Source organism: Toxotes jaculatrix, chromosome 2 (assembly GCF_017976425.1).
Source record: "Toxotes jaculatrix isolate fToxJac2 chromosome 2, fToxJac2.pri, whole genome shotgun sequence".
Lineage (NCBI taxonomy): Eukaryota > Metazoa > Chordata > Actinopteri > Toxotidae > Toxotes > Toxotes jaculatrix.
Window position 1 is genome coordinate 20412850 of NC_054395.1, and position 60480 is coordinate 20473329.

Genomic DNA, 60480 nt, shown 5'->3' on the forward strand with positions numbered 1-60480 from the left:
AATGATGCTTGTCAGTTTGACCCATGGGTACATAGTATCCTCCACCTCATCCCGTCTGTTTGAAGTTGCCAAAACCAGGGGACAGATGATGGCTTAGCACCGGTTATTAGTTACTTTTAGCAAGTTTTTTACAATATCAACAAAATGCCTCAAAGTTGAAATGGTCTGGGAAAACAATTTAAATATTCATGAAAATTTCTTTATAAAATTTCTTTAGAACAAAATTACAAGGTACCAGAAACCTTTTACTAGATAGCTTTTCATTTATCTAGTTTTCAACTCTACCTTCTTGGATAGAGGAGCACTTAGCCGCTAAAGGGTCAAACATTTCCTTCTGACCGAAAACATTTGGACTCGTCAAGTTTCAAATAACTGTTCTGCTGTGTCTGCTAAATGTATGAACAAGCAACTGTGCTATGCTGCCCCCTAATTGTTTGAAGTATGAATTCAACAGTTGGTCAATTCCTACACATTTCCCCTTTAAAGATCTCTACATCTCTGTGTGGGCTGAAGCCTGAGTATACATTTTCTGAAAATATCTAATGCATATATGATGGATTTAAATGTGAATTAATGTAAAAAAAACATAACAACACACATAATTTGATATTTTCAATTACACTCTATGTACAATGACAGTGAGTGTCAAAATGTTGTATAAATCAGGCTATGTATAATATAAGAACAAGCCCCTCAATAAAAACCTTGAGAATATCGATAGGAATAAAAAATAAAACTGGAGACTCTGATAAATGTAAGTTATACTGAATTGGAGATTTCTGACTGAGGGTATATTCAGTGAACTCAGTTTTAAAGATATATATTGTTGAATTTCACACATTTTTTATTGGAAACTACTATTTATGATATTATGGATTATACAAAGGAAATTATCATGTTTGGATCTGATAATATTGTGCAGGAGAGAGAGAACTTTACAACTAAACATGGTGCAGACAATTATCATGGGACTGTATGCTGCATAAGAATTCTTACTTTTGGTGAATTCAGGAGAAATCTACAGATGCAAATAGACAAATTGCAGTAAATAAACACCTAAATGTTTATTTTAGTTCATTATAAGATGTGTGACAATGTTTGTTTTTCTACTTTGGACTTGAAAAATCTTTTTCCAGTAAAAATTTGTTTGACATTTTTATGCTTCAAATATTATGTTGTGACACAACCAGTGTGTCTTTGGAAAAATGTTTAAAAAATTTTTTTAAATCTCCTTTGTTTATTATTGCAAAAGTCATTCCCAGCTGATGCCCCAAAATGTCTCTTAAGATACTGACAGCATCATTAATATCAATAAATTATAGGTACTTTCACTTTACTTCACTATGTTTATACAACATGAATAAGTATTATTTGCTGAACTGAGATGACCAAAAGGAATCCAATGTCAAATAACTCACTTCAGACAAATGAGCTAGGTAACATTGTTCAGATAACTTCACCTTAACTTTTTGATAGATAACCTCACTCTGAGCCTGCTTCTCAGAAAAGATCCTGGTTCTAAATACACAGAACACACTATTCTCGGAAAATGCTCTATGAATGTCCAACAGCTCATTCTTGGAAAGTAATTCACAGTCACAAAAAGTGGACAACATCAACAAAGGAGTTTGCTTTTCCCAAAGGAGAACAGAAGAAGAATGGATGGATGGATGGATGGATGGATGGATGGATACACATACTAGATTATGGTTTAAATTGTTCATTTTTTATTTAAAAGATTAGAGATTTCTGTAATTATATACTGTGTAATGAAGAGACATGCATCACTGTTTCTTCATGTGTACAGCAGGTTTAGAATAGATTATAGATTAGTTGAAATTACAGACATATGATTGCAAATGTATGATACAGTGTTATAAATCAACTGTATACACAACAGTTATGAATGCTTTATAAGGAGGAGTTATTGTTGTTAACAACAACATTAATAAACACTTAAAAATTAGATTTTGCAGTAGAGTTCTGTGGGTTTAAGCAAAGTTTAAAAAAGCAGAAGCTTTTTTGTTTTTGTTCAAGAATCTGCATTTTCATTAATGTTTTAAACAAGCAGATACAGGCTTCTGGCTAAGTGAATTCCCAGGATTGTTCCACTGATATAAACACAAAGGACTCCAGATGGATAGCTCCTCTTATTAGAATGAGGTTTCGTTATGAATTTCCCTGACACCAGCTTTCTGAATTAGTCAGGCAGCTTCATGTTACAGTCAGCAAAACAGCTTCAAACAACTCCCCAAACAAGACATTGTATTGAAATCCTCCTGTGGCTCGAGAAGACGATGTGGCTGTCGACAGTATACTACTAAAAAAAATCTGACCTGAAGTCAGTTCCCATGGCAACCCAAATCAGAAGAAGTAAAGTCTTTTACATCCCTAGACTCCGCTGCCTGCTAGATTTATAACCGCCTGCGTCTGTCTGCAGAAATGCAGGCAGCACAGGGGTCACTTAGGCACAGACAGACCAGTCAGATATGCATCTACTCAAGTGCTACGTGCCTGGTATCAAATGACTACTGATATCATGAGCTTTATGTTTACAAGATTGTCTGCCCACTCACATTTTCAGACAGAGACACATGGTTCTGTGGGCTCCTGCTTCTTTTTCTTTAATTTTTGGAAGTGCAAGGAAAAGCAATTTAGTCCTTATAAAGGTCACGTTAATTCAGTTACAGTAAGATGTTTAGTTGCTGTAATTCACACATAATGAGTGATGTCAAACAAACTGGTAATTCACTCTCATTATCATGCTCAAGATGTTACCACTTTTATTCTTATAATGCTTAATTACAAGTTTAGTTACAGTAAGAACTGGTGTCACAACTCACTTCTGTAATTGGTGTGAGCTGAAGTGTCAGAGACTCCAATGTTGTCAGGGCTATTTTTATTTGTTGATACACTTCTCACACTAACTACTTATCAAGATATATAATACAGTTTAATTTCAGATTTTGTTCTATTGCAGATTAGTTGAACGCAAATGTAATTTCTTGGAGAGATGGTTGTGTAAGCATGTCTATTCTGTCTGTAAGTACAACACATAAAGAAATATGAAAGACAACAAATATGAAAGAAAACAACAGACTAAAGGGAAAGTAATCAGCTGCCAGTTGATTACAGTTACTTGATGTACTATAGCTCAATACAATGTAGAGATAAAATGTAACGTTTTCTCTAAAGGATAAGTTTAGATATTTGTATGCTAATATGAAGCTACCCCAAGCAACCACTTAGCATAGGTAACTTAAAAAACACAAGTGTGCATTTGTGAACTTTAAAGGTGCCAGTAGGTGGATTCTGTGTTAGGGCTAAGGTAACTGGCTGCATGTGGTAACTTCATGTTTACAGTACTGATTTAAACTAAGTATTAATCTTCACATTTGACTCTTGATCATAAAGTAAATCACAATTTTATTTCCCAAAATGTCAAACTATTCCTTTAATAAACTTCCCTTGTGGCTGAGTCAGATTTGGGGGTGACAATCCATTATTAGCACACTACCTCAAGCAAATATTCTAACTTCAGCTGTCTAAATTTCAAATGTCTTCTCTGCTTTAGCTGACATTCAATTAATTAATCAGTTAAGCGCCGACCATTTTCACTGACTGAAACAGAGAACTCATGAGAACAATTGGAAATGGAGTATTTCAAAGAGTCAGTGGCTGAAGAAGAGAGATTAAAACATGAAAACAAAGACATGGCAAAGAGAATAAATAAACGGCACAAGAGGGCATGTGACTGAGCTTTGATTGACCAAACAGAGGGAGCCAACAGTCAAACCATGACAACATATATTAAAGTTTGAAGTTTACTTTTCGATTGAATGTTTTCAGGTCATCCCATCACACCGTCAATCTCTGTATGTGCTTTTTTTTAGCTGAAGCTAAAGTATATTAATGTGTGGTAGTTCTCTGCTGACCATCCAAGTTCCCCTGCTGGCTTTCACAGCAGGAGACCCGGAGTAGTCAGACAGCTGGATCATGTAGTGCTTTTCCCTTCCCCAGTCTACACGCTGCCAACAAAACACACACGATTTTGAAAGGCGGAGGCGCAGAACTACTACAATAAGCTTCCACAGTTTGTGTAGGATGACAAATAGTAAGTCAAATTAATTCTCACCTTTAAGGATGAAGATTGATGATCCACAGAGGGCACTGAGTTCAGGTGTACAGGTGTACAGGTGTTCACTTCAACTGATCAATAACTTCAGATTTCACAGGGGTGTTTCCCTGTGATTCAGGGCATGTTAATACATACATGTATATAATCAGAAGCTGTCAGCATGCCAGAGTTAACTATTAATTCATCACCTGTGCAAACAAGGATGATAATTACATTCTCTGATTCATTCTACCAACATACTTCATGTGCTATTTGTATGGAGACTGGATTCACTCATCACATGATAATTGTTTCCTTCAGATTTAAGAGATTTGGCTCAGGTGAAGGACAGTGGACATATTATAGTTTATGATTTGGGGACTGGAAGATTTTCAAGAGCTGCTAATATCCCTAAAACACCATAAAATGTCTTTACTGCTGAGAGGCTCTTGGCATGGATGAGCCTGTGTTACATCAGAGACAGAAAAAATATCTGCTCTGTGTTACTGGAACACAGGGAAGACAACCAAGCAAAGAAAATGAGGATGATAACAAAAAACAGAAATGGTATGACGTAACCCAGAATAGTACAATATCAGTGCAACATGGCAAATGAGAGGGTGTTCTGAGAAAATCTGGAAATATGTGTGTGCAAAAAAAAAAAAAAAAATAAATAAAAATGAATAAATAAATAAAAAAATATGTTTGCTGTCAATAGATGTTCATCTTCTTAGAAACTTCAGATAGGGGAACTTTTGGGGAAAATGTTTAGCTGTTCAAAGTGTATGTGTATTTTTATGAATAAACTTGTAAGAAAGTGCAGACACATTAAAAGTGAATGAAGGTTGAGCTGATCGGTTCAACTTTGACAGAGTGAATTCTAATTCACTCTTTTGCCCCTGATATACTTTTGCATGCATTTCAACCAGTTTCAGTAGAAATATGTTTGATATGCAGGGGAGGAGTAATTAGGTATAACTGGGTAGTGAACAGTAAATAAAAAATGCATCACTGTCATCCGCTGCTATCTGGTATTATAAATTTTTCATGGGCTGATATTGTGGATTGAGACCCCCCCTGCTGGTTGTACTTCCTTATTACAAAATAATAATCACATTATCAGACGAATGCACTCTTTGAATCTGATTATATAATCCAGTCAAATCATGACATGTAACATGAAAAAAAGTCAGCCACACTGTTTTTTGACTGATGGCCAGTCGGAATGGGCTGGTTTATGGTGACACAACACTGTCATTACAGCTAACAGTGTAAACAATGTTTATAAATAGCAACTACACTAAATGAATTTTTCAGTTATCTGATGTTCAAAAAAAAAAAGTGCTCATGTAGTCCAAAGTGGCAAAGCATGCATTAGAGTCTACTCAACTTACATAGACATGTGCCGCACTGAGTTACAGTGTGAAGCCACTGCCAAGATTAATTACACAACTGACTTTGACACTGTGATATGATTGCTTCCTCCCATTTAACACCATCACCTCCTCATCAATATGCCCAATGAGATCCCAAGAGACGTTTCAAGGGTATGTCAGTCTGGTGCTGAGTTGGACACGAGAGATTTGCCTGTAGGTAACAGGATATCTTCCCCAGCATGACCACACATTAACCTTTTCATGTATTCTAATTACTCTGTGGACTGGTCTGGCTCCCTGTGTTGGCTAGAAATGTAATAACCTCCCACTTTACAATCTATGCACTAATTACCTCATGCTGCTTATGAAATAAGTAGTGAAAGGAAACAGCACCAAAACATTCACTGACATATGAAAAAAAATGTCTAAAATCTCTCTCTTCTAAAGTCACCAAAATCATGAATATTAAAGATACACAAGGTGTTAAGATTGTATGTGTAATTTTAACTCACATAAAACTTTTTTCCTGGTACCTATACATTTATAAAAAATAGATCTACTTCACATCTTCAGCTGATTTTCAGTTCAGTATTCCAATACTCTCCTATACTGATTTCAAGTTTCGCTCCTCTTTAAAGGCCATAAAAATCCTAAATATAAAATTGAAGGAACTATTTAATTTTTTTCATATGGAATTTGTGGAAATTAGCAACGATAAACTCTATAAAAGGTATAGTTCTTAAAACACCGAAGTAGCTGCATACTGCATACAAGATGTCAATATGATTTATTATAGAGATTTATATTTTTTTATAATTCTGGGGTGCTCATAGAGCTTGTATAAAAGCTTTTATCCCACAAACAGCACATAAAGGTTTTATAAATAAACAGAAAAAGATAAGAATACATCAACATTCACAAGACCATATTCCCAGTTACCCACACATTCATTGGTGCCTATCTTCATTAGAAATCCATGGTGACAATCACAAAAGGAACATTTTAAGTTCAACTTTATACACAGTGTAGTGGCAGGAACCTCGCCAGAGAACGAAAATAAACAGAGAAAAGTTAATTTAGGGAAACCAAACTGGAACCGTACCTGAAAATGAGAGAAATTTTTTAATTTGCATAATCGTTCATTATTACTCTGCTGTAAGCTAGATGTTTAATGATATGAAAATTATTAGTTTTACCCAGCACATTTCACTAGTTTTAACTCTCTCCTGCATTTCTCTTTGTTGCCAAGTTGCTGGAGGGTGAAGTGGTAGCTCATGCATCACGTATTCTATTTTCACTACATATGGATGAATATATGTTCTTTTAAATAAATGAACACAGTCATTAATGCATACAAATGTGGCGACCCAAAGAGAATTAAATTTAGTTCAAAAGGAAGCTATTCAAATCAGCAACCTGTGGCTTATTACTCAAACTGAGCCCATATCAACATTATGTTGTGTCCCTCTCCTGACAAGTTCAACCTCCAGCAGAACTTAAATAATCTAGTGCCACACAGAAACGAACAATACAAAAAGTGAAGAGGAAAGGTGAAAAGGTGCTCTAGTATTGTTTTACACCGAAAATTTCCCTCACCTGTTGATTTCCCTTCAGACCTAAACCTTTATAAAGGAAACACCTGGAAAAAGTTTCTCAGGATCGACAAAACTTCCTGTGTGCTGTTCAGCCAATCAATGAACAGGGAACAGGAGCTCACATTTTTCCGATATCCCAGCAGTTTGTTTAGCTTAGCTTAACAATATGGCATTCATTTGAGGAACATACTCTATCACAGATTTTTTTTTCTTTGCTTCATCCAGTGTTAAAATTTTCTATTCTAGCCCACTTTGTGTGCTGCAAAGCCCACAGTGGGCACTGAGTGAAACTCTTGTCACATAAACTTGGTGGCAGGTGAACAAACAAGAAGCGCATGTGACTGACACTGAGAACAGTGCTTGTCTTCAACATACAGTCACACAGACACACAGACACACTTCCTCTGCCCAGGACACACAATGCCCACTCATTGTTTTCATATGAACTGAAAGTGTTTGTTCAGTTCACAGTTCTGCTTCATCATCGTCATCCTCAGAGCCTGAAGGTCCCTGGCGAACTTCTTCATACCACTTGTTGGTCAGGGTCTTCATCTGGATCCGGCCGTGTAATAGGTCCTGTCAGACACACGTTGCATAACACAAATCAGCACGTCAGCACACATGAACGAACAAACGTGACAGACATGCAGAAATATAGATATGAACAGGAGCAGAGGGATAAACAAAATGAGACAGTAGGGCACAGTAACCTTATGGGAACATCCAAGTTGGTAAGGCTCTTTCTGTTGTTTTTGTTAATTCTGTGAATGGTTTTGACTGAAATGAAAATATCTTACTGAGTGACTTAAGCAGAGTTAGAGTCTGAAACTTCTTCCCTTGGAAAACTAAGTAATGTCCCCCTGTTCATGATTTGTACACCAGCAATTTAGGCAGGAGCTACTGTAAATCATAATTACCAAGACTGCTGAACAAGGAGGTAATATTAACCTAATTATAAGCACACAATGTGTCCCCTTCAGCACAGCTTTGACAATCAGCATATCACAGGTGACTTTTTGAAAGAAATGGGAAATGAACAGAGGTGACTAAAAGATATTTACTAAAATTGCAAAACAATAAACTTAGCCTACAGCTTATTACCAGCTGCTGTATTTCAATTTAGCAGGGTATTTACAAAAGACTACAAATGCAAATGAGCCCAGCGGCAGTCAATTTGGCTTGCATCAAGTGCCGCGAAATAAGATCTGATGTTGGGCCGCTTTGACATGTGCTACACGTCTGGAAAGAAGTGAAGCGAAAAAGAAAGTGTTTTGTGCTGCTAGAATATTAGTTGAAGAGAATTTTCTTTTAGAACTACAAGAGTGTATTCACCAAGTAAAGGGAAGTCTATATATGAGGAAATGTTAGTAAAACAACCTGATGTCAGCTCAACAACAAGATTAGTGAATAAATGAGGGATCTGGGATGTATAAATCTCACAACGCCTCAGCGGTCAGTCACCAGGGATAAATATTTCAGAAATTTCCATTCTCTCGCCTAAGATTTTGTGCTTCTAAACAGAAATGCTTTCAAATACATGTTGCATTAGCCTAAACACATAATTTTCAGCGAAGCCGCTTTTCTTCCATTTTACCTGCGGGAAACCTCAGCCTTGAGCACCTGAAATGGGGCTGCAAATACTAGGAGATATTCCCATTGTATGGCTTCAAAAATGAGGAAAAGCTACTTCTCCTGTGACAGTCTCAACAAAAACAATTACAAGCCTCATAAAACTGGAATTTACTGGGTGGCTGTTCTATTGTGAAGCATTTCTATTTATTGTACATTAAACGCAAGGACTGCAAACCAGTGAGACTACAAAATAATGACATATGTTCAAGGGATCATGAGCAATATCATGTGTCCTTGCAGGTCTTTCAGAGGATTTCTGTCTCTCTCTCTCACCTCTTGGGTAAGCCTGCGAGTGAAGAAGGGGTTAAGGTACTTAGCATCAAGCCACATAAAGCCCTTCAGATCTTGTCTCTGGTAGATCTGAGCCTCGTACTCCTCCTCTGTCAGTTCTGATAGGTGCTCCGACTCAATAGTATTACCCTAGAGAGAAAAGAAGAGGAGAGAGACGGGGAGAGTCAGATAAATAGACAAAAAGAAATGAAAGGAGACAGGCCAACAAATGAGACGGAGGTGAAAGACATGAAGGAGAGGAGGGTGGGTGCAGGGAAAAATCAAAATGACACGATAGTGTTGAGGGTGGTGGAGTCAAGATCACACACAAAAGGATAAGGGATGACGGAGAAAGACCAAAGGGAGCAAAGAGAGGGAATTACATCAAAGAGGGCCTGAGAGCTGTAAGGAAAAAATGGACGGTTGCTAGATTGAGTTGCTCGCACCCCGGGGTGTAACACTTAGCTTTGGAAGACATCAAACATGCAGATACTGTACACACAAGTCATACAAACACATCACCACAAGCTGCCAATGACCTCAATGGCAGGATGTACTTCAAAAGAAAGAACCATTACCTAGAGTTAGAGCTGATGGAGTCAAGTGAAATATTAAACACCAAGGTTTGCATTCTGGTGTGTCTGGGAAATCATATTAATGCTAGCTGTTAAGGTTTATTTGTGCTGGTGTTTCGAAGTGTGCATCTCTGTGATGAGAGTGGTTTGCTCCCCGCTGATTCGGTGTCCTTCACACAAACCACAATCAACCCTTTGATGTTTTTCACTCTGAAGAGAACAGTAAGAGTCTGATGGCAGATGAGAGGATGGCACAGCGAGTACCAACAAACTGTCTGTGTGTGCGTGCGTGTGAAATCAAAGTGCTTCATCCATTACCATTTTCTCTGTCTTGCTGAGATTGATGTCTTTCTTGTTCTTACGCCGTGACTGACTATCCTCAATGTCCATGATGCGGATAAGAGGCATGGTCCCGCCCCCCAGGAGGAGGATGGTAAAGAGTACGATGATGATGGTGGTGGTGCCGATTAGCTGCCGTTTTTCAATGGGCTCCAGGCCCAGATGAAGGCTCAAAGCATAGGGGATAGCTCCTCTCAAACCTAGTAGACCGGAAAAAAAAAAAAAAAAAAGACAGAAACAAAGCTGTGAAAAGACTACACAAAAACACTCATCTAAAACCTGACACTTGGCATGTTTTAACAGTTTCATTTATTTTTAATATATTAGGACTGCAAATAATTATTTTCATTATCCATTAATCTGACATTTTTTCCTACTGATTGACTGTTTTGTCTATTAAATGTCAGAAAATTGTGAAAAATACCTGTTTCCCTGAGCCCCAGGTGAGGTGCGATTAAAATACTTTTTTTTTTGTCTGACCAACTGCCTATTTGCCCAATTCTACAATTTTCACAGTTGGAAAGGAAGAATCAGAGAATGTTTGACATTTTGTCTTGAAAAGTGACTAAAATGATTAATCTGTTATCAGAGTAGTTGCAAATTAATTTTCTGTCAACTAATCATTTCAGCTATAGATATGTTTCCAGGATTCCCTGCAAATCAGTATTCATACAGGGTGACTTTTCCTGGTGAGATAAAGTTAGTTTGGTCTGACCAAAAGTCCAAAACCCAATGCTTGAAAAAGAACCAAAACGATAAATTGATTACTCAAATTGAAGCAGCTTAATTTTCTGTTCAATTTAACAATTAATTGACCATTAATCATTTGACCCCAGACACATGAACACTATGTTAGGGCAATGACAGCTTAGACACAAAGAGCCAACTTTGTGTCATTCTCACTGGTCGGAAGGTTCACTTTATCATCTCACCACTAAACCACATGATGAACATCATTTTGGGTGTGATCTTGTGGTCTCTGAAAAAGTTCAGCAGGAATGACAGAGGGAAGATGTTCACTGCTCGGCCAAGAAGAACCAGGACCTGCCGAGACAACAACAGCTGTAACACCGACAATCGTGGGAACAAGCTGAGACACCATTCAGATTAAGATTTGTTTTTTAAATGCCAGGGCACTTACTATGCACCAGATGACAAAGGATATTTCAAAGTTGTGAGGAAAGCTGAAGATGGAGAGACCAAGGAAGGCAAACACACACGTCTCTGGAAAGAGAAGTAGAAAAATTGTGTTGAGAACTTATTGTAAAATAAAATCAAAGGGGATATTGGGAGAAAAAGAAATAATTCACTGACCACACATGAAGGCCACTGTGCGCAGTGTCTGCTGCATGAGGATCTGGGTGACAGGAGACAAGTTGTGATGGGTGTAGTGGGACATCACAATTCCCGCAAACAGGATAGACATAATTCCTGTAGGTAGAGAGAAAATGACATTAAAAATACAATTCTATAAAGTCAAACATGCAAAATTCTTCTGAGGCATGTATAAAAGAAAGTGCCTGTGAATGCATGCACCCACCAGACAGTTTGATGCCCTCTGCCAGGCCATAGGGTAGGTATGCAAAGATAATCATCATACCAAACTCCAGGGAAGGAGTTTTCCTCAGATCAAAGTGCTTTAGAAACTGGTCATTGAGTTAGGGAAATTAAATAGGACCAGATGAAAATACAGGCAGGAATTTCAAGAACACAAATATACACACAAAATGAGTGTGGATACAAGAGACGAGATGAGTCCAGTGAGGGTTCCCAGGGCAGCGGATCCAAAAAACATTTTAAGAAAATAACCCAACGCTTGCAAAAAAGTCTCCCAGCCTGTTACCATGGAGTTGTCTGAGCGGGAAAAGAAACCTTCGGCTGTACTGAAAGACAAAAAAAAAAAGGAAAGAAAAATGTCCAGTGAAGCTGCATCCTTTGTTGTCATACCTCTATTTGACCCTAGAGGGCAGAAACACTCCACCACTGAATCCTATAAACTCACAAGCATGACAGAGACTGTGTGTGAGTGTGTGTGTGTGTGTGTGTGTGTGTGTGTGTGTGTGTGTGTGTGTGTGTGTGTGTGTGTGTGTGTGTGTGTGTAGAGTGTATGGAGAGTTTGTAACCCCATCAAAATCGTGTTGGCTAAACAGAAGTTGGCTGCTATCTTATCACCCCAGTGACTCTGCTGGAATGTAATTTGAAGGAACTTGTTACGAAATTGTGCCACACAGAAACTTTTAACCATGTAACCATGTCTGGAACTTTAAAGTGCCAAAACTAAAAAGCAAAGATAAACTTTAATGACACAGTAATGCTAAAGCATTTCCTCTACAACATCTGTGACATGCATTAGGAACAGTGAGAATCTATTTGTTCAACTGTATAATTGAAATCATTTTTATAATTGACAGTTATCCAGACAAACAGCCAGACAGCACAGTGTAATAATCTAATAAGTAATTATTTGATTTTAATGCTAATTAACAAGCTCCCAAGCAAAGGCATTAGCTATGTGGCTCCAGAGACAGACAGGGCCAAACTGTGAAACAGCTTTCTAAGAAAGCCAGTCTGCGAGGTGCTAACAACAAGCAAACTGCCAGGGTTGTTCATCCTATCTACTATCTATTATTCATGCATTCATTTCCTCTACGGGGCCTTGCAGACACTTGAGAGCCCTTTGCACATTTAGCTGGTTGTGAGTACAAGAGATAAAGCAGCAATAAAGTGAGAACAGAGCCAGCAGATAAGATGACAATGATGTGTGCAAACTACGTAATCCTGCCAACTGTCTGTTTCCATCAAACTTGTCTGTCAAGATTTCTATGCTGGTGTGTGGGGCCACCAATCTGTAGATGCAGCACAACACTTCCAAGACAGTGATACTCCAAATAGACTGTTGCCCAACTATAAAGCAAGTTTCGCAACAGACATACAAACATGGGAGTGACATAGCAACTTTTTTTTTTACCCTCATTACTGGAAAGCTGATTCTCTGATAAGACATAGACACTATGAAAACCTTTCAAAAAACAATTCAACTTAAACTGTGAATGCCACAGATATGATCCACATTTATCAGCTCATCATTTTAAGTCCCCAGCTCTCAAACTGCCTCATTAGATTTTTAGATTTTGATAAAAATGTACGCACATACGGCTTTGCTGCAGACTGCACGTCTAATGTCTAAGGTGATAAAACTCGTCACTGGTTCTGTCCTCCTTCTTACTTCCTGTCACAGTGTAATCAGCAAAGAGCAGGTGGGGTTCAAATGTTGGAAGATTTCCAACTACACCTATAGGAGAAAACAAGTACTTGCAGCAGCAGATGATGAAATAAAGATAAACATACCATATGAAAAAAATACCGAAGACTTGGCTACATTAGTCTAAACACACTGACGGTCACTGTCTTGTCCAATCTTGTTGTATTTGCCTGCCCAACTCACAGCTTAGTTAACACGTGTAAGAAAGTATGTTGGTGCTTCTTCTATTCTCCTAATATGGACATCACTGTGAGTGTGTGCATGTACCATGTAGTGTGAACCCTGGAGGATAAAACAAGTCATGAGGGAGTGGACAGAGACTCTTACTTGGTGAGGACAATGGAGACAGCGTCATTGAGGATACTTTCACCAAACACCAGCATGTTGAGGACCGGGTCCACGTTGAGGGCGTTAAAGATGGCTATGGTTGCTACAGGGTCCACAGCTGAGATCAGCGAGCCAAAGGCAAAGCTACAGGAGGGCAGGAGGGAGAGAGAACGAGTGGAGAGTAACAGTTTAATGGTGGTGAAAGGAAACTTTTATGGGCATAAACGTACATTAAAAGAAATAAGACACATATGGGCAAGGACAAAAACGTCAACATAGCCAATGGAGACAGGAAAGGCAGCACAATCATATCAGCAAATAAGGTCACACACAAATAGGCCACACCCACGAATTTAAATTTTTTAGGGTTATCTATATATATCATGTGCCAAATTTGAAGTTTGGATTAAATTATTGTTGAACAACCAGGAGTGGTAAAAAAAAAAAAAAAACTGTGTGGGCAGAAATGGGTGCACTGATTCAGTACAGTGTGTGCTGGAACAACAACAATCCAGGGGAAAAAAAAAAAGTGTAAGTAGCTACGCTTTGGGACTTTCCCTAACAAAATCTAATCAGTTCTTGCCTGGCCCAGGTCCTGAATTCCTCCCAAATGTCATTAAAATCTGCTAAAGAGTTTGTGCCAGGCAGACAAATAGGACTGAAAACATATTCTTGTTGAACAGGCAGAAGCCCTGCTTGAATGCATGACATACACATTCAAATTTCTCTTAAAAAACATGGGTGTGGGGTAGCATGCTTTTTTTGTGTCATATTTCTCTAGAAGCTGGATTATCCCTCTGTCTGGAATTTGCTAATAGACAAGCTTTTAAACTGCCAAGAATTTTGTTCTTTCAAACAATAGACTGAAGGTGTCAGTGGGTGATACTACTATGGTATACAACTATTCAATTTCTCTTGAAGTCATTCTGAACAGAAAGAGTAGCCTGTTATTCTAATACAGGGATGTAAGAGACATTTTTATGCTAGTTAGACAGGCAAAGCAGAACTCACCTATCAGTCATGGTCATCTTATAGATTACATCCGCCTGAGGAAAAAAAAAAACCCCACATTTTAAAACACAGAGACGCACACAAGTGTAGTACAACTATTGCTGCAACAGAAGTCCCAACAAACTTGTGCAATGAGAGCTGCAAAAAGGACATTTACTAAGATTCTCAATGAGGAAAGTATTAATGGCTACAACGTCTTGAATATTTCTCTTGTAGTATTAGTATTAGTGTGTAATAAAAAACATCATCTGTATGAATTATGCTGTTCTTAGAGGAAAGAGGAACACTGAAAATATGAACTCAGTTGTTAACATCTGCTTCTAAAATCCTTACCTGCCCAAGAAAATAGATACCTCCCCCGACTATGAAGGCAGAGATAGCTGTGCCAATCACAGCAAAGAGGGTAATGGAGCCAATGTTCTGGAAGAAGTTCCCCTGAACATACATAGACACACGCTTAAGTATTCATGGGATTTGTAGCATGACATTTGAAGTTACATAGTGTTATATAACACATAGCCAGCTTTAAAATGAAAAGTAGGGCACAGTACAGGTACAGAGAAAAGGGCTATAATTACACTGCAAGTAATGGAACAGAATCTAAACACGACTGTAAATAGCTAGGTGGCTTAACTGTTTCTCTGATTCTCATTCTGCACACGTGGATAATGTTATTTTTTTTTAAACTGTTAGCAAACTGATTTGGCATAGAAAAAAATTCCTAAATGTTATCTTTAAATATGTATGCTGGATTTTACTGTAACTTCTAAGTAAATCACATTCATAATGTGCCTGGCATTGTCTTTCAACTGAAGGTCACGAGCCGTGTAAATTCAGCCTCATTCACACACATTTTGCCATACCTTATGTAAAGAGTATCCAGATTCAAAGATGATGGGCGGCAGCAGCAAAAGGAAGAACATGTTGGGGCGGAACATTTCCTCCTCCTTTTGGAAAAGAACAAAGTTACAAACAAACCACATTTCAAAAATACAAAACCAGCAGTGGTCAGGTGACAGACTAGTGGCTCTAACATTGGCTATGAGCGGCACACTGGCCAACAAACTGTAGCAGTACAGGGAAAATGTGAAGTTCAACTAGAGTTAAACTGGGAGTAGAAGAAGAAATCCTTTTAGATGAAATAAATAACAAATCATAACATTTTGAAAATGGAATGTAGCCTATTCAAAAAGATGAAAAGAAAACAACAACTGGGTTGTTACATATTCTGTCAGGCCTTGTCATCTTGAAGCCTACAATGTTTTTTAATCCAAACACAAATCCTAATGCTAATCAGAACCGTTATATACGAGCAAATTATGTGTGCGTCACTGACTGATAAAACATACGGTTGAGGTTATTATGTAGTCCTCAGCAAATATTACCTACTACTCGTCTGGCTGATGAAAGTCAGTTCAGTAATCATCAGCTGACTTAGTCATGGTAGAAGGGAAAGGGTGACAGGGGAGGTCATGCCTGAGCTCTTAGTAGCAGCCCTTAATCTGACAAACAAATTTGGATGTTGATTCCAGGATGACAAACACACACACGCGCACACACACACACCAGGTGCTCATCAGGAGGGAATGCCTGCCTGCCAGCCAATTCATGTATGCATTCAAACACTACTACTGACAGGGTCTCTCACACGCTCTCACATGCTGTAAAAAGGATGTGAATACCAACATTAGCTTTTTTTCCCCCCTCTCAGTCTCTCTCTCTCTCTCACACACACACACACACAAACACGCACATACAGTATCCCAGTGACCTTAGCTCTCTGATTATTTCAGCGATATAATGAAATCATTGTTGCTTCTCAGCTAAATGGGCCAGCCTCCCAGATCAGGCGTAGGCATCATGTGCCCGTGCATTACACTCTGGCTGCCAATGTGTCTGTGCATGATGCACCATGTGTTCTTGTACAAGCCAATATGGGAGTTCTGTGAATATGTTCTGTGAATAATCTGCATTAATAACGTAAAAGTCAATATACTATATCCCTTAGTGGATGCTAATGGAGAAGATCTCTGTCTTGGGCCATGGTGGACATTGCAGTTGTGTCTGTCAGAAAGATGGACGGGAGCAGGCCCATATTTACTCTATCCGGTGAACAATCTTCTCATTGTATTATGGGAGCCAGTTTTGACAGCTGGTAGAGCGTGACTCTCAACTGCAGCAACCCCAGAAGCAGATGTAAGTAAGGCCACTTCCTCATTTGATGTGGGTTTCCTAAAAACTTTCTATTTCTGTAAAACCTGCTGAAGCAATGACAAAGAATTACTGCTGTGAGAAAGACAGGAATGTGATTCACTGTCTTCTGACAACCACAGTTACTCCACAATGATCTACTCCTTTGACATAAACTACCAAAATTTTAACGCATCAACTGCAACCCAAAGTATAAAACGGACAGTGCTAGAACTTATTCAAAACGTGAGTAGTTTCGTAATCTTCTGAATTTAAAATCTTATTTCTTCCCAACTAAACAATTATTCAAAGCTAAGACCCAAAAAAGCATAAAGTGATTGGCAAATGAGATGAGACAATACCACAGCTCACTGCTTAATTAAAGACCATGCAGTCCACTGACTTTTGCCTGTCAAGATGGCTTTGGGCCCGATGATAAATCTGGATGACATCAACCTACACTACTCCAGAAACAATCTCTTAAAAATGGGTCAGGCATAAAGGATAGCCTATGGAAGACCTATGCTGGAGTAAAAGGCTATGCTCCTGTTTACTTTGTTTCATTATACATTCAAATTTCAGAAAAAGTAGGCCAGCAAGGAATACCTCCAGGTTAACACTTTTTCTTGGCATTTATCTCCGACAAAACTCTACCCTTCAGGTCAGGTGAAAGGTCAGGAATGAATATTAACACCTGACGAAGGTATGCCAGGCATACACTATAATCTGACATCTACAGCTGTACTCCCGCATGCATGCATGCGTGCATATGTTTCACGATCACACAGAAGAATTCACTGAACAAGCACACACACAGACTTTGCACAAACACATTTATGCAGATTTACATAGGCAGATGTCTACAAGCTAGTACTTCTGGTTATTTGTTGACAAAAAGACTGATTTTAGAGGGGTTACAATAAAGAGTTAAAAATATTATCAACTAACCTGTCAATTATTTAGTTGGTTAACAGATGAACCATTTAATTATGAAAATGTCAGAAAAGAATCTTGATAAATTGACAATTTCTCTGAGACCAAGGTGACATCTTCATATTGGTCAATGTTTCAGGCAAAGTCTGAAGCCATCAATTTACAGTGATATGATACTATAGCTGAAACCCGCAAAAGTTTGCATTTTTGTGTGAGAAATAACACTTTATCAAAGTCAATGTTGATTAATGCCCTGTTGATTGACTAACAGAATCAGCACTGGATTTCAGGTAAGAAATCACCTCCTGAAACCATGAGTAAAGTTGTGGACTGACAAAGGGTAATGGGATTTAAGGAACATCGATACTGATAGACAGCAGAGAAATATATGTTGTAAAAGAAGAGAAGATGAAATGGATAAATCCAGAGAGCAGAGCATGGGCATACTCTAGGGAAGTGCTGAGACACAGATTGAACTAAATGAGAAACGATGAACTCCAAAGATGAAGGGAACACAGTTAAAAGAGGGTCGAGAGATAACAGAAAAATATGAGCGGGAACGATGGAGAGACCTTCAGAGTACAGGCTCCCTGGAGGCTCAGCTTTGACACACTGTGACATCATCACATGGGAAAAAGGCCCCTGAAACCACAATTAAAACTGCGCTCCTTGTGTGTGTCTCTCTCTCTCTGCGGCGTGGGAGAGATCTATTAAAAGTATGTGCTGCCCTTTGGGGCTTAAAACACACCACTGCAATCACTGAGGAAAAATGATGAGCCCAGATTACACAGTACATGCTAGAATGCTGAAACAGAATGAAAATGAAATTATTATCTGAAGTACACTGTAGACGTAAATATATTCACCTATGTGTCTTGCTCTGTGCTTTGCCTAAGAGACAAATTGCTGCTAGCGTGTTGCTTTGTACCAGCATGCCATTTCTTCTTCAATCTGTGTCAGAGCACAGGGGAGAGATGGGCAGATGAGAGAAAAGAAAAAGCAGTGAATAGTACCAGAAAAGCACATGAGGGAAAAGCTTGTCTTCATATGCCGAATTGTAGGGAAAGGACTGGAAATAGAAAGGTTGGTAGGAAAAAGCAAAGAAAGCAGATTGGTGGTGAAAGGCGAGGGCAAAGCCAGTCATGACAGGATGCTGCTGCCTGAGGGGTTTGCCCACCCTTGGTGGTTTGTAAGGCAGTCCTGGAGGCTTGTTAGATTAGCCAAGTGGGCCAGCCTTAGAAACATGCTAGCTGAAGGAGATGAGATAGCTAGAAGCATCCGGTTTAAACCTGCCAAATGAGTTAGTGATTTAAAAAAGATAAAAATAAAAATACAAGACTAACTGTGACTGCCAGTTAATCAGAAGCCAGGGAAGACAGATGCCTTCCATTAACTGTGATGGTAAAACATGAACCTTTAAGGAAGTGCACTGTACGCATAATTGCAGTTGAAAAAAGTGACGCTGACAGAATCACAGTTTTGCCACTGGCTGTATCACTCACTGAACAGGTTACATGGTGCACCCTGCTCTTAGGGGCTCTCTCAAAAACAAATAGGTCAGACATAATGGATTTGCATCATGGCCTGGGTCTTTTTAAGTCTCCACCGGCCTATAAAACACTTAGCATATCCATGCTCCTGCAAAGAAGCTCCTGCATATCGCCATGTAACTTCATTACGCTCTATTCCGTTTTTAAGAAGCTGTGTAGAGATAATAGGTCTAGGCTGCTGCCTACAGTGCTGTATATGGACAGGTGAGCAGGTCTGCTTGCTGTAAGTAAACACAAAAGTAAAGATAGTAGTCTAAAGATTCACAAGACGGGGGCAAGCAAGGGAAAGGGGCTCCAGGGGCTCTGGTTACTAGTGCTCTGGTGACTCAGCAACACCCTGGGGCCCCAACGCTCAAAAACAATGGGCCCCTGTGTGCAAGAAACACTGACACAACCTGTCCCCTTTTCCTTCCTCCACCTCACTCTACATCTCTCTCTTTCTACCTCTCTTTTTCAATTGTTCTCTCACTCACTGGCAGAGAACAAGGAATGTTAATTAAAGGCTGAGATCCAGGAGAAAAAAAGGGAGGGCTCCCAGGGACACCGAGGGAAAGATACCAAGCAAAGAATTGTGTGTGTCAATATGGATAGGTAACAGAGCGGAGATAGAGAGATGAGATTTGTGGCAAAAACAGCGACCAGGAAATGAATGACTGAAGAATAAAGACAGGCAAAGGAAGAGAGATGAAAAACTGCAGCACAGGGACAGCAGATGTTTACTCGGCTGGATAAGGGTGGGGTGGGTGGGGGGTTCCCGGGGATTTTGCTCTGGGATAAATAGCACCATACAAAAACTAGGAAAAGCATGTTTTCAATAAACCAACACTTCAGCCAAGTTGACTTTTCTCCCTGACCTCTAAATTACAGTCAACATCAGGAATGCAGTGGGTTTACTTCTTTTGTTTATGGTTTTGACAGTTTTATCTTATGATTCAAGGGGTTACGCAGAATAAGATGCAATATCGACACATAGCAAACCTGCATATATGTGTGCAAGTGTGTGAGAGGAGGAATATGGTTGTTTTGCTTCATGGTGAATGAATCAAACCAAATTAAGCACCATTAATAGCGAACTGTGTCTTAATGGTGAACAAGAATTGAAGCCAGTGCATTGCGGATTAAAAGAAAAGGAGCAGCAGAGTCATTTGTGAACAAGTCAAACACTATACCTTCCAGTTGGCTAATTCCTGGAACTCAATAATCTTGATGAAGCCTCCCATTAGAATCCCTAGAAAAAGCAAGGAGACACGAAAAACAATACCATTGTTTAAATATTTTACTACTTCATATGAAAATTTCAATACTACCAGAACACAGATGGGGTGCCAACCTGAGGCAAAGTGATATTTTAATAGTTAAAACAAATGGATGGCTGGCAAATGTCCACCACAGTTCAGGGATAAATTAGATATAAAACATGTAAAAGGGCTATAGTCTTAGTTTTTGTCTTTGAAAAAAGGCCCCTTGGGCCTTCAGCTCTCTTGCTAACCAGCTCTGCAGAATGTTAATTAAAAGGGTGAGCAAAACACAAAGATGTGTTAAGGGCATAGAAAAAGAGAGAGATAAGATGGAAAAAGAAATTAAGCATAAGCATCAAAGCACTGTGTAAGACCAAGACATACAAGCAACGGAATAGGATAGTGCAGAGGAAGACACTGACTGGTCACTGACAATGACTACATGACAGAGAGGAAGTGATGAGGAAGGAAAAGCAGTCCTTCCTGATTTGTAAGCAGAGTGTTATCTCTCTTCAGCAGAGTCCCCTGCCCCAAACATTGAGAGGAGCTCTGTCTAATATATAGCATGCAGGGCAAGAGGAAAAGGCCTTCAGGGTCAAGACAGATATGTCACTGAGTTTGAGTGGGTTTAACTGCACAAACATGTCAAGAGGAAGACAATGAATGGCTTTAGACGAAGCAGAATTAACCTGAAGTGATCTCACACAATAAGCAAAACTGTCTCTGGGGAAAATCTTATTTACAACAAAGTACTTCCTACATTTACTGTGGATATCAATAACACTATTTGATTAGCCTTTGCTCATCTTAAAAGAAACATACTTGATTTAGATGAAAATTATTTAGTACTGTAACCTCACAGAGGTCTGGATGATTAATTCCATGCTGGATCCACACACAAAATCAATAATGTTAGGAATCAGCTATGATAAACAACATGGTTAAGCAGGAAAACGCAAGAAAGAGAGGCCAGAGTAAAAGATGTAAATAGACTCCGCCTGCGCAGAGCAACGTGTAACATATGAGGTACTCACCAAGGGACACGACAGCCACACTCTCTGGAAGAAAATGCAGCTTGAACTTGATAAGCAAGTGCACCAATATGATGCAGATACCTGGGGTGAGTGGGGAGAGAAAAAACACTGAGTGAATATTTAGGACAAATACATCCATGTCTGGACCACCATGTCACACCAACTCAGATCAGCCCTAAAATAGCTCCCACATCATATAGTGTTAAGATCTTTTCTCTGGCTGCTTTCTTTCACATAACCTACAGTAGACTAGCCAAGGCTGTGTATGAGAAACTCATCATCCAGCTCTAACTTGACTTTCTCTCACAGAAAGCCTAAATGAATACAACTCACACTTGAATTCACATTAGTCTAAATATAAAAATATTTTATGCAAATGAATTAAAATACACTTGCTTGACATAAATATGACTACAAAGCAATTGCTTGACACACAAATTATAGTTCTGAGACTGTACAATAAAAGATAATTGCCCCTAATTAAAACATTCAATTAGCTTTTGACAGTACCATAGGCAACCATGTACATCAATATGCTAAATCAGTGCGTACGCATTATTAGCATAATTATAATGACAAACCCCGAGGTCACAGTGAAGTAAAGTAACTGGAAATGCAAACATATGGTAAAAATGTAGTTCAGCAATTGAGATAATCATAAGATATAGCACAAGACACAGTGCATGCTACACTTATAGGAAATGCTGTTTAGGACTAATGTGTGGTTTCTAGATAGTACTCTGAGACTTTTTTTCAATAATGATCTATACCACCTCAGTGAAACCACTGATGAGTTGTAACCTCAGAAAAGAAATGACGATGATTTCCTGCATGTTGTCCCTCTCAAATGTTTGTCTCAATTTGGTTCAAGAGAGAAAAACATTTTTATATGTCTACAAAGTGAATGAATTTAACTGGTAACCGTATGCATGATTTATGCCATTTCCTTGATCGAAACCCTTACAGTGGTATGTGACTTAAATTGCATTGAACTAAAGTGCATAATGGGCACTTTGTGTGCCTGAAAAAGCATTCCATGACCTTACACGAACTAATGTATAGCCACATCCTTTCCTTCAGCCACTTCCGTCATCACAGATCACCATCCACACACTTGATTTACATTGTATTTACATTTGTCCTCTATTATTAGCTGCACAAAGTTGTGCATTTTGCGTGAACAAGATCTGTGTTGACAGTAAAAGACTGAAAAAGCAAATGAGACAGAAAAGACTGAGTCAGGCAGATATTTAGTAACGCCGGTAACAGAGAGGCCACCTACCAATAACCAGTAGGCTGAAGAATATGGTCATCCCACTGGACTGCTCTTCTTCTTGTGCCTTAACCCCTGTCTGCACGGGTAGAATTGGCTTGGGGGTTGGGGGTGCCAGGGTTGTCGGCTTGACAGCAGGTGTTGTAGAGTGAAGGGTCTCATTGCTGTAGTTGTCAGTGTCATTGGACTTGCTGCAAGGAGCACGGTCAGGAGCAAAACCATGTTAATGTGAGTCACACAATCTATTCATAGATAGACGGATAGATAGATAGGGCTCCGGACTCAGTATACATTGCAAATTACAGACTTCTTATTTTTAAAGGTAAAAGCTTTGTAAACTGGGAACTTCTGGATGTTAAATTAACTTAATTTAATCTTATTCATAACGGGGTATAAGCCCTGACTAAACTAGAGCGACTAAAATGAGTACAAGAATGAAGGAACTTCAGAAAAGTGTGCATAGATTTAGAGGTGGTACAGGCAGCTATGTCAAGGTGGTCACCTACCACGTTATTATCCAGCTCATGTGTTTAAATACAGGATGGAACTGGAGGAGATAAATAACCCGTGATATAAAATCCTCATCCTTCACATAGATTACAGATCTGAATCTCACACATACTATATAACTGACATAAAGAGATACATCTGTAGATTTTGTTTTGTTTGGGTTATGTGCATTTAAATGTGTATATTATTCTTGTGAGGCTGTGTGTATATATTTATTTGATTTCCATTCTTGTACATCTTGTGGGGCTCTATATGAACTATATGAAGGCTATTCATATGTGCATGAGGTAAACTTATTGTGTGTGTGTATATATATAATGAGGATTGAGACAAATACTTATGGTGCTTATTTAGCTGTATCAAATAAAACTGAAGAATGTCAGCTGTTATTATAGTAGGTTGATCTTTGGACTGTAGGACATAAGAAATCTGTTTTGTAGCTTTACGAATGAAGCGATAGCTAGCTATGTTGGGCTAAGTTACTTAAAAGATACCGTTGAAATGAATATCTGTTGTCTCAGACCTGACAGACTGTCCATCCTTCTGCGGGACGTTTGAATCGGGTCCATCATCGTTTCCATGTTTTATTAACGTTTGCTGGTTTTCACCTGTATCCTGTTTCACATCTGCTCCGCCGTCATCTCTCTCACGTACATCCAACGAGTTTTCTCTCTCAACTCGCTCTGACGCGCATGCATTTACGAGTAACAGCAAAATGGACAGAAACAAAACTTTACGGCTAACGCCTCTCATTCTCAAACCAGACAGTTTAAATCCAAAAGCAGCGTTTTGTAATAAAAAAGACCAACAGTTCCATGTCGACAGCTCTATGTATCTGTTGACATCACGACTCCATTTCCTGGTGACACTTCAGCAGGGAATTGTAGTCTTCACGTTGCATTAACCGGCATTAAAGATTAGCAAAGAAACATACGGACGCAGCTTGGTGCCACTACTGTTACCAAAGTACACATGTTCGTTTTTTTTACACTGAATGAAAAGTCATTTTCAGTGGTTCAAATAAAATGTCGATGTTCAGATTAATTCCTGTACTCAATTTCCCATGAGCCATTGTAACGTTGCGTTGGCCGTCCTTTTGCTGTTTCATGGATAGTGTAGTTTTTAGTTTGTACCAAGCCCATAGTATCTTCTGATACTATGTAGTATCTGCTGATACTACACAGCAGAACATCACCACTTTGTAATGACTTATATTTGATGGACGCAAACATGAAAAATACAATGTTTATTTTAAAATAAATTCATAAAACAAATACAAATATTTGTGGGAATGTGTAAAAATGTGTGTATCCTACATCTTCATTGTTATGAAGACATGCATTAATGAGTTGATCATACTGTAAGATTTCACCCCAAATCATACACTTGTGTTTGGTAGCTACAAATGTCACACAAAATATTAGCTTGGTGAAACTGATGCAGTCTAAGACAACCGCCGTGCAATTAAATATACAATAATCCAATACGTGCTCAGTTTTTATTGAAGCTGCTTTACAGTTGTTAATTCAACTCATATATAGGCTGTAGTTGAGTTATACTCTACCGTTTACTGGTATACTTAGGCTGGGCAAAAGAGTAGAACCAATGCAATAGTTACAACTAAATATAATGAGGTAATAATGTTTCACCAAAAATATTATTACCCCAACCTAATTTCAGTTTAGGCGTGAACTCCCCCCAAAAAAGAACAATATAAAAAAACATCTTTCAGTCATATATTTAAAAAAAAAAATCAGTGGTTTCAGTTCAGTTTCGACCACATGTTTACTGCATTTTAACTTTGTCGGACAGTTAAGCTAAATAGCCAGTTTCTGATTATTAATTAATTTATTTTCCTTAGCTTTTTTTTTTATCATGCCATATTCTTTGCGCTGAGACGATGTCGCTGACTACGTTGCTACGAACTTTTGGTCGCCAGGTTACGTTGTAATAAGCCGTGGACACGTACATGTTTGCCGAGTATTGTTAACGCCCACTTCTGAGGTATTGCTCATTTTGCAGTGGGGCTGCTCCATCCACAGGGCTGGCAGGCAGGCAGGCAGGCAGGCAGGCAGGCAAACCGCTGGAGCGGCGGAACACCCTCACCGACGTAGCGTGTGAGCCAGATGATGGTCTCTCACTGAAAATACCAGGCCAGGTTTAACCGCGCTGTCATTGTCAGTCGACATCGGGCATACGCTGAACTAAAACCTAAGCCATCCTCTCAGGAATGGATTTTGAATGTCTTGATTGAATATTGGAGGTATTCTCCCCTTGTCGACTTGCCGCGGAAATAGACTGACTTCCTAGTCCACTGCCTCTTCAACCGCTGCCGCAGACCGACCACTCCGCTCGGCTCATTTAACCCAGACCGTCCGCGGACTACAGGCTCTCTCATCTGGACACATCGGAACCGGTCTGTCGTCGTTGTAGATACGCAAACGTGCCTGTGTGTGTGTTTTTGCTGCCTGTATAATGCCGACACATTTGCGGTTCCGGAGAAGGTCATTCCTTGGGCTTTTATTCCTTTTTTCACTGTCCACCTCCGCATTGTACTTCATCTACTCAGCACCCGGAATCGGTAAGTGATATGAAACTGATGATATTATTCGAAATACACAGACGTTAGGATGAAGTGAGGGCGTTTGTATGGGCTGGTTAGGTCATGTGTGACAGCTCGGCTTGCCATTGGGAGTGTACACAAGCGATGGGGCCATGCGCCTCTGCTGAGCCTCGATCTCTTCCCAATCGATGATGAGACTAAGCTCGATGCTGAAACTCAATCCTATAATACCCATGTACCTGGCCATGATAGTGATATTGCCACTAATGAGCATCATGACGACTATAATCATGCTGATCATAGCAGGCCTAACAGCTATGATTATAATGCTTACAGTAGCGACTGGGGCCACAGGCAAAATACGGTATTTTGGCTATAATTTGGGTTCCTTGCTGGCATCCGTAGACTGGTCAAAGTTGAACCATGTCTATGTCACAAGCCTTACCCTGTCTGAATGGGCTTTTGGACAGTCAAAGGTGGTGTCATGAGTCATGGATCCATAGGCCCGAGTCACATTTTTAGTGTCAACCTGGGCCAAGAGATCACTGATAAACAAGTCATTGCTTCAACCATTAGCTGACTGCAAGTCACATGTAGTTGTGCAATATCACATGTCCTGAATCCCTCTTATTATTAATTCATAAATGTGCCTCATCATCACCTCCCTTCTCTTTATTCTGTCACTCTTTGTCTCACTCATTGAATGTGTGTGTAGATACCTCAGCCCCCAGGAGTATATCACCCATCCTCTTTTGGAGGCCTTCTAGCTCAGGCCAGGGTCCACTCATCCTATCAGCCTAGATTTGTAGGGCCGATAATACTTACTCTTTTGGTCATTATCACCCATGTGATGTCCAGACATCAGTCACTTTATTGTAGGAAAATGGGCAGAGCTTATCTTGATGCATGGCACTCATTGTAAAACTAGGACTTTCACCTGGCTCTGTCCTTGACTCTGTGCCAACCATATCTGTAATAAATTTCCAATGGGTGGATTTAAGAACACTGGTGAATGTTCAAATGAGCAGCAATAACGTGGTTGTTTATATTTTCGGCAACTGAAGTGAAAAGTTTACAAGGAAACGTTTGAGGAAACACAGGGTGCAGTTAAAATTTGGCTACTCTGACCTTTTCCTATTTACTGCTTTAGCCACTGTTGGTTGGATATCCTGTTGTGCTTGCTGAAGTTGGGCTTCCTTAAAACATTGTTACACAGTATCTGCACCTTTAAAAAAAAACAAAAAACAAAAAAAAAACAATACACTGCAAGAGGGCATGAATCATATGAGGCAGTAACGACTAATACACTAACTGACCAATGTCAAGTTGTCAGAAGCAAGTCAAAAACATTTTTATTTCCTACACACTTCAATAGGTCAATAGGTAAGGGCTTTTGACTGCCAAAAATGAGAGCCTGTCATTGTTGGAGTGGGGGTGGGGGACTTGGAGGGGGGCTGTATGAGTGAAATAGTGTTCTTGTCATACAAGTGTAGCCTTTCTAAAACATCAAAGAGAAAGCTGGTCCTTCTTAGTCATCAAAATGGCTATTGATCCATTCACGCTTTTTACCTGCTGTGGACAACTTAATCAATAATTAAATCAATTCTCATATGGAGGACACATTACTGACAGGAATAGTCTGTGTAAGTCCCAATAATGGAGAGCAATGAGTCCTCTAAATGTGAGACAAATAAACAAATAAATTGTTAAGTAACCGGGGTAAAAATAATTCTTCATTCACTTGTTCATTATTTTTCCAGCTGCACTATGGATGGTGTCTAGTAACTGGCTGAGAGCTGCACTATCCATCCTCCTGGATTTGGACTATTGTAGGGCTGTAATGGCCATGTGGCTTACTGGGGGTTAGAAACAGAACAAGGACCAGCAGCACCAGTCCATTAATTATACATGGTAACCAGGAGCAAGGCGGCTTCTGCTGCTGTTACTAAAAGCTACAGTTTAGTCTTTTACACTTGGGATGCCTGGGTGAGCTCTAGCAGCCCAACTAGGGAAATCAGGTGGGTATTGGGAGATCGTGCTCAAAAGGAATAGTTCCAGTTTTTTGGCACATGGTGGTATGATGCATTGACATTAGCTTAGGTTTCAGCTCCTGTGGTCAGAGTAGCAGCAGTTTGTAAGGCAAACAGTAGCAAATGGGGCCAGTTAACAAAATCATTTTAAACCACAACTCAGAATCTCCTGTCAGATTACTCGGTATAGTGGACCTACTCGACAGAAAACAGTTCTGTGATACAGAGTTTGAGAGATAAACCAAGCATCAGAAGTACAATATAATGCATTCTATAGGGCATGTTGTGCCCTACAGTACGCAGTATTGAGTACTGTCCCAACTTTGCTGGGATGTCTTCCTTGTGGTCGTAGCTTGAGCTAATGTGCATACATCAATATTATTTCCAGTAAGTAACTTTAACCACCATGCTATAAGTCTGAAAATCTGCCTCTTTAAGAGCAGGGGAAGACGGATAATTGTCAGAGTGGGTTTCAAAGACACTAATGGAGCCCTCATTTTACTGTACTGTAGCTGCATTGCCCATAAATTAAACCATTAAGAGTATATGAGAAAGACAATTGGAGCATTCCCTATTGCCATTATTGTCTCCCAGTGTGAAATGTTTGTTAAGTTAACCACAGACTCTTCCCATCCTCCTGTAGCATTAGGCTATACTGTCTATCTTAGCAAATGGGAGTTTGGGCCTCAGCTGGGTTATAGCAGCCACACTTTGAATGTGAGCAGATCTGCTGAAAGGGGTCATATAGAAGGGGACACTGCAAAGAATTAGCAGAATAATTCAGAGTAAAGAGAGAAAATAGAAAAATGGAAAAGGGCAAGGGGAGGAGGAGGGGGAAATGGAGAAGGAAGGATGAAAGGGATGAGCCGAGCTCCTTTCCTTCTGCTGGTTTGCACATCGGGGAACCCATCCAGAGCACCTGAACAGGGCTTCCTGTGATACCCAGGTGGCTTCAGTGCAGAATGCCCCAATTTCATGGCTTAGTCCATTTCTCTCTCCCTCCCTGTTTGCCTCTCTCTCAGTTTCTCTGACTCCATGTACTCATATGCACAGACACCCCAGCCTCTATGTTGCCCCTGAGCATGGATGCTGACTGATGCAGGCTGGGGATGCAGGGCACAGCTGGGCCTGATTGCAGCAGTTTATTTAATTAAAACATGAGAGGATCCCACTGGAGCGAGAGCTAGGGAAGACACAAGCTCTATTTATAGGTTTGAACACAGATGCAAACACACACTCTCTCTCACACACACACACACACACACACACACACACACACACACGCACACGCACACACACACACACACACACACACACACACACCTACACATCCGGAGAGAGCAAGGGAGACAAGAAGCCAGGTGCTTCCCTTTGTCTCTGGAGACCAGGCTCATGCTATCAGAATGGTGTGTGTGTGTGTGTTTGTGTGTGTGTGTGTGTGTGTGTGTGTGTGTGTGTGTGTGTGTGTGTGTGTGTGTGTGTGTGAGAGAGAGAGAGAGAGAGAGAGAGAGAGAGAGAGAGAGAGAGAGAGAGAGAGAAGCATGTGTATACCTGTCTGTAAAACTGTGTATGCAAATGAGTGACAAACCTGAATCTGACAAACACTGAATTAAAGTATGAAAATTAGTGTTGAGTTGTGTTGGAGAGTCGATGCCAAGGCACATTGACTTTGTTATGGAGGCTCAAGGTGGACCAGCACCTTACTGAGAGACTTTCTCTTTGTTTTTCCATTAATTTGTCACCCATCTGTAGCTTAGCATGTCCCTTATATATTTCAAGGTGTGGCCTGCTGACAGCCGGTACAGAGTTTTTACACTGTTATTCAAGCTGCTTCACAGTGTGAAGCAATGCAGACACATAACTAATAAGGAATGTAGAGATTCACCAGCGTCTTAAAGAAGCTTTAAAGTATTGTGCATACTTTGTACAAAGATGAGATAAGGAGTTGCAACCTTTCCACAAGTAGCAACAAACCATTTTGCTAACAGCAATATAGGCTTTGTTTTTACATTCTTAGTAATCTGACATTTAGTTTTGAAGCGACCTTACAGTACCTTTTGCTAACCCAAAGTTTATTGACACCTACACATTCCTTTTCGTCACTATTTCTACAAAACTACGGAGGGTGTAGACTGCAAGTAAGTACATGTTTCAGAAGAAAATGATAGCCAGTGTCTTTGGATGTAAGCACACCTCCTGCTCATACAGCCAGGAAATAATTGTAGATCAGCAGGTGTCATTTTTTTCAAACCAGTCTGCTTTCTCAGCAACTATTATGCTGAGAATAACTAATGATAAACATGCTATCTGCTACCCAGTGCAATTTTGTCTGTCCCATATTTTCAGACTTTTTAGAATATGCCTTTGTAACTGATGAAAGAATGAAAAGAAAATCATAGGCGTATAAAGTATGTTGCCATAAAACAAAAAATATAAAATAGCTGACAAAATTTGTTGTTATATTGTTATTTCCTGCCATAGATGTTTAAAGTGGCTCACTGAAGTAGTGCCTAAAGTACTGGGATAAAACCTATGTGAACTTCAGCCTTTGCTAAACTAAAACATCCTGTAATGTTCCTACTCTGCTGTTACAGCTTGCTATACAACATTTTCAGCTGCATGTCTTTTGCCTAAAATAGTGAAAGACAATTAGAGAAAACTTAAATGTCTTTAAAAGACAAAGTAACAAACATATTATAAAGGCAGGTTACTAGGGTTAGTATAGCAATAAATTCTCTTGGAGTAATGAGGCAGAGGTGTATCTTTGCTTAGCTAAATACATTTTAGGTTTGAACCTTTTTGAACCTTTCAGCCTTTTGAAGTTTATGGCCCATAAAGGCACTTTATAATGCAGTATAAGACTGCTGCTGGCTGAAAAACAGATATAATGTTTTCAGCATTTGAGGGTTATTGTTCAGTTACATAGATATAGTGATGTATCATAGTTGACTTACATGCCTTGAGTCATCCTTTGATGCCTGGTCCCAACTGTAAAAGTTTTCCAATCAAATGTATTATTTAGTTTGATAATTTAATGTTAAATGCTGTCTCACTCTTCCTGCCCTGCCACAAGGGATTAATTTGTGGAGACAAGCAGAAGGACCATGTTTTTGATTTTTGCTGGCCTTGTATCTTGTCATCACTTTCATGGCAGAGATATCGCAGACCAGTTCTGTGCTATCACCCTGTGCACACTCAGTCCTAATGGCACAGTACTTTTTTTGGTCACTGCTACTGGGCCTGGCTGCTCTTTATCCAGGGTGTTTTGGAGAGGGCTGTTTTCCCAGAGCAGTTTTTACATTTCCTCTGGTCACACTCACCAAGCTGCGGATGAGTGCGCACATTTCTGATTGTCCATCCACTTCTGTGTCTGTTTGTTTGTACAGCCAGTTTCTGCAAAGCTGACTTTCCAGCATAACAATGAGTGGTTGCTTTAGCCCAGGGACATTTGAATCCTAATTTGAGTAAAAACTGGCGCTTGAGGTAGAGAAGCATTAAAGTGGGAAGGTACTTGTAAAGATCAGACAGAATATGTTTGCTGCTTTGCAACAGAAGGAAATGAAAAAGACCACATTTGGCTAGCCATGCCTGAGATAATCATTTTTGTGACAACACTGTTTAGATGCTAACCTGTTACCTTGCCCGGCTTAATGGCGGTAAATCATTAGCTTTATTGACGAGAGGGACATAGTGTTTAACTTCCTGCACATTGAACTTTTGTTCATTATGCTAGAGGAGCATAAACCCTAAATCACTCCTAGCTGTAGTTTAACCTAGTCTTGTAAAGTTGGTGTTCTTCACAAGTTTATAGGCATCAGAAATTATGGCATTGTTAGTGGTAACCATAGTGCTCAGCATTGGCCAGGGTCCAGCACAAATTCACCAGCAGTGGCAATAGCGGTGTCTTTGTGCACTGCAGTGGTGAGGGAGTGGGTTTGTATGTATGTGCATATAAGTGTTGGTTTCTAAGGCAATACCTGTGCCCATGTGTGCTTGGTGGGCTGGCTGCTTCTGTGCTGGTGCTGATGTATTAATGCAGCCGTGCCTCTCTGGCACTCTTAAAGTCATCCATCTGTGATCCTCAAGGCCTGCTGTAGTGCTATCTCCAACCCCCAACCCCCACCCTCCTTCTGCTGCTTAATTGATCCATCCATTTAGCTCAATCCAGCCAGCCTCCTAAGGCTAATTTCCAGAGGCTAGGGATAGTCAGGGTGAAATATTAACTTAGTGCCAAGCTGCCTCAGATTCCATTGTGAATAAACAAGCATACTACATAGTATTAAATTATGCAGCCTCTCCGTTTAACTTCTGTAAAGTTCTCCAGCCATTTAAAAATGGAACATATCTGATTTAGTAATAATGAATTTAAAAGTGTATAAAATCAGAATGAAAGGAAAAATACAGAAAGCTGGATGCCCAGCAGCTCAGTCACTGAAATTCCTCCGGCTGAGCACTTAAGATCTGCCGTTTGACATTTTCACTGCAGTTGCCATGGTTCCTTAAGGGCTTGTTCCCATCCAGGACTGACTCCTTTTTATTGTCACGGCAACCAAAGAAACATGCCACCCTTGTTCCCATGATGATCTGGGTGACAACAAATCCCAAATGACACAGTCATTACACTGTGTTTTGGGACAGAGCCATGGACAGTCTCTTTGTCTGGGACATCTGTACACTGTAAACAGGTCATTACAAGTAGTATAAATAACTTCAAAGAATGCCAGATTTTTCTTGCTCTTTAGCTCTGACAGGTCAGAACAACACTTACCCCATTGTTTAAATAAACACGTCAAAATTGTTATTTCTGCTTCCGTCCAGACCTGTTACACTTGTGTAAATCTTTCTGCTGCGGTAGTCTGTTACGTTGCTGTATTGTAAATGTGAGTGCAAAGTCCAAGGATATGTGACTCTAAATTCTCTATTAACAAAGAAATTTAGTTAAACATCAATAGAGTGCGAGTTCATTGCACCTTGTGAGTCAGTCAGTGGCATGAGCAATCCTCTTAAGGCCTTTCATTGACCGTGTGATACCCTACTTGCTATCCCCTATTACACACACAGACACACGCCCCTACTGTACACTCCAAACATGGTTTACTAGAATATGCAGGAACACTGAGCGTCTCCCTGAAAGGGACATGGATTATGTAACTGTTTTGATTGTGACACTGTAAAATGTACATTCTTTCCACTGTTATTGCAGCATACAAGAGACACTAAATTCTTGCTTTTATTTGCACACCTGGATTTATGGAGCAAATTTAGCCAGTGTTTTCAAGACAATGCAGTGTATATTTGTGGATATTTCTAATTGCCTAACCAATAGTGGAAAACAAGAGATTAGTCTGACCTAAAATGTAACAACATGCTGTTCACAGATCCATTGAGGATCAAGTTTGAACAAATGCTTTAGACCTGTTGGTGCCAATGCATTGTAATATTTACTTGGGTATAAACAAGCAAACATTAGATGAGTCTCCTGTTCAGTGTGAACAGTATTTGAACTAAGTCAAAGACAGTCGCTATGGACTAACGCGTGGGTATGTCTCCCTTTACTAAAGAGGCAGGGTCTATTTGGTGACCCTAGTGACACCTAGCTTTGTTTTTTGTTTTTTTAAATACACATTTAAATGATTTCGATTCACTGATTTGGCCTACCCATTGAATTAATAGCCTCTACTGCATGGAAAATTCTAGACAGTGTGTACACAGAGATCTAAGTGCATCCAGTTATTTTAGGTCTTTATGTCACTGTGTTTGATGAAGGTGTTTCTAATGTTCTTGTTTGGACAGTCAGCCACAGCAGTTCACTGTCACAGGCAAAATGCTGAACAATTAATCCACTTTCCTTCTCATTTTAATTAAGTACTATACACACAGAATGAAAACCATTTCTTTTTCTTTTATTTCACAAGGAAAAACAATGCTAAAAATGTAGCATGATAATAAATTGTAATGGCATAAATGTTTCTTTATTTCTTTTATCCTCAGTAGTTGTGTGTTAACTTGCTATTTGGTGTATTTATTGTACAAATGTTTTTATGCAACCCGTGAAAAATAGAATATCTGCCATTTCCTCTGTATGTTTAGTTCTCAGAGCCTATATAGCAAGAGTTTCACACATATTTCTTCTTCAGTTTCCATATTGCACATTGTACTTAGGACTCCAGCTTCCCTCAATCTAAGTTCCTGTTTCTGACATAGATACTGTAACTGTAATTGAAGTCTGTTTGGCCTACCTGTAGAAAGACATAGCAACCATAGGTGATCCAGAAGTGATCCCTACACACATAGCGACCCTACTCTTATGTCTTATACTGTTGTCTGTAAGATGACCCATGTCCAACCCATATAGTCTGCATATTTGACCAGAGACAGATGGTGGAGCTGAGTGCAGTGGAGGTGTACCAGTGTTTACATGGAGAGTTGTGAGTCATTTCACAGGCAGACTGAAGGTCTTGTGTCGAGGCACTAATCATTTATGTAACCTAATCATCCATCAGGAGAATCCCAGTCTTTGTTGACCTGGTCTGGGCCCCCCTTTGTTATTGAGACTGTTACCATGGTTGCTTTGGTCATGTGTTTGAGAGCAGTCAAACTCTAACTTGTGATGTGCTGCTGCACAGCAGTGATGATGCCAGAGAGGCTTAATCCAAAAGGCAGTGTTGATAACAATGCTGATGACGTGTGGAGTACTGCTGATGAATAGGGATCATGAATGTGATGACTGCACCTGTTTTAAAGTTTGCCCACAGTAAGTGTTTAATGAAAGCAAATATACTCTAAACTTTACTTCTGGACAAGTGCAGATAACCTGTGATTTTCTATACAGACCTTAGTTGACTGCACGTGGGACTAAAAGACTCAGTTATTTTGGAATAAAGTAATATAAATTTGTATCTGCAATTGTTTCTTTGTAAATAACCCTGTGGCTTTCCCTGCGAAACCTGGGATAATTTTTCAAAGAACCAAATCAGTGCTGTCAAATACAAATAAAGTAAGCCTGTTGCTATATGTAAACAATAGGTTTATCTTTTTTCCAAGCCTGTCTTAAAACAATTCTCATCTGAACATAGAAACTCTGTCCACAGAGACCATGAAGGGGTCACTTCCAAACAAGATCTTAATGTAAGCACTGGGGGACAAAATCTGCAGTCCTCCTTCCATGGAAAAAATACATTTTTAACTTCAGTTGAAGCTAATGAGCATCATCAGTCTCAGTTAGCCCCTGTTCAGAGTTCTTGGCTTTTGATTGTGTGTAATTCCCTTGTTGTGGACGGTTTCCTGTCTAAGCTGCGGAGGAGGGACAGTAACACAAAAGGAATTTCCTACTCAAAAGACTGGAACCTTGTAAAATCTTAATTTGACTAACTTAGTCTGCTGAAACTTTATATTAGCTGCAATAGATGCCATATAACTTTTGTTCCCTCATCTGTTACATTGGAATCACATTAGGAAGAGCTTTCTTCAGGGCCAGTATGGTAAATAAGATTCATTACATTGACCAATAACTCTTTCAATATGGGTTAGTATTGTTTTAATACAGACTTGTGAATCCATTCTTCAAGGTGAAACTATGTTTTTCCACCCAAATGCACAAGACTCGAATACCCATTGAACAAGTACTAATCTGTTGGACAGTGGTTAAATAGAATACAATAGAAGATAGAATGCCTTTATTACCATTGTACACATAGCATAATTAAATAACTTACAACTTAAACACGCACGCACAAGCTGGTGGTCATTGAATATCTAAAATATTATAAAATACACATATTGCCTTGCTCGAAGTATTGAAGTAGTTTTGAAAACCCAATAAATATGCAAAAAGGCTATGTCCAAAAATAAAAATAGCACTGCATAAACAAAACGCTGGGGGCTATGCTGGTGGGGCAGTATCATGCTGGCATGACAATGTGACATGAACCACTGAAACTTCACCTGGTTAAAGTTTTACCAGGTGCCAAGGCACAGCACAGTAGAATCTACTCCTTTTTGCAGAATTTTTCAACCGTGGAAAGTTATGTGTTCAGCTTCTGTCTCAAGTGAAAGTTAAGCAGCAGAATTAGCACAATGCTAGTACAATGTCCTCTACCTGCAAAGTGACCTTGCACCTATTCAACTGGGCACTGTAGTGTTATGCTGGAACGCTACTTTTTGCGCTGTATCACTTTTACCTGACCCCTCTGCGGTGGCATGCCAATCACACCAATGACGTGGTTCCTTTTAAAATTACTAGAAGGCTTCATGATTAGACTCTAATATTGTCACAGCTTGACCGACACTGTGAATGTCATGATACTACGCTTTTATCACACACCTGTCTAATTCTCAGGTGTCCAGATCAACACATTAGGTTGGCCATAGCAGCAAATGCAAACAATCAGCACAGAACGTTGGAGCTTCATCAGAAGGCTTCTGTAATAAAGCCTCAGGAGGGCAGCTTAGTTGATTAACAATGCATAGCTGTGGCTTGGGCTGATTTACAGCCAAGGTATAATGGTAGCTCAAATTCAATGAGTGCTAATTACCATCTGCTTTTATATTATACTTGGCTGTGGCTAAAAAATAAGAGACTACATTCTGAAGCAGCAGGAGACTGTCAGCGTTCAGTGTTGAGAAACATAAATTCATTTCTAATAACTTGCAACAGACTAGATGATGAAGTGTTTCTTATTACTGTATTAGAAAGACTGCTGAGCAGCTTCTATTGCAAAACTTTTTTTTTTTTTTTTGGGTTTCACTAGAATCGGTGTCATGACCTGGATTCATGTTGGCAGAAATTAATTGGTTTGTAGCTTAAATGTGAAATTCATTAATCAGTTTATTAGCGCTTTGAGTTGTTTATGTAACCCTCAGTGAATTACGGCAATAAATCTTCTTTCTTGTGAAATATTAACTCCACCAACTGCAGCTATTTAGCATGTAGCATTTACACTATACAGTTTACTTCAGGGGTGTCCAAACTGTTCCACAAAGGGCCGTGTGGCTGCAGGTTTTTGTTCCAACCAATGAAGAGCACACAGTTTGACCAATCAACTGTCTGAAGACTGAGATCAGTTGATTAAATGAGTCAAGTCTGGTGTGCTGCTGCTTGGTTGGAACAAAAACCTGCAGCCACACGGCCCTTTGTGGAACAGTTTGGACACCTCTGATTTACTTAGTACTTATATTTTCACAAGTGCAGTCACTTGGCAACTTGTGTTTTCCTTCAGCAGAATAAGGTTTTATTTTCACATTGGTACCATTAGCCAGATTTGCTAGGATGTCATAGTGATTTTAGGTGTGTCCTCAAACCTACAATTTTTAATACACATTTATGTATTTTGTGGAATACCAGAATCATCAGAGTACATCAGCCCAACACAGTTGTATTCAAACGTTTTGGCACCCCTTGGCAAATTACATGTTTTGCTGATTTCTGAAGAGAAAGGAAGTAAATACAGCCTCTGGAGGAAACAAACATTAAAAATGAATAGATACTGTAAGTGAGTACTGTATTCTTCAAATGTTAATGTGCTGTTACAGTTTTTCATGAACTTAAAAAACAGAAAAAGTAGTTGTGAAGTGACTGTGGCATTTGTAAAAGGCACCCTTCTACTGTTGATGTCTCAAAACTTCATTCAGTCCTTAGACCTTAATTGACTCATGAAGACTTGTGAGGCAGGTCAAGATTGTCATTATGACCTGTCAGCTGATGGTTCTTCTGTGTCTTGCTCAACTGTATGTTGTAATTGTGGCAGTGTGGGATAGCTGGCTGCTCTGGCTCACTTGTTCAGACAACAGGAGTAACCTCCAGCTGTGAGGAGACCCCATCTTTCTGCAGGGGGGCGGGGATAGGAAAATGGAGCAAGCAGGGGAAAATAGGCAGAGGCAGTATGGTGTTTTTAGGTACTCATGCGTGTTTGTGTGCATGTGTGTACCTGTCTCTGTATTTCCTCTGTAGACCCCGAGCACTCAGCCAGAGCAATAACACAGGAATGTTCTGGACAACCGCCAAATATAAAAGCAGGCGGAAATGGGCTGGCAGTAGGGAGTGGTTTGGGCCCTGCAGGAATGAATCACTACTCATTGGACGGGAAACCAACTGTCTCACTTACTGCAAGCCCTGTGACTGGGACAGCATGTAGTGTGCAGCAACTGTAATTGAGGGCGCTTAACTGGTTTCAACAAGATTATACATGTACAAGTTACATTCATTTAGTAATAAACACTATATGCTTTGAAATCAGAGGTTGTGAAAGGATGAGCTGGGTCTGGGTTAACAAATAAAGTCTTAGGCAACAGAAAGCCTGAAAAGCTCTGACGAGACAGGAGGCTGAGAGGACACGAGAAGAGACTGAAATGAATCTTGAATGATTTAATGACCTGCAGTGTAGTTGAATTTGGCAGGAGCTGCTCAGAGTTAAAGGGTGATGTAACCTGCGGTTTCTGTCCCTCTCCACACACTGCACTAGTTTTTTTTTTTTTTTAAATGCAATCAAATAGGCATGGAGAGCAGCCACCTGCAGGCACACTTAGTACAGCAGCCACAAGCCACTGGAAAACTACCCTACAGATCAGACAAACTCCAAAACCTCTCTCTTCAGTCTTGCTCATCAGCGTTCTTGTTTGTACTCAGTTGGTCTGCTCTGTTAACTTCGAATGCTGAAGATTTATAAATTGTTATCTACAGCACTTTCCACCAGCAGCTGCAGATTATGCAAAACAAAACCCAAAAGCACTTGCTGCTTTACTAGCCCAGTAGAGGCGGAAACCTACAGAGCTGGCAACTAGAATCCTGCTAACTCCAAAAAACATTAAATGATGGACACATACTTTTGCCTTTCTTCCAACCTGCAAAAACTGAAAATTTTCTTGGCCTCTTGGGGGCAGTGGAAACAAGTTGTCAACAGGACACTGACATATCATCAAGTTTTAAGTTAAGTATGGCAAACATGGAAGCAGTTGCTTAATTACATATCCAGCATTTACCAAGAAACATTGTTCATTTGGAGTCATGTCCCTTGCCACCTGGTAACTGTAAGTCCAATATCTCTGTCCTTTTAGCTTTGTTTTTACTCTCTCTAACAACTCCGTGGGGGAAATATCAGACTCTCGCTTATAAATGCTCCACTGTGCTCACCAACTAGGGGCAAACTGTGTCTGTCTGCTGTTTGGTGTTGAGCAGGTAGTGTTCAATGGTCTTTTTCTCTGAGAACATGTCTGCTGTGGCCAAAATGAGGCTGCGAGAGCAGTGACAGTGAACCAAAGCAGTGAAGTTGCAGATTTGACAGGTAAACCATGAGCTCAGGCTGATAGCAGCTGTAGAGTGAGAAGATCGCTCTCTGTCGTTTCATCTGTGTGAATGACCCCTTTCACAAAGTCATTTAAAATAGTTATTATAAAATTATTGATTATAGCCACTTTAACCTTCAGAAATGAATTCTAATGTAGCAGCTGCAACAGTTCAATAGATGCTTATAAATAGTGGGAGTTTACTCTCGTCTACTGTGGCAGATGATGGTGTCTACATAGCATCTCAGCCAGAAAGATGTTCTGTTTCTTTTTTTTTTTTTTTTTGAATATTCATTATTCAGACTTGGTGCGACCACCCTTTGCCTTTAAAACAGCAACTACTCTCCTAGGTACACCTGCACACAGTTTTTCAAGGTATTTAGTCACGTAGGTTGTTCCAAATATCTTGAAAAACTTGCCACAGCTCCTCTGTGGATTTAGGCTGTCTCAGTGCCTTATGCCTCTTCATTTGATCCCAGACTGACTCCATGATGGAGAGATCAGGGCTCTGCGGGGGCCATACCATCTGTTGCAGGACTCCTTGTTCTTGTTTTTGCTGAAGATAGTTCTTTATGACCCCAGCTGTATGTTTAGGGACGTTGTCATCCTGCAGAATGAATCTCTCTCAAACACATACACATATATATACATAATCTGTCTCTCTCCTACTCTCCATCTCTCAGTTTCCCTCCCTCAGATCTGTTTTCCAGTATTTGCTTGCAGCAGAGTGAAAACAAGGGGTCCTGGCACCACTGTGTCGTTTATGTAATTCTCCTCGCAGCGTCTGGTCCCTGTGTTTCTTTGCCATGTAGTGGCTCGGCAGACACAATGACTCAAGGGAGTATCGCACATGCACATAAACAGGCAGATATGCTCAAACACACACACACGGGACAGCAGAGCAGATGGAGGGACCGAGTGACTAGTGCAAGACCAAAAATGAACTCAAACTAGACCTCATGCTGTCCCTGCTGGCATGTGTTAGTGTAGGCTATGTCTGAGTGTGATATGCTATTTGGGAGGTTTTTGGGGGTTTTTTTTATCTCCTACAATACATTTTCCATTACATGTAGTTTCCGATTACACTGCACTTCATGGAACATTATATCACCTCCCCTAAATTCATGTTATCAGCTCCATTACGTTTTCTATCTTTGGAAGTTAGGAGTGTCAGTGTCAGGGAGAAGTTCAACATTCTTTACAGTAACAAGTGCAACGCTTTGTCGGCTAAGATAGCAGCGCTGTGGTCTCTCTGACTGGGTGTTATTTATTAGTGTCATTGATTAACCAGGGCAGTTCAAAACAGCGTTAAAGCCTAGAGGTTCAGAAAGACGGAAATCTTTGTAAGGAGGTTCACACAGTAAAGAGATGTGAAAACAGTTTTTATATGTAGGCCCTCTTCCTTTTTTGAAGCGGAAGATACACAAGAATAAATAGATGAAGCAGAGTTAGGTAAAATGCTGCTGAGAAATGGTCACAACTGCCCTGAGGAAGGGAGTCAACTTTTACAGCAGTGTAATACATACTTAAATACATGTTCTTTATGTCTTTTTGACCTCTTTTGCCCTTGTTCCACATTTAAAAAATGTGGAACAGGGGCTTGGTGGATTTAACTAATGTAATATTTGAAGATCTTGTTTTAAAACATTTTGCAATACATTGAAAATTTTCCTGCTCTGTACAGAAATACATTTTTAATCTAATCTAATCTTTAATTTTCTTCCGCAAAAGTGTGGACATTTGGTTGCTATCACTTTGCAGTGGCACAGTGAACCTAAAGTACTACTAAGTGTTTTCATGTGCACAGAAGCAGCCTCCCATCACTGTTAGTCCTCCAGGCACATGCTGACCTTTGACAGTGGAAAGCTTGAAGAATGTGACCCTTGATTATGTAATCACTCTAGTATCTGAAATCACACCCTGGCTCACGGAGAAAATATAAAAAGTAGTGAGCACAGTGTTTCAGGGCAATATGGTGTTGATGTGTGTGTGTGAGTGTTTGTGGATGTACAGGGGTTTTTTTTGTTTTTTTTTCTTTGGCAAATTTTTAAAAAAATCAAAAACTGAAATCTCTCATTTACAAAAGGATCCAGACCCTTAATTCGGTACTTTCTAGAGACCCCTTTGACAGCAATTACTGCTTCTAGTTTTCCTGGTTAAGTCTATAAGCTTTGCACACCTGGATTTGGGCAGTTTATCCCATTCTTCCTAGCAGATCCTCTCAATCTCCGTCAGATGGGATTGAGATCTTCAGGTTTGCCACGGACGTTCTGTGAGATGTAAATCTGATCAGGACAATCAGGGAAAAACTCCAGTGGTGTCTTGATTGTATGCTTTGGGTCAATGTTGTGCTGAGAGGTGAACTGTCCTCCCCAGTCTCAGGGCGCTGGCACTCTGGAGAAGATTTTCTAAAATTGCAAAGCATTTTATTTTTCGCAGTTTAATCCATTTGAAAAGAATTCTACAACGCAATATAATGTGAAATTTGTGAAGCCTAGTATGTGTACACACTGGGTTTGTGAATGTTAAGCAAGCATTGTGGTGATGATCAGCAGCTTAAAGTATGTAGTACAAGTCATGTAGATGGAACTTCATACATTTCTAAGTGACGGCCCACCCGATGATGTTTTATGTCCACCCCTATTCCAAGTCACACACATTTGCTTGAAGTCACATAGATGATTTTCTTGTTTGTGTTCAGAAAAATACAAAAATAAAATAGATAAATCAAATAAAATAAAATGGTGTACATGGGTCATTTACTGTGCTACTGAAGACCCAATGTCTTCCTGGAGGGTGATTATAAAAATCCTTTTTTGTTCAGTTCCCACACAGGTAGATGTTTTAACCCCAGCAGAGGGCAGAGAAGGCAAATAAGAGCAAGATTTAGAAGATAGATGACAGCTGAACGAATTAATGAAACTGACCGCAAGACAGAAAGTAGGAAGCAGAGACGAAATGAGTGGAAGTGATTTGAATGCTGCCAGGAAGGGGGCAGTATGCCAGGGACTGTGTTGAGTGCTGACGTCATTTTTGTTGCAGTAAATGAGGAGTTCTCAGCCTGTCAAAGAGACATCTGCTCTGAGAATATTGTATTTTTGCCTTTTTTTCCTGTCATGGGCCCCTGCCCATTGAGCTCTTGGGATTTTTTTAGAATCACAGAATGCGCATGACGAGGATCCTGGTTAATGCAGTCATGATGGTTTTCCTGTCATTGTTTATTTTCAGGCAGTTTGGGTGTGGTGCGAAAGGGGCTCTGTGTGTTTTTGCACGCATGCCTGTGTGTGTGTGGGCAGTGCAGTTGTGGATTTTGAGGAAGACTCATGATCCACTTATGACTTTGTGTCATGTGATCACAAATGGAACTGGAATAATATTGTCCTCATCATCAGCTGCAACTGCTTAAAGAGGTGTTTCTGTAAGTTAACAGTCAGAAAACCGATTCGCAGAACAAAATGACATTTTTATTTGCTCGAATGGTCTCATTGTGGCTATTGTGCCCCGAACTTCCTTTGGCCAGTGTTCACCACAAACTGATCCATCATTCCTCTTTTCATTCCTTCCTGTGGTGAACTGAGGAGTAAGGCCAGGTCTTGACAGCTGATCTCATTCTTGAGTGTAATAACAAGCCAATCTGTAGTATGTGTGAGTGTGACCCTCCCATTAACTAATTGGGAGTATCACATGACAAATAGAGAGAAAGAGAGACTTTCCCATCTGGTGTAAAAACTGTAAGCTGTGCAGTCAGTTTATTAGGTACACCTAGCTATAACTAATTCAGTCTCATACAACACAACAAGTCCTGCAATAAATCCTACCTCCATGAAAGTTCTTAAGTTCAGTCTTTATTGAGATTAGAGAGGTATTGATTCAATTTCATGGTCATTTTGGAAGTTTGTGGTGTTGCTGAATTAATTAGCATTATACAGACAGGTTTTTCAATTATTTTGTCTACCCCATTTATCTCAGTGCAGGTAGTCTAACTAACAAAAAACCTATCTTGTGACAGTTGTGCAATTTACTGTGCTAGACAGAGCATATAGAGGAAAAGGGTGAAGAGGGTGTCAAGAATCGTAGCTAAATCCATGTCAAATACTAAGTGAACAAGGTACAAGAGGTATTAGAGTGATGGCAGCTTTTGCACAAGAGTTGATTTGTCCACTTTAAGAGTGGATAATCCATCTTTTTTCTTCTGATCTTTTAACTATTATCTTATTCTTATAAAATGAACTGGGTTGGTTCTTAAACAGCATTTATATAATTGTTACTGAGCATCCATTTACAGAGAGATCTCAGTGTAACCGTATATGACCTCCCCTGCTTCACAGAAAACATTCTATAGGACAACTGTTCAATCATGCCAAGTTGAAGCCCTTTGTTCCCTTGCACTGATGTATATATTTTTTAGAACCAGTGAGTTTATTCTTTTGCATGTATGTGTCTCTCAAGGTGTGCACAGACTGGCCTCTTGGGAAGGCAATACGAATTGCTGCTTACACAACATTAAGTTACCCATGACAACAGGAATGGATGAGGGCAGAGGGGGTTAGGAGCTAGCAAGATATGAAGAAAAGGGAGGGGTAAAGATAAATAAAGACCAAGATAGTTCGGTAAGACTGAACACAGGTAAGTGAGAAAGTGAGAAGTGAGAAATTCGACCTCTGATAGCATCAGAGAATGCAAGATGAGATAAATTAAGCACTTTGTTTGATGTAGTTCCCACTCCTCCTGTCAACTGGAAATATGTAAGGAGGATGTATCTCAAATGTTATCAAAACAATATTGGAAAATGGCACCTAATCAGCAATTCAAATATTTATAAATAACAGAGCTCAGCAGGTTTCCTGATTTAGTACAGCAGTGTAAAATAAAATTAAAAACCACACAGCTCAGATTACAGACAAGGTTAGCGAGCATTCATTGGTTCATGAAGGTGTTGCTTTACACAGATGAGATTAAAATGATGATATCAGGTTTTTTTTTTTTTTTTAATCTAAAACTGGTTACTGAGAAAGAAAGACATAATTTTTTACGTGTGGTAACACATGGCTTTGCCCATGGAGTGCATGTGTGTTTGTGTATTGAACAGGAGGCCACTCTGTGTGTGAGTATTGATCCATCATAGCCTCAGGGTTTCTCGGCATCACTTACAGAGAGTCAAAGGAGGTAAGAACACGCTTGTCGCTTCAGTTGAGATCCAGTAATCGTTCAAAAAGAACACACATATTTTATGTTTTAAGAAAGCCAGCTTGCATCCATTCAGAAATCTATAATCTTTAACCCCATCTCATTACAATCCTCAATAGATCAATACACTCAAATTACAGTGGTTGTTCCAGTTAATTGTGAGGGATTTAGTGCTAATGTTTTGAGTAATCGCCTGTTTACTTTCCAATAAGGTATTGCAGTGGCCTACTAAATCATGTATGGCCGGTTTACAGCATTACATAACTGATAGTGTCATTAATTCAGCTTTTAAACTCAGTTAATACACATTCAGCATTCACTGATGAACGATATATTTGCGCCCATAGTGGCCTACTTCCTGGTTGTCTTGATGTGTCACTGATATGCAGTGGCATTAAAAATGACCCTTTCTGAGAGTGACAGCTTTAAACCCTGAGAGCAATGATTCTGTGTACGTACGGTGTGAGTTCTTGTGTATTTGTGTGTGCGTGTGAATGCAGAAACCATTTCTGCTGGGGGGTAAAAACTGCCTTTCAGCTCTTATCAGGAGGTTTGCAGAACGGGACCGATCACCTCCCACTGCTGAGCTATCAATGTGGAGTTAATTGCCTTTTAGAGGCAAAGCGGGGTGGGGGGGTTGGGTCTCTGTGTGTTTCCTGTTTTTTTTTTCTTTTTGTTTTTTTAGCTTGTTTGTTCGATTAACCTCAGTTACCGTACAGTGCGGTGGAGGGTCTGTGCCGGGATTTGGCCTCATATGTCTGCAATCCATCATTCAGATTATTTACTTAAAAGATAGGAACAAACGGACTTGACAGAAAGTGATACAAACCACATTACACAGAGACAGCAGCACAGGGAGATGAAGGGGGAGATAAAGGGAAGGACAGATAAGTGGAAAGATGGAGAGATGTGGGGGGAGAGAGAGAGAGATAAAGGAGAGGTGGGCAGGGCTTGGCATGCGGACAGCGTGTTCTGTGAGAGCTATAGAGGACAAGGTCGTTCAAGGACTGTTGTCATGCTTCATGGGTTACAGTGGGGGTTTCTGATGGGTTGAGGAGCGGTGGGGTGGTCTTCATGCGTATCATGTAGTTGTGTATGAATTCAATGTCCCTTGCCAGTGAGACATCAGAATGCTCTGTGTGTACATGTTTGTTTGCCCCTTGCATATATGGCCACCACTAATGGCCTTATGTTGTAGCCTGCTGCGCTAGCTTCCTCTAAACTCCACTTCTCTCGTGTCTAATTGCATTTGTCACAGTTTGTAGCTTTGAATACCTCTGCACTAACCATGACTCCAGTCTAGAGAGAACCCGTTTGATGATAGAGGAACTGAGTGTCCACTGTTTTCTATACAGTAGATCAAGTGTTCACATTCTCCAGCTATGTCCTTGAAGACTTTAGCCAGTATTTCCACCCAGCGTGACCCTTGAAACCTAAAGTTCCACCCAACATAACCCAACAGCTGACAGTTTCAAAAGAGCCGCAAACATGTTTCAAGGAAGAGATTTCAGTTTGCTTTGCTCTGCAGACGTTCAAGCAGTTCAGTGTCGTACTATACTCACATGTTCAGTACATATGTACCCTGTTCCTTGTAGGGATATGCATAGATAATATCTCTATAAATTTGGCAGGCATGAGGAAGAGATACCAATATGTCAAAATATGTTGGTGCCTGCAGGACTGGATCACACTTCAGAAGCCTGTTAGCATTTTCCCATCATATGGCGCCTCAGAAAAGCATCAATGTGTGTGTGTGGATTAGTGCAGACGTATGTAGGCTTGTGTGTTGATCTACTTCTGCATGTGTTACAGTGAGAGTGAACAGTGTCTATGCTGTGTTCTTGTTTTCCTTTTTATTATTATTATCCTTTGTAGATTTGCTCCAGCTGCATTGTAATATTTGCAAAGGTAAGATGAGAATATTGATTTCAGTTACCGCTTAGCCACTAGTCTCTAGGCCTGCAAGCCAGGCAGATTGTATAAAACAAGATGAATGTGATGGAAACTGCAACACAATTACTAATGACAAATCACATCCTGTGGATTTCTAGCTCAGCAGTGTAACCACACGCACAGCAACACATACACAGACACATGCCTGCATGCGTTTGCCGAAGGGTGTGGATCAAATTGGCATTTCTGTAAGATAAATGTTGATTGGATTAATGGCCAGAGATTGTGCAGTTGGATACAGATTCACTGACGCAGTCATCCAGAGTTTGGCAGCATTGTCCTGGTGTGCTACCCAAGTAAAGAAACAGTCAGTGTTCCTGTCAATGACCCTGGAAGTTATTCCAGGAGTTGTGGACACATGTTTTTTTCCCTGTGTTGGTTTTTTGGCATCAGAAACTTGTATGAGTCACACTTTTCTTTGTAAATCAGCAACGGCTATTTTCTATATGTACATAACCTCATTCAAGCACATAGTATGCTTGAGGTGCTCTAGGTAATTCAAGTGACACACAGTTAGACCACATCCCCTCTTTTTTCCACTGCAAAGCTCTTGTTTAGCGGAATGAACTTTGTTGAGGTGTTATTTAGGTCAAACCTCACTGAGCGGAACTAAGACAATGGTTCTCTGGTGAAGTTCCCACTAGTAACTGTCACGTAAATCCACTGAACAGTTGTAATAAGAGATTTCTATATGATGTGAGGATGTGGTCAGAACGTGTGCTCAATTGAATGCTGATGTTTGCTGGTCATTGTTTAAATTGTACAACATGGCACACTCTGCAAATGGCATCATGACTGAAAATGGTACAGAATAATTAGGCAAACCATGGCAGAACTCATGCACAGAAGAAAGGAACGAACCATTCATTTCAAAATCATTATCTCAGTCTCTTTCTCCTTCTTTAATAAGTTTGAGTTGTGTCTTCCTCCTCCCACCTCCCCCATCCTCATAGATTAACATTCCAGTTGTTGGATTCTTTGCAATGAATGACTGTTGATGTGTGGTTGGGAAATCCCCCGCATTAAGTCACCAAAGCAGATAATCAGTTAGGGCCAGATCAGGTTTAGAGTGTGTCCCTACACCAGAATTACTACAAATTGAACTGCCTTGAAAATGGGAATTGTTTCTCAACAATGGAGGAGGAATGGAAGGAGGAAGATGTTGGTCATGTATTAAAGAACTCTGACAATATGGAGAAGCCCCAGTTGGGGTTAACTGTTTTAACTTTATTGTGTTAAGGTGTTGTTCCTCCCTACTATTATCTCACTTCAGTCTGCTGGGTAGAAACACTTGTGACTTTTACAGTGGGAGCAAGAATAAAATGACTCAACTTTCCGTCTTTCTTCCCTCTGTCCACAGTGAATGAATATGTGTTCATGGTCCAAGCCAGAGGGATCCAGATCAGAGAGAACGTGAAGAACATTGGGGCTCAGGTTCTTGAGCAGGTGGTGAGAGGGGCTTACAGCGTCAATGGCACAGGTAAAAACATACATACTGATACACCAAGGTGTATTAGGAATGCTTACTGTAGCTCATATGCTGCCCTTTATGCACTTGCGTGGGCACAAATGGAGTTTCCCCTGTGGTTAAGTTAAAAAAAGCCATGTGACTCATTCGTGTATAGGTATGATAGATATGGTATGTATTGATAACGGTGAAAGACTAAAAAGCATTGGATTAAAGTAGTAGAGCACACAGAGGTATGCTGTTAAAGCCTAGATTAAGCTGCTATCAGTGGTGATGTTGATACTTTTTATATGTGACTCATTCCAGATTATTCCTACGACTTCAACTTGAGTGAGAGTGATGCTCCTCCCACCACATACCTCCCTGAGGACTTCACCTACCTCCCCTCCCAGGTTTGCCCTGAGAGGCTGCCCTCCATGAGTGAGTACACTGTTAAAGGTTTGATTTAAAGCTTAGTTTTTGCTTTGATCTTGGCTCATGATTCTCTAATAAGGCACCAGATGAGAAAATGTTTCTCAGTCTAATTGCTTGACCTTTAATCACTTTAAACAGTTGTTCTTCTGTTTTTTCTTGGCCCAGTAAAATGTTATCTTAAGTGAATATTCATTGCCCCTCTGTACATATTTGTTCTAGTAATGAGTGTTGAAATGGTTCAGAGCTTGTGATTCATTTCAGCTTTGATTGATGATGCATGCAGAGATGTTGTAATGGCACAGAATAGCTTTGCCCAGCAATTTATATCGCAGATTACTCAACTGTTACAGTCTTTGACAGGTGTTGTTCTTTTTTTCCCTTCCTCCCTCCTTCTCCATACCTCTTTTTATTTTCATTAACATTTCTCTTATCTTTTGATCTTTTTTCCATCCTTTTTCTCTTTACTATTTCAAACATTCACATGCATGTCATTGCTCTCTCTTTCTTCCTCACTGTCATGGCCTTTTCTGTCTCGTACAATCTGTATTTTCTGCCCCCCCCCCCCCCCCCCCCCCCCCCCAAACACACACACACAGAGGGCAGGTTGGATGTCAACATGAGTGAGGTAACCCTGGAGGGGGTGGAGAGATCCTTGCTGGAGGGAGAGCCTAGCATGGCCGCAGGAGGCTACTGGAAGCCCAAAGACTGTTTACCTCGCTGGAAGGTAAGTGTGGATGTGCCATTGTGCCAAAGCATTGTTCACTGAAAAGCAATGTTGCATATATAGATGGGTGGATGCAGAAATATAACAAATGCAGATGCTCAAATGCATAGAGGAATTTGCAATGAATAGTGTTCACCCCTCTGGTAGAGGTCTGAGACGTGTAACATGTATGGAAGGAACACTGAATCTGTCACTACGTCTGTCCTGTCACTCATCTGTATGTTACCTGCTGCCTATCCATTCTCTTTATTTCTGTATTATTTGCTACTGTTTGGCAGTATTGACTGTGGTTAAACCCAAAACAGCACTTGGTGGCATTTAGCTTGTGTTGCTCAAAGTGACAAATAATTACAGCAAATTGCACTCAGTTACAGCAGATATCTTCCATCAACAAATTCCGTTGAATCTGCCTAGATAAATGCACAGTTCGTAAGAGAATATAGTGTTGCTTGTGTTTGAGTGTCTTTCCAGTGTAGAGACAAATCTGTGTCTGATTTTGAAAGTTCACAAAATTCTCAGTCCAGTGATGAAGTGGCTGCATGTCTGACACATGTCCCTTGTCCCATTTACAGTATGTTTCACATACTTGCCTTTGTCTGCTTAATTTACACACAGCCCTGGGGGGGCTGTGTATGTTCTGACAAGTACCTCTTATTTCCATCTCTTTCATTAGCCAGCAATCTCTCTCTCATCTACCACAGTAGTCCTCTCGTTGTTTTAGATTCCCCAAGCTTTTTGTTTCTTCAGTGACAGTTTACTTTTCATTGAGCTTCAAAGGAAACTTAAAAACAGAATCTGTCACAGCGACCACTCTGTGAAAAAAAAAATACCCTTCACAGACATTTAGCACATCTGTACTTCTGCGATTGATGCACATAAGATCACATTATAGAAAAGAGATATCAAGAACCTGTCTTCAAATACTCTTTTGTCACATGTTTTCATGGTAATTAATGGTTTTTGGTGCTGTCTTCACCCAAACTTTCCCATTTACCCGCTGCTGAGAGATCATGACACTCAGGAACACTTTGTACAAATAGTACAGTTTACTTAGTTGCACAGATCAAACTGCTCTGTGACTCCGGTGTGGCCTGTAGACAGGGTGTACATCTGCATTTGTTTGCACATACATGTCATTTCAGTATATTTATAAATTGTATTCTATCCCTTTTTGTGTCTCCAGGTGGCAATCCTAGTCCCATTCAGGAACCGACATGAACACTTGCCGATCCTCTTGAGACACCTAGTGCCAGTGTTGCAGAAACAGAGACTCCAGTTTGCCTTTTATGTCATAGAGCAGGTATGTGCACATGTATTTACAGTCATTTGTAGAGATAAACGGATTCACCTGTGTGAATCCAAACACTTGTAGGGAGTCAGTGGAATTGCAATGATATGAAAGGATTTTTTGTTTCTTTAGGGGGGCACAGAGCCATTTAACCGAGCCATGTTGTTCAACGTGGGCTACAAGGAGGCTATGAAGGACCTGGACTGGGACTGTCTGATCTTCCACGATGTGGACCACCTCATGGAGAATGACAGGAACTACTACGGCTGCACAGACATGCCCCGACACTTTGCGGTCAAGCTGGACAAGTACTCCTACATGTGAGTCTTGATTCTGTCTCCATGGTTATGTACAGTGGATGTATTCCTTACTTAATGTGTACTTAATATACGTAATTGTCCCTCCAAGGCTTCCATATAATGAGTTCTTCGGTGGTGTCAGTGGCCTGACGGTGAAGCAGTTCAAGAAGATTAATGGATTTCCTAATGCGTTCTGGGGCTGGGGCGGAGAGGACGATGACCTCTGGAACAGGTGAGGGGAGCTTTTGTATCAGTTTGTGTTTTTCTTTTCCTCCACTTTGCTTTTGCCACACAGCAATGTTGTCCTTCCCCCCACCCACGCAGTTCACAGGCAGCTGTACACACTCCGGCCTCTCAATATACACCACCTGTTCTTACTGATTGACTTGTGTATATATGTGTCTCTCCGTAATGACTCCTTTTGTGTGCAGTTACTGTGACACTCTTTGTCTGGTGCTTTTATGTCTATATCACATGATATGACAGCATGGTTATCAGAGCCATAATTATGATGCTTTCTAAGAAAATATGACAATGAAAGTTGTCACTGGATAGCTTACTTCACCTGACTGTGTACATAATGGAATAATGAGCATTATTAATGAGCAAATATGTTTGTTTAGGGTGCGGTTTGCCAATTTCACAGTAAGTAGACCACATGGAGAGCATGGACGCTACATGTCAATTCCACATCACCATCGTGGGGAAGTCCAGTTCCTGGGAAGGTTAGTGTCTATGTATGCACAGTTCATTCAAACAAACACGCACACACACACCCTTTGGTTAAAAGTGGAAGCTGATAATTGGAATGAGGCTTAGGCTCATGTGATGTAAGCCCAGTCACATGAAAAGCGAGAGCAGTGACTTTGAGAGAATTTCCTCTCTTAAAGACTTTGCATGTGATATGCTTGTATGCTTCAGGACTGAATTCCAATCATGCTCCCTCTGCTCAAATTCTGAGTTACTTAAAACAGCCCAAAGAATAAATGCTTCTTTATTTTGAGGAGTAGATACTAAAAATCATTTCTACGAATTTAATTTGCTTTCTTTGGAATGGCCATGTTTTATTCAGTGTAGTCATGTTCACAATGAGGAAGTAATCTGCTGATGAGTCACATCCTTGGAAATAAAGGCAAAAGTGTCACTCTCGGTTTGAATCACAATGATTCTCAACGTTGGCCAATTTCATCATCTGTTAACACTGTGTGGGATGATGAAACTTGTTCCTCTGCATATGATCTCATTGTTTGTTCATGCTCTGGTGCCTCTCAATCTAACTTGTCTAACTTGAATTTTAAACTTGTATTTAACTGGGTGAAAAGCTCTTCCCTTCTCTTCCCCATTCATTGACTGCTTGTTGCTTCCTGCAGGTATAGTCTACTACGCCACTCAAAGGAAAGACAGAAAGTGGATGGCCTCAACAACCTAAACTACTCCCCCATAGTGTCCAGGAGGCCTCTCTACACCAACATCACAGTCAGCTTGAGCAGAAAGCTTGTACCCATAGCTGACTACTGATGTAGGCACAGCTGGACTGCAAACCACCTGGGAATCAAAGTCCTCTGGGACATCAGCCATATCTCACCAGTTGCAGCACTGCTTCGGACTTTTTATTTGATTGATTCTTTGCTTTGTTTCTTTTGTTTGTATGCAAAAAAAAAAAAAGAAGACTCAAATAAGTATGTTGGATAAATCATATAAGAAAAATAGGGATAAATGCTGCACTTGTTTGTGCTACAGTCCATCACTCCTCTCATCTGGGCTTATCTAGTCTTCAGTCTCCACATGCCTTTTGCACCATTTTGGCCTTCAGCATCCATTCATTCATTCTCTTATTCAATCATTGATAAGTTCAACCTTACACTGTTGTGCTCGTTGATTAAAATAGGCCATGATACACATGCGCATTCAAGTGCACGCACACGCCATACATGCACGCAACACAACAGTTTGGCTTACATGTGCTGACATGGTCCCTGAGGCTTTGAATTTTTGTTTTCTTGCTCTTGCACTTCTTATATTCACCAATGCAGTAAACCTGTGAAAACATTTGCATGCACACACACACACACACACAGACACACACACACACAACCACACAGCAACTTTAACCGAGTGAATTCTTGCAGCTGGTTCTGCAGAAGGTATGCCAAATCTTCAAAGTGAAGAGAGCAAGAGATAATGATCTAAAGAGTGAGTGTTTTCAGTCATATATACTGTATGTAAAATAGTTTATCCTAAGTTTGGAGAATATAAATACTTTAATCATCTCTTACCAACTATATTTTGTCCTGTGAACATACCATTTAAATACTGTGATGTTTGTGTTTGCATAGTTGCATTGGATGTTCTGGCTGCCTGCAAGTGGCTGTATGTAGGAGAGCAATGCTCATCCTGTTAGCAATAAGCTGTAATATCAGACAGCAGAACTTAGACCTGACTTCCTCACTATACAGATGCAATAGCACGGGTGCTAGCATACCCTTATTGGACTACAGAGAAGGAGTGACTGCGTATGCAAACCTCACATTCAGCACACCTTTGCCTAAGCAAACATGCCACCCTTTTCATAGCCTGTGTGTGTCTGTGTGCGTGTCTGTGTGTAAATAAGTTAGGGGGAGCTATGCAAATGGCCTGTGTGTATTCTGTTGTCAGTGTGAGGTTTTCAGAGTGACCTCCAGGAGATTTCACCCCTGAAACTGTGACAGACTTGACTTTAGACCTCACTTTGCGTGCGGTGTGTAAGTCCAGGCCAGGGAGAGATAAAAAGTTGCCGTTTTATTTTTAGATCCCATATCCTCGATGTTTACTCACCTTCATTTTTACAGAAGAGAATTGGAGGTAGAAAATACTTGATTGCTGTCACTGTCACTCGTGTTTACAGAAGCTTTTGCTTTGTTATTTTCAGATTGTCTAGTGTTTGTAATACTGTTAGCCAGCCCTCCTTCACTGTGGGTGCTGTGAAATCTCTTCAACAACGTATCTATGGCTGCCTTTATTTTTTTAACTGACATTTCTTTATCTAGACTCGGATAGGGAAAAGCAGATCTCAGTGCTTATCTATGACGTCCGGTTATAAACCACTGATTAGCTCTGTTAGCTTGTAGGCAGGTTTTGGCCAGGGAGTTTGTTTGTATACAGTAGTTGGTCTCAGTAGAGTTTTTGTTGGATGGCATGAAGCCTATCTTTGCATTGACACAGACAAAAGAGTTGCTAAAAATGTCCCTCCCTAAATTGTGTGTTTGACAGTGTTGATTTTGAGTAAAATATCCCAATACTGTAAACAAAGTTCCTTCAAAAAAAAAAAAAAAAAAAAGAGAAACAAAACACATACAGACGCTCTCTCCTCACTGGCTGTCCTCTAGTCATGCAGCTACTTCATTTCACACAAATCGCCTTGTATGCATTTCTTATGGGGAAAATATGGGTGGTTGACAAACTGTTGTGTTCCCACAATGAAAAGAGGCTGGACCTCATTTTTATTTATTTGATCTTTTATTGATTGTTTTCTGGAATTGTTCAGTTTTTATTTTTCTTGCAGTTGATGTGATGATTTAGTAGGTGACATGACAGGCTGTGTTAGACGCACTGAAACTTGTAGTTATGTGTATTTGTGTGGGATTGTGAGGTTCAGGTCTGTGTAAACAAGGAGCTGTTCCATGTCATTCAGACGGGGATTTCCTCTTCATAAATTACAGGAATAGCTCGTTTTGATGAAATGGAATGGGCCCCGTAGCCTGGTGTGTATTAGTCTGCTGAACAGACACGTTGGAGGAGGCCATTTTGTGTGACAACCACAGGAAGAGCAAGACATCTAATCAGAAAATGCTAGTGGTCGCTGTCCTTCACTGAGCACCTCCTTTATTCTAATTGATAATCAATGGTGCTGACCTTCCAGAGCTCCTTTTTGAGGGAGTCTCTTTTTACGTGCTTACTGGAATCAACATCATAAAAGTATCGACAGACAAAACATCCTTCCAACTTTTATGGCTCTCTCAATTCATTCCAACCTGCATCTAAGTGGCGCAGATGTTCTGTGTTTTTACATCCATACGTTTGTTAACCTGATGCCTTTTCATCCTGCCAGGTAAAGTTAATATGTGTATTTGTTCTTCTGGCTCATAGCCACAAGCAGAAGCACGTGTTTACCTCCTAGCCAGTCATTCAGGAGGTGCCCAGTGGAAGTCATGGACAGTAGCAGAGTTTGTGTTAAGTTTTCCATGTGTGTTTGAGTGAAATGGCTAAACCTTTCAGAGGTCCAACTGTCCTCCATCTAGATTTTGAGGTTTTTGTTTTTCATTTAGTTTTCCAGCACTGAAAAGAACATGATTCATAGTGACCTGGTTGTGAAGAACTCACAGGTTCTTTTCTAGTTCTTGACACTTACATGATACACTGTATATTACCTTTTTTCCCATTGCTTTAAATTAATAGCTAGATGGACATATAGCAAAAGCCAAATGGTTTTAGTTTGAGTGTTCAGGCGAAGATTCGGACCCTGAGGGACCTCTCAATATAAGGAGGCCCTCTGGATGACTTAGATATTCTTAGAGTCAGTATTAGGCTCTGTACTCCACAATGTAGAATGAGCAGCTTCATCGCACCATATTAAAAAAATGGGTTTTCTATGACTGCTAGACAGCTTTGTTTACTAGATGACTTAGTAACAGGAGCAAATCAGTCTCTTGCTTTTATCTAAAACCAGAAATGTTGTTTTCAGTTGGTGATAAGAGCAGTCCTGGCTTGTCTTGTTCCTGTTACGTATATCCTATATATGGTCTCAGTGCCAGACCAAGACCAAGCCTGCTGCTCACTAAAGAGGCTTCATTGTACCATAATCTCACTTGCTCTGATCCACTCTGTGCCAGTTTAAATGAAGGGACCATTTTTTGGGCATCTGACAAGACTGGCAGCCTTAAAGCTTCTTAATTTATTGCAGTGTTTTATCACTCGAGTTTTTTTTTTCTTTTCTTTTTTTATAAGCAAAAATATTTAAATTGAAAAAAGTGCATATCAACATAATGATCATTGTAAATATTGTTGTGTGTAGTGTTTTAGAAATTCGATAAGGTCTTAAATCACTACAGATGCTAGCATAAAGAACAAGGTTTTGGAGGGGTTTGGCTGGGGGGGGGTTTATCTGGTGCCATTTTAAGTGCTAGAGAAGCTTACACAGCGACATCAATGTTTTTACATCACTGCTTCCCAGCACAGCCTTTTTTTTAATTAAAAATATCCTTATCCCATAAATTTTAGATTCCTCTCACAATCTCAGAGGTGTTCTGCACTCCAGAGGCCTCCCTGTACTTAATATGCTGTCGCAGTAGGAGAGACACATATCATGGCAGACATAGGCATCAGTCTGCAGATGAAGTTCGGCGTCCTTGTTTCTGCGTGTGATGTCTCTTTAATTGTGACAGCAGTTGGGGTAAGGTGTAGGTCAGAGGAAAGCACTGCAGGATAGCAACGTGTCAGCCAAAAACACCATATGCTTACAATGCAATGAAACAGAGGCACCCAAACCAGCGACACAATCTACTCCAAAATCTACACATATTCATTTTTTTGTATGAAAGTTAACTACTTTAAAAAAAAAAAGGATGCAGATTGCTAAATTTAAATCTATCTTCTCTGATTGTAAGGAGAAAAATTCTCCTTGAATTGAAGCCATTTGAAGCCACTTGTCAAAACTTGATGTCAGCCTTACGTGGATCTGTTTGTGTATCGGCATATTATCTTTTGATTATTGAAATTTGTATGATGGAGATTTTCTTTTATACCATCATTGTTATTGTCAAAGTACACCAATAAAACTTGTAAACATACTGTACTGTTCTCACTCCGTGTGCTATACTTCTGGTATGTTTACAAAGTTAAACAGCCAGCCAAACTCGATTTCCACGAGCCAGGAGTTGAGCGTCCTGCTCCTTTATTAACAATCTAAAAATACATCACGTGAAAATTGCGAGTGAAACTGAAAAAGAAACAAAGAAAGCTTCAGCATAATATTGCAATGAAGCTTAGCTAGCGCTAACTATAACGCTACGTTAACATACATTTACATATAAAGCTAGAAAATTAGCATTTCAACGCCCGTGAATGGCTAGTCGTTAGCCGCTAATTCGCGCTCTGTTTTAACACGTACATCTACAGAGGAAAGTCACTCGACTCCACTTTATCACGTTCACACACACACATTCAATAATAAACACACATACAGCCATGCTTTCTGTCGGCAAAAGAAGAATATAGGACACCGGAATACACACACCGATGTTTTAACGTTCTGAGAGCAGAGATCTCTCTTGTATCCCATAATGCATTTCGTATAACGTCCGCCTTTTCAAAATAAAAGCCCAAACTCAAGTACATGTAAAAATAACATCATCCATTGAAAAAACTTTAACTACCATTCTAAATATTTGCCCTGAGAATTTATAATAAAACTTCTATCATGAACTAGAGGGCAGAACACATACAATATCTCTGTCTCCCTCTGTGTCTGTGTGCATGCATTGAGGTCCATCTTCTTTCACTGTGCTTCCTGGAACCACTGCACTTCCTGACTGTTTTATCGGTGGCTCTTTTTTAAAAGCTCAGTGGTTATACTGCACTCCACGACTTCTGCAATGCAACACATACAAGGACATGCTTCCTGTAAAGACGTATTTAGTTTTCACCTCATTAAAAACAACTCTTTACAAATTGACCACAGAGCATGGCTTGCGAGTGGAGGATTATACTGTGGTGTCAAATGCTGTCAGTTTCTGTGGCCTCAATGTGCTACAGAAACTATAATTCTCTCACATTGAGAGAATTACAGTAGTTTGGGGGATGGTTGCTGAGTGTGTCCAAGAGGATGTTATGCAAAAATTCCCTCGTTAACTTTATATTATGACATAAATTGTTGAGTCCTTCAATCTGTATGAGGAACATGAACAAAATTTTCTTAGTCTGATGACTGAAGTCCTGCATGAGCGCTCATGGGGTTTTGCACTGTGAGCAGGGAATATCCCCTCTCACCCAAACAGAGGATTATTGTCTGTGTTTTTGTCTCATACACCAGGGCTGTGTCTCTTGTGATCTACAGCTGCAAACAAAATCCCAGCATCTTGAGAACAGATGCCTCAGTTTTAGAACACTTCTTTTAATAGTCCCACTTTCTACTCATGTCACTCTGACTGCTGTGTGTGTCTGTGTGCACATACCAAGACAAAGATGATGCTTGTTGGGATTGTCCAGCCCATCATCCAGATGAAAAAAAAAATAGAGCAGAATGAGCTTCATTGAATCAGAGCAGCTCCAACCCTGTGGCATTTAGCACATTAACTGCACATCTCGGCTAGTTAACAGAAGTGACAGCTAATAATTTAATTATGCTCTCGGAAAAAGAAAATGCTAAGTGGCAGGATATCTAAATGGAAGTGTAGATATATTCCACAGAATTTGTGCACCATTCACCGCACTGTTCTCCACAGCAAAACACTGGCTATGGTAGTAATTAATATGATGGATTGTATTTGAAATATGCACCTCAGTTTATCCTCACTGAAAATTTCCCTGCTTCTGTCCTGCTGTGTAGCAGTAGTTGCAGTATGTGTGTGTGTGTGTGTGTGTGTGTGTGTGTGTGTGTGTGTGTGAGAGAGAGAGAGAGAGAGAGAGAGAGAGAGAGAGAGAGAGAGAGGGGCTTGGCAGAGACACAGAGTCTGGCTGGAGTAGCCACATCTTAATGGACTCTGGGAAACACAAGGCTTTGGTATGCTAACACCAGTGTCACTTAGATGTCAGACACACACAGAGGGCAGCTCTTAAGATCTCAAGAGTTGTCTTGGCATGTGTCTACAACACACGCCAGAGAGCACACATACACATGCACATCCGTTATTAATTCATCCCCACCCACCCCCTCGAGTATTGTGACACTCAAAAGGCTTTGATGTAATTTGTGGCGCCTTTGCCTTTGTATGCTGCTTGTGTGTCTGTTTCTGTGTGCTTCTCCCTACAGAGTGACTGGAATCAGCATTAGGAAATAACAGAATTTGTGTCTTTGTGTGATGCAGAATGGTGTCACACATCATCATCCACACTTCCACTGTGCTCCTGTCTTTGTGTATGTGTGTGTGTGCCTCCTCTAGACACAGGCTCCACACTCAGAAACAGGCAGAAAGACATGCCCTTTAGCTTTCCACAATTTTTAGCTTTGTGTGTACCTTGTATATGATATATGTGCTGACATCATGCATTCAAGGGCCCATGGTCTCATTTCTGGTTAAATCAGACGCTTGAGTAATAGAGGACAACATAGCCTATCGGGATATTTGCTTGAGTGTATTTGTGTGTGCACATGTGCATGACTACATGCTGTCTCATGCATGTGCAAAAACAAGAAGCAGACGAGGACAGACGCTACAGTGCCCATGTGTGGACGTCAGCTGAATTTGTAACATCGCTTGGTATTACATAACTATTTGTCATGGTCTCAGTTATATGCATCGCCCAGCATTCCAGCAACCTGCTCCCCCTCTTCTTTCACGCTATTTTCTCTTGTCGTACTCCCCCTTCAGCTGTGTCTTCTCCAGGTCACCAATAGGACAGTCCTTTGTGTGATGCTGTGTCCCAGGGGACGGAAGAGCATCCAGCTGCTGTCGGGGCCCTGAGGTTTAAACTTACACGGCTGCTGTTTGCCCTGTTGTAGAGTACTGTTTGTGTTATATGCTTGTGCATACGTGTCTGAGCTGACATGTATTTTCTCCAGCTCCTGTTGTGACTCCTGCCTGCTTTGCTGTCAGGACAGAAGGGATACAGCAGAGGGACGAGGAGGCTGTAAACACATCTGCTTCCACTTCTCACATCCTTCATCCTCCTTGACAATGCTGTGCTTTCTGTGTCAGAGTCCATCCTTTGCTCTCCTGCCTGCCCTGTCCTTGTCACATCCCTGTCTATCAGCTTGATTATTCCTCTTCAGCGAGCTGGGCTCATCTTCTCAGCTCGCCTCCCATCCTACACTGCCTGTCACAGCCATACTCATCCATTGTCTCGTCTCTCTGACACCTTCTTACTGTACTATATTATTTTTAATTTCTCATAACATCTATCCATCTATTTCTCTTTTCTCATGCTTGCGGTCGACATTCTCTCATCATCCCTCAACCAATTCTGTCTCTGCATACAGTATTATCCATATTTGCCTTTGCCTGTGACCTCGACCCTTTGTATCTGCTCTGTATTGCTCCTCCACTTATGTCTAGCCTCTGCTTTTCATTTTGCTGTGAATGCTTCATCCTGTTGTGGTTGCTGAGAGATGTTGTCTTTAAAAACTATGTGCTGATGCTGTACAGAAGACCAGCTTACAGCACTTCAGTGATGCAAGGTCAACAATTTTTTTCTCAGCCCGTTTCACTCAGGTTTCATTCATTATCACCTAACCTCTGACTCTACAAACACTTTAATATCTTCCACACTTCCACCTAATGACCCAACTTATCATCTGACCACTACATGTATGTTTTTCAACTTAGGTAGGATGTGCTGTACTCATGCCATTTCAATTACATTCTTATCAAATGAGCACAGTTTCCTTCGTGTACCATATCAGTTTAGTGAAGTCAGGGGTTTTGAACAAAAGCAAATTCCGTTAAAAATGAAAAAAAAGAAAACTGCTTACTCCGTGCAGTCACACATCATATTCCTCCAGCCAATATGCTGCGCAGCATATATTAATGTTACATTTCTGTTCCCCATTACAGGCTGACAGCCAGTTAATCAGTGAGAGATGTTGCTGTCTTCAACTATGTGCTGATATTCTGTGAAACCTGCAGACAGTGCAACCTGACTACAGGCTTTGTGATAATTCAAAATCTGTTTGCTGCCCTAATTCTGTGATATTGAGAGAAGTGTGTGATGCTGCTTTTTTTTTTAAATTCAGTTTCAGTTGTTCAGCATTTTCAGATTAACACTGTGACTTCTCATTTGTCATGTACAGTATCCACACTGGGAATGAAATTGTGGTTTTTGACCATCAACTACTTACTGTCAAGAGTGG

At 40.2% G+C, this 60480-nt stretch overlaps 2 protein-coding genes across 2 annotated transcripts; one reads left to right on the forward strand and one right to left on the reverse strand.

The window, feature by feature from the left end:
- Window positions 1–6263: 6263 nt before the first annotated feature.
- Window positions 6264–24077, reverse strand: slc9a8 (solute carrier family 9 member 8). The gene is made up of 16 exons (XM_041046678.1): window positions 23756–24077; window positions 22732–22913; window positions 21450–21530; window positions 20347–20405; window positions 15368–15451; window positions 14838–14939; window positions 14505–14539; window positions 13494–13637; window positions 11646–11787; window positions 11445–11550; window positions 11219–11335; window positions 11046–11128; window positions 10837–10948; window positions 9884–10104; window positions 8994–9140; window positions 6264–7664 (listed from the first exon to the last, which is right to left on the reverse strand). The coding sequence occupies exons 1-16, from the start codon at window positions 23983–23985 to the stop codon at window positions 7554–7556; spliced, it is 1956 nt and encodes a 651-aa protein (XP_040902612.1). The 5' UTR covers window positions 23986–24077; the 3' UTR covers window positions 6264–7553.
- A 1203-nt stretch (window positions 24078–25280) lies between these two features.
- b4galt5 (UDP-Gal:betaGlcNAc beta 1,4- galactosyltransferase, polypeptide 5) lies at window positions 25281–56263 on the forward strand. Its single transcript, XM_041046690.1, has 9 exons — window positions 25281–25813; window positions 47606–47725; window positions 48020–48133; window positions 48724–48851; window positions 50035–50151; window positions 50272–50459; window positions 50548–50670; window positions 51062–51163; window positions 51809–56263. Exons 1-9 carry the CDS (start codon window positions 25708–25710, stop codon window positions 51954–51956), a joined length of 1146 nt encoding a protein of 381 aa, XP_040902624.1. The 5' UTR covers window positions 25281–25707; the 3' UTR covers window positions 51957–56263.
- Window positions 56264–60480: the final 4217 nt, after the last annotated feature.

Bases quoted from the DNA above. Each gene is read 5' to 3' on its own strand.
- slc9a8 (XM_041046678.1), bottom strand. From the start codon at position 23,985: ATGAGAGGCGTTAGCCGTAAAGTTTTGTTTCTGTCCATTTTGCTGTTA. The intron at 14,940-15,367 runs GTATGGCAAAAT...ATGTATGTTCAG, and splicing joins CTGGATACTCTTTACATAAG to GGGAACTTCTTCCAGAACAT. The intron at 14,540-14,837 runs GTAAGGATTTTA...TTTTTTCCTCAG, and splicing joins GTATCTATTTTCTTGGGCAG to GCGGATGTAATCTATAAGAT.
- b4galt5 (XM_041046690.1), top strand. From the start codon at position 25,708: ATGCCGACACATTTGCGGTTCCGGAGAAGGTCATTCCTTGGGCTTTTA. The intron at 25,814-47,605 runs GTAAGTGATATG...CTCTGTCCACAG, and splicing joins CTACTCAGCACCCGGAATCG to TGAATGAATATGTGTTCATG. The intron at 48,852-50,034 runs GTAAGTGTGGAT...TTGTGTCTCCAG, and splicing joins ACTGTTTACCTCGCTGGAAG to GTGGCAATCCTAGTCCCATT.